This window comes from Hetaerina americana, unplaced genomic scaffold, assembly GCF_022747635.1.
Source record: "Hetaerina americana unplaced genomic scaffold, ioHetAmer1.1.p SCAF_9, whole genome shotgun sequence".
Classification (NCBI taxonomy): Eukaryota; Metazoa; Arthropoda; class Insecta; order Odonata; family Calopterygidae; genus Hetaerina; species Hetaerina americana.
Genome location: NW_027287538.1, coordinates 58,891,285 through 58,963,373, shown reverse-complemented (window position 1 = coordinate 58,963,373; position 72,089 = coordinate 58,891,285).

Genomic DNA, 72,089 nt, shown 5'->3' with positions numbered 1-72,089 from the left:
TGAGGTAATCATTAGTAGGCCTGATTGCTTCTGATTATTATAATAAAATTCTGCCAGTACAAATAATAAATCTTTGTCCTTTTTTACTTGATGAAAATGTACCATTTGTTGAATTTTGGTATGACTATCAGGATAGTCACGCCAACAGTATTGAAAAGTCGTATGGTACTTGTAACTGCTCAAGCATGGGTGCAATCCTGGTTTGCATGTATATATCGAAATCAATTGATGAATCATTCCGTATTAGTTAGGATAAGGTACGATTCTTAATGACGAGGAAAACTGGTGTTACTTTCCTGATTCATGATAAAGTTGATTTATAAGATGCTTCATCAAATGTTTTTGTTAATGTCTGTATCTTTGTATCAAGCAGTAAATTACTTTCCTACATATTAGGTTTAAAATGGTTACTTATCTTCGACGAATCATTTCAGCTGTGAGGCTGAGTATATAATAAGTATGTATATATTTAGAGGAATGGTTTTTCGCCACAATTCACGACCTATCCTTTCATCCCCAATAACTTACCAATACCGTATGATATTCTCCCTCAACCATGTGTGAGGACGCTACTAAGATAATTTTTCGCCATACACACACTTTTACTAAAAGAAATAAATCAGGAGTTGAAGTTCCATTGACAATTTTCTCCTTCACTTTTCTTATTTTCAGGCAGCTGGCACTGATTAGCGGAGAGTTTGGCCGTAAATAAATATTTTTCATGTTTTTAGAACTGAAAGAGTACTGGACAAATAGATTTGGGATAAAATGATTTTCAGAGGATAAATTCAAAGAATATAGGAAAGATGGAAACCTTCCTTGAATGATAGACAAATCTCCGATTACATAAAAAATAAGTAATAAATTCGTAATAATGATGACAAAACTTTCCAAATAAATTAATTTGGTATTCGCACGGTATTACTTTATCTGTAATTAGACAACAGTTTTTGTAAAGAATATTTTGTCTCACGTGGCTATGCTCTCTCAATCTTCAGTACTGAAAAATTAAAACGTTATTTTCTTAGATAAAACGAAGGAACATGTTTATTAGTTACTTATTATTGATAATATTTTTAAGTTGCATTTCTTCATCATTTTAAAATCAAGGCAGAATTATCCAATTGTAGATACGAAAATTTATTTATCATTCAGTATTTTTACTTTGCGTCACATAGCATCCCTTTAATACTTCTAGCGCTTTAAAATTAGCACAAAAATATGTAACATGTACCTCGCATCTCTATCCGAAACCTTTTTTCCGACACACAGATTCCACCTATCAACGGGATTCAAGTGCAAGGCATTTCAATGGTTTTTTATTGACTAATTTGTCGGAAAATTTCTTAGAATTTAACTTGGTTTGATTTCAATTCCTTGGCAAATTTTGTGTATTTCTACTACATTTTTTCATTTATTGTCCCTGATGTACCTTGATTCTCTCAGAAGATGTCACATTCGGTCATACGTTAAAGAGGTTACCAAGTTCACCTAAGAACACGTTTTCAGAAGATGACACAGAACAGAATGTCCTCACTTCCCTTCCTATATTTCATAATTATGTTGTTTCAGACGTCACACATCATAACGCAGCTCAACGAAATACAAAGGATGAATGTCACAGGAATGAAATTTCCTTTGTTATGTATCGGAGTAAAGAAAGAAGTCTCTTTCATTTATTTGCTCCCCCTAAATCTGCTACTTCTCCATGGCGCACTCGGGATTGCCTTTGCAAACTGTGCACCTAAGAACTTTAATTACCTGGAGGTTATGCACCAATTCTTCACCGAAATCAGTATTCCCCAAGATGTTAATCTGAATAATCAGCCTGGAGGGAAGACACAATCGAAATTTTATCGTCCAAAATTGAGGCAATAGAGACTGTATCGAGGTTAACCACATTTCCAGTTTCCCAGGGAAATAAAGACAAGGATTCCGATCGATGCGGCGGGGCCGATCAAATCACTTGTATGTAAAAAGATACACTTCTGTGAGAAAAACCTAATTGCGTTAAGAATACTACTCATTTTTAAGTACATCTCTGATTTATTATTTTCCTCTTCAATTTGAAAGGTGACAAAACAAACGACCTCTATCTCATCCCACAAAAACCATTTATATATATACGAGGGTCATCCGGAAAGTAGTACCCGTTCGTGCCGCATGAAGTGCTGACGACGCGAGTAGCCGCTGGACGAGGTCAGATAGCTTCAGTGGCTTGTCTGCCTTCTCTGAGCCAAGTTGCGTGACGCTAGCATTGCCTGTGTTGTTTCTGTGATTGTTTACAATGTTTAAAAAAATTGAGAACGCCGCCAGTTGTGAAGTGAGGGCAGTGATTAAATTCCTCAATGCAAGAAACGTTCGCCCATGTGATATTCATCGCCAATTAAAGGAGGTGTATGGAGACAATGTAATGGACGAGTCGTCTGTTCGGCGGTGGTGTCGCAACTTCAACATGGGGAGGGGGAACACACACGACGATGAGCGTTCGGGGAGACCGTCTGTCATTACAGACCAACTGGTGAGCTCAGTTGACGAATTCGTGAGGAACGATCGGCGCGTCACAATTGATGACATCTGTGAGCATTTTCCCAATGTTTCTCGAACAATTGTTCATGAAATTGTTAAACACCATCTGCATTATGCAAAAATTTGTGCAAGATGGGTCCCTCGCGTATCTCAATGAGCTGGCGGCGAAGGACTATGCAGCAGGAATACAGAAACTTGTCACACGTTATGACAAATGCCTTAATTTGCTTGGAGATTATGTTGAGAAGTAGTTTAAAGTATCCTCTTTCAAATAAAATTTTTTATGTTTGTTAATATTTACTTTTGTGTCTTTATTTCACGAACGGGTACTACTTTCCGGATGACCCTCGTGTGTGTGTGTATATATATATATATATATATATATATATACATATATTATATATACATGGGGAAAGGTTTCCAACCTAACAAAGATACAAGACATTTTTTCTAAAATTTTCTGAAATTTTTGAGGTCGGAAACTTTTCAGACCACCCTCGATATCAAATATATATGTATCTATTTATATATATATATATATATATATATATATGTGTGTGTGTGTTTGTGTGTGTGTGTATGTATGTACATATGTATGCATATATTTATGTGTGTTTGTGTGTGTGAATATATATATGTTATATTTTTCCCGTCGTCGTAAAATCGAAGGAATCTGATTGGGCGTCGCGCTCATTAAAACTCTTTCTTTCGCCCTCAACTCCGTCAGAGGTCTCTCCAAAAATCCTTAGTCGTCTTTTGTTTGGGTTTCTTATCCTCTCTTTCACGCTCGTCGGCGAGGAAAAGGCTTTCTTTTGTTGTATATAGAGTGGCAAAAAAAACAAGTGTGGAGCAGGAATAACCGGCGGAGAAATTAGCACGCATTTGGGAATGGCAAAACTTTTTAACGATGACGCCGAGAGATTGGTGGTGATATGACCTGGTTTTCAAAATGGTAGTATTCGGATAAAGGAATTTTCTCTACTTTTATTTTCTTTCGGGTCCTTTTTTTGCACTCATTGTTGTTTCCCTCAAATAATCTTTGGTCATGCACAGTTCGAGATGGACAAATTTCTGATGTGTAAAATCAACAACTCCAAACAAGATTTTTTCCCAGAACCCAAGAAATTTTCTGTATAATGACTGCCGATTAATTTCAAAACCTCTTATCCATACGAATTGGATTAAAATTATTTGCATGACGGAGGACTGAAAATTTTTAATTGTAAAAATATATTATTTTCACCATCATATAATATGTCAAAGGAAAGGTAGAAAAAAAATGCTAACGCCACGGAGATATTTCATTTCTACTACATACCATTATAAAATCTCAAATAATTTATAAAATAAATATAAAATTTTTAGGAGCTTTAAAAATTTTTAATGCGATAAAATATTTCGTGCAAATCCGTTTCTATTTCGGGTACTATTAATATTTGAATTTCTCAAACAATCGTTACATAATATGAACTTTTGTTTACACTACGGCGTATTTAGTACATCAATGCAATCAGACGAAATCCAATCTACGTAGCGAGGCCAATTATTCTAGGCTATATAATTTCTGGAATAATGATAACGATTTTTATAAAAGGCGCTTACCTTTATCGGTCTTAAATATTCAGCATGATTTCTAAAATACGAGCTCTCAATACAAATTCGGTACTTTTGTTAGATCATTCGCCTCTGGCACTATATAAAGGCATCTGAGGGATAGTATTTTCTGAATGGTTGAGGCCTTAACTTTGTAGAATTCCATTTTTAACTTAGCAAAAATAATATTATCTTTGCTTTCTACAGAATAAACTTTATTCGTCGACTAGTTTCGTTTACACTGTAACATCATCAGGACAGGACACCACCAGTCCTGATGATGTTACAGTGTAAACGAAACTAGTCGACGAATAAATTTTATTCTGTAGAAAGCAAAGATAATATTATTTTTCCTAAGTTACTGATAGTATTTTCCTTTGACTTCATATTTATTATTTAAATCAACTTAAAAGGATCTTTTTGACAACTAGATTAAACATTCGTTTTATTTAGAGCATTCTTTGTCGTATGTACGAACTGTGCTAGGAAGCCGTTGGAACTACATGCAGCTGGTCACTAATTAAACCTTGGTAAAATATCCAGAATCACCCACCGGGATTCTGAATATTTTACGTGATATCTATGCTTCCATTTCCTTTATGTGCTTTGCATAGCCATCCGATGTTTTGATCTCACTAATGATTACATCACTTTACATGTGCTTGTGTTGATCATTAATGGGAATCAATCCTAGGATTATTTTGGTGTAGCTATCATTAAATTCACCCGTTGAACCTCTTAGTGAGTCCATATTTCTTCGAATTGACATTTTTCATTAATTATTCTATCTATTCAAACCGGGGCATATCAGTATGCCTTCTCGTCAACTCTTTCCTTCCCAATTAAGGCAAATCCTTATAGAAGACCGTCATTTCTCGAAATGTACCCAATGACGATATTTTTTTAATCTTGTCTTAAGTCTTCATTATAATTCTTATTTCTTATACTCTACGTGGGATTCATTTGTTGATTTTTATCTTGTAAATTCCAATTTACCTTGCTTTATCCAGTCCATTATCTTCTCAATACCAGTTCCTTAGAGGAGATTTCTACCCTCGTCTCGTCACTTCGTGGTTTCGTAATGGTTTTCACCATTTCCGATTTAATATAAAGTTCCACCGTCTGTTTAGTGCTGACTAGCTCTCGAAATACGGGAGGTTGATATCTTGACCTGGCAATTCATTTTGATCTTTGTTGAAAATCTGCATCGAAGAGCTGGGTCATTCAAAGATTCTTCGTGCACATTGACTGAGTCAACATCGTCCTCGGCAAGGAAGATAAGACTAGAATTAAAGCCCCTTCCAATATTGACATGAGATATGTCCCGATGTGTATTTTTCCTCGTTCCCTCAAGAGCATTCTTTCATTTAAAAATGCAGTGTCGAGGAGATACTTAGGATGAGTATCTCAGGAATTCCTTGAAATATAGCGAAGACCAATCCTTCCCGTTTATTATTTATTAATGATCAAATATTCGAGTGATAGGTGAGATGCGCCATCGGTGTCCTCATTTAGGATAAAGATAATTAAAGGAAAATCTTTTAATGAGAAAATACATGGGAACTGAACAATGATACTGTCACTCTTGTCACAATTGGGGTTATGTTTTAGAAAAGTTCGGATAAACTCTTCTTCATACTTTGGTTATCACTATCCTTAGGGGTCTTCTATAGTAATCTTGGTCAAGTTAATGAGAAGAAATGACACCACTGAAGAAAAATCCGTATATTACAATCAGTTATTAAAAATAGTCGAACAAATTCAGCGCATACCTCGTGGATTTATTTCCTAAATTAAAAATCTTCAAATAAAATAGTTCCAATAATAAATGTCAGATGTTGACCTGGTGATGCGACAATTTGTCTAACCCTAGGTTGTACATATACGCACAGGTGGAATAAAATTTCTAGGAAGTACTGTTTTCCTACTTTTCTCAATCTTCTTACTAGTACTCTCAATTGGAAAGAAAATTATAATACCCAACCCAGATTCTCACACATGTTTTCCACAGTCGATCAGTATTTCAACCATTAAATTAGTCTGATTGATTAAATATATGAACAAAAATATCTCCGTTTTGATTGTCAACAGGTATGCCAACCGTAAATATGACAGCCTTATCTTTTGTACTTCTTTTTTCGCAATATAATCTTATTGTGCTTGCCTACCTTTTTAAGGTATGCTTTTTGGATGGATACAAAGATGTCCATGGACAGAGCCTATACTAATTCACATGTGGTTTAACAGAGCATCTTCTAAATTTGGAAGAACAGAGATTGTGCGCTCCCACACTCTTTTATTTCTCCCATGTAAAATTATTTCCTCATATTAATGGTGAATTAATCTTAAAATTTAGAAAAAATCCAGACGTTGATCTGCATTTCCTGAATTGAAATTCTTTGCAGCGTACCGCAATATAAATTCTACAACATAAATTAACAGTAAATATGAGGTAAATATGCAAAAAATATTCCGCCAAACTCTATAAACAATAAACTAAACTTCTGTACTACACTCCACGGGTACTAAGAGGCATTTATGACTTTTTTGAAAACCAAAATAGTCCTCGCTATACGTACAAATATATGAAAACACTGATATAGATTTTTAAAATATAGAAACAAATGGAAAGAACATTCAGATGTAGTTTTGACGTTTCGACGGTATGGCCATCATTCGTATCACCTTGCCATCATTATGACTGCCGTTCCGTCATAACTACATACATATATGAGTGTCCTTCTTTGAGTTTCTGTTTTAAACCTGTACATCGGTGTATATATATATATATATATATATATATATATATATATATATATATATATATATATATATATATATACTAGCTGAATACCCGGCTTTGCACGGGTTAGGGAGAAACAATAATATAAATATACTACATAAATAAAAACAACAAATTATAAAGTACAATAATACACTACTTCATACAAATTTAAGAATCTTTTTTATTTAACACCTGTTTATAAACTACATTTTTTGTTTCATATCCAGGAGAAAGAATATATAAATTTTTAGGCGAACCTACTCTGGAGCAAGCAACATAAAGTTGCCCGTGGCTAAAACATGGCGATCTTAGATCAACACCACAAAACTTTAAAGACTGTCCCTGTGATTTATTAATGGTAATTGAAAAAGCTAGCCGGACTGGAAACTATAATCTTTTAAAGTTGAAGGGAAGATCAGTTGGGATTAGAGGTATCCGTGGAATAAAATTTATTTCACCTTTTCCTTTTCGAGTTAAAATGACTGCCTGGATTATTTTTCATCAATTTTGTCACACACAATCGTGTCCCATTGCAGAGTTTTGGTGGATCTAAATTTTGCAATAAAATGATTGGAGATCCTACTTTAAGTATAAGGCGATGTTGTGGCAATCCAGCTGGATCAAGTGAATTTAGGAATTCCGTTGGATAATTGACGGCTTCGTCAGCATCCACTACGGTATCAACCGATTTATATTCAATCACGTCTCCTGGCAGCATGGCTAGTATCTCCTTGTTAATTTCATTAACATCATCGTTCTTAGGAGCAAGAATGGCTCTTTCTCGAAACCATTCTAAATTTTTATAATTTTGATTATCGTTAGGATAGACTGCTTGTATCATATCGCGGACAGTTTTCACCGATACACATAAATCTGATGACAATTTTATCATACCAGATGCTTCAATAACTAATCTATCTTCTCCAATCTCCAAAAGTTTATTTGCAAAATTTTGAGCATTCCCATCTCTTAAGAGGATTCGCATGTTTTGTTTAAGGCTAATTTCTTGGACATGATTCCATAGAACAGAATGCTTTAAACAGGCATAAATTTCATCGGCTGGAGTCGATTTTGGAATGACAGGCAGAGTTTGACAGAAGTCTCCACACAGGAGTACCAGAGCTCCTCCCATTAAACTGCAGTTTCCTCTAAGATCTTGAAGTGTTGCGTTGAGGGCCTCAAGAGATTTTTTATGAGCCAACGTACACTCATCCCATACTATCAATTTACATTCTATAAGAACTTGTGCCTGGCCGCTTGTTTTATTTATATGACATGTGGGATTTTCTTGTCGGGAAATATTAAGTGGCAACTTAAGGGCAGAGTGGGCTGTTCTTCCTCCTTCCATTAATGTCGCTGCAATACCTGAAGATGCAACGGCTAGAGCAATTTCTCCATGAACCCTGATTTCAGCGAGAACTAAATTAATTAAAAATATTTTTCCCGTGCCACCAGCAGCATCAAGAAAAATGATACCTCCTTCTTGTTTATCTACTTGATCTATTATTGTTTCGTACGCGAATTTCTGATCTTCATTAAGAAGTGGCTTTTTATCCGCGAGATATGCTTCTAAGTCTAAGACATTGTAGCTAGTTTCACGTATATAATCTGGATAAAATACACCCTGTTGATCTTGTACAGGTGCAAAAAGACCGAGTTCCACTTAAGTCTTGTTAACCATGGTGATACACTTTTCCTCCAAAATAATCAAAGTTTTATTAAAAATGTCGGAGTTAAACGTAATATCCAATGTAGGATTTTCACTTCGAACTTTAGCCAGTATATCCTCACTCATTGATTCTTTATATTTTTCCCATATTGTTTTTGGGTTAGATGGATTACAGGAGGTTATTATGATGGCAAAGAAAATTTGGATTTGTCCTGGAAGAGAAATCAAACTGGCCTCTCGCAATGAGTCATCCCAGTGTTGATCTCCTTCTAGCAACCCTAAATTCTGGCAAGCTTCTCTGAATGTCTCACATATTTCTCCGTTTACCGTTCTTAATTCTGCAAATGAGCGAGGTCCTCTAACGGTATGTAGAAGCATTCTTAAAAAATAACATTCGGCGTTGTTAGGATGGACTGTGTAGACTCGGCCCAATGCGTCACATGAATAAATATTATTCTCAGGATCAAAGTTGCCCATTTTTCTTCTACAAAAGACTTTCCTTGATGTATTCCACGTATAATATCTCGGCAATTCTGAATACAATAGTGTTCTCGCAAAAGTATCCTGCTGGCATAGTTGACAGCAAAAAAGTAAACAAATTACATACATACAAACAAACACTCTCCTTTATATATATAGATATATACATATATATATATATATATATATATATATATATATATATATATATATATATATAAACACCGATATACAGGTTTAAAACAGAAACTCAAAGAAAGAACACTCACATATATACGAGTCTGTCCGGAAAATATCCAGCCATACAATATTTTGAGAAAAATAGCATGTCTAGTAAAAATAAATCTATAATTTCGTGCTGCGATCACTCAGGTCTTCTAAAAATGATAATACCCGGAAATGAGTTATGTTAATACGGTTGTGACCCTGAAACAAGAACCCAGTCTTCTCAACACTTGGTTGACGAGATAAAGGAGAATGCGACGAGGCAGCTTATGACCATTCCGAAAAAAGACTGCCGACTATTTTGAATCAAAGGAAGAGACACTGGGATAAGTGTGTTGTGTCCCTGGGGAAGTACTTCGAAGAGGGCTAAGGCATCACTGTTCTAGTTAGGCTATTTTATTCAAAATATTGCATGGCTGGATATTTTCCGGACAGAATTCATATATCTCATTGATGTACACTAATTATAGGCAATATAACCCTTGGACGTCACAACAGAGTACAACATATATTTATTTAAGAACACGCAAATGGACACTCACCGTCGAAGTGTTGTTATACACCCACCCACGCTAATGGCTATGGCCAATTTGTCCGTTTAGCTTAAGCTGAATTTATTCCATTTCATAGGCCTTTTATACACGCAAGCAGTTTCTTCATCACGGTGTAGTATGTTTGCATACGATTTTATAAATGCTTTGGGCAAATGCAATTTGATTTTGCCAGGCATAAAAAGTTAAATTCGGAAAAACGAACTGATGCAATAGCCGCAAAAAAATTATTCAATAGCATTGAATTTCACGATAGCAGCTAAACAAAAAAAATGATTTTATGAATAACATTAAAAATGATGCAATTAAACGTTAATTTTTTAAGGAGAAATTGACGGCGATATTTTGACCTGTCAGTGGAAGCCCTCGGGTGGCAATAATTATATCATAAACAATTATGCACTTTTGAAGTTAACGTTTCAGGAAATAATTTGAGACCATCGAATTTTTGAGTACCTGTTAAAAATGTACGAAGCTTCTGTTCAGATGTCGTCATGAATCATTATATACGTTTGCAAACGATACAAGTATAATATAGAAAGAATGCGACAGATTGTCGCTCCTTATTGATGTAAATGAACTGAAATCTTAATTTTGAATGAAACTTTTTCCCATCTATGTATGTGTAAAAAATATTTTTAAATTGATTTTTTGGTAAAAAACGTTTCCTCTAGCCAAAACGAGATAAATCTGTGATCATAATGAAATGCACACATACAGAGAATGACTATATCCCTTAATATGCAATATACTCGTGAGATCAAAAATTTGAAATTACAAATATTCAATTTCGGTTTTTTCAATGATAAATATTTCATCAAATAGCTTACCTATATCAAGGAGAAATCTTAAAATCACTGACTCTATTATTAAAACGTACTATTACACGTTAACAGGATCACAAAGGTCACATCTCATACCTACCAAGGTGTAATGCTATTGTGTAATGTGTAATTAAATTAACTCAGATGGTCTTTTTACATAATTGGGAATTACTTCTTATGGAAAAAATGGAAAATAACCACCAACGATTCTTTTCCCCGCCTCTTAAACGACCCCTCGTAGTTCCATGCAGTAGCTTTTGCACTTATCTTGAATAAAACAACTGTCCCTAAAATTTCCAGCGGCCAGACCTGTGAGCACATTACTAACTCAACCCTGTGACCCCGACTTCTTCTCCCCGTGCAACTAGTCATCCTCTTAACTCCACAGAACTGCCTTCCTTTAGAAAGCCACCACATGTTCCACCCCTAACCGACATAAATATAACACTCTGCCACTTTTTGCCAATGGATACACAGTAGAAATATTAATTCTTAAATAATGATGCTACATTTTAATAAATTTAATCGCAATGAAGGATCGTATTTCCTCGTGCCTGAAAGATCGATTAAGTTGGTCTGGTGCTGTTTGTTCCCTAAACTTAAAAATGGCATAAGGTAATGGAAATTCTTTAAGTGGAATGAAATAATGGGAATACATGTACCATTTTCGCCACAAGCGGTTTATCAAAATGGTTAATTTAATGATTGAAACCATCCTTTTCCTCAGGAAACAATAAGGGCAAATATCTCTAGAAAAGTGAAAGCTATATGGCTACATTTCGACATTAAAACCCCTTTGAAGGTGACTCAAAAGATCCACTTTTTTTATAAAATGTAAATTCATATCTAACGTGAAATTTACACTTCTCCCAAACTCAAGGATTTTATTTATTTATTTTTGATTTATTTATATACCTTGCAAGCCACTGGTAGGGTATGTGGCAGGGGGTGAATACACATCAGAATAATTTTACCCCCTTATGACCCTGTCGCGGTCGAACAGTGCTATTATGATCCCCATCTTTTGAGGAAAAAATGACGTCTTAAATCTGTTCTAAAATTCATCTCTCTAAATTTACTAGCATGATCTCTCCCGCCATAGGACGATAGGGGTAATTATACATTTTCAACATCACTGCCAAAGAGACTCCCTTCCAATTAATGCAAGAGCTTCCATCTGTAATTTAACCTTCGCTTTGAGAACGATTCCCAGCCTAGCTGCTCTAATAATTTGGATACGCTACTCAGTTTATCATAACAACGTTTCAAAAATCTAGCTCCTCTATGCTGCACGCGATCCAATTCGGCAATTAATCCAACTTCGTGAGGATCCCATATACTTGCAGCATATTCTAAATGAGGCCTAACAAACGATAGATAACATTTCTCTTTGACCTTTTCATCACATTTACCAAGTACTTTTATTATTAATCCTAATCTTATGTTAGCTAGTCCACGTATTCCCCGTATGTGTTTCATCCAGGAGAGATCATGAGTGAGGATAACGCCTAGGTATTTAATTGAGCCCACACATTCCATTTCGGTGATCCCAATGCATTGGGCGTTCGGGTGGGAATTGCTCTTTTTCAAAAAAATTTAGGCACTACTTTTTTACTACCCACTTTTTTAAGTTTAATTTCAATTTCCATGTGTCACACCAGCGTTGTATTGCATTAAGGCTATCTGATATAGCTGCTGCGTCCTCAGGATAACGGATATCATGGTAAATCACTGCATCATCGGCAAATAAACGTATCTTACTAGTGACTACGGAGTCAATGTCGCTAACGTAATGTAGGAATAAAAAAGGTTCGATAACATTTCCCTAAGGAGCAGTTGAAGTAACTTCTACTACATTTGAGCTAACTTCATCTATTGTAATTATTCGTATCCAACCATTCAAAAAGTCTTCAATTCCCCGGGTAATTTATCTATCTTCTTGTATCTATCTTCTTATTTAACTTCCCGAATATTTTAATCTATGCTATACGAGTATGCTTCTAGCTTTGCGAGTAGTTTTATATGATGTACTTTTAAAAGGCTTTCTTAAAATCTAGAAAAATCGCGTCCCCTTGGACATTGCTCTATCCCGAAGTAAGAATATCATGAACAAAAATCACAAGCTGTGTCTCGCAGGAGCTACCATTTCGGAAACCGTGCTGATTTTCCATCAATAAATTCAAATTATCGAGTTATCAAGGGATATTTGTTCTATAACTGTATGCGCCATAACCTTGGACGAAATGGATGTGAGGGAAATAGTTATTTAATTACTCAGTTCCTCAGGATATAGAAACTTGTCACATCATGTATCGGGGCTTCGGCGTTTACCACTTTACCACAGAAGTAAAAGGCCTTTGAAATGGAGGGATACTGAAGGGGAGAGGAATGTCTTGGAAGAATAGGAAATATGGCACAAGATTCTACATTGTGAGTTTATTGCGAAGGGGAAGTCAGATATCTAGAGAAATAACGTTTTTTTGAACAAGTCGTGGGCGTATATTTAGCGATATAACTTGCTTTATGGGCATAAAATAGGCTAAGTTCCTAAAATTACAGCTGAATGGCTAGCGTTACGAGTTGAGTTAAAGACAACTATGTAAATTTATTGAAGCCTACGAATTGTTAGGCTGATGGCATCATAAGGGAATATATATATATATATATATATATATATATATATATATATATATATATATATAACTAATTATTAACACGCCTATGTTGATATTTGGCTGATTAGTGAGAGAAATAACTAAGCTTGTAGAAAAAAAGATTGTAGATGAAAAAAATAAAGGTAAGCTTTAAAAAAATATATCGGTGTCACTGTTATCATCGCTTTTAACGTTATCAAGTTCATAATGTTCACGAATGACATTCGTTGCACTATTTTCACCAAAATCACTAAAGAAAAAGAGCAAGCAATTATGTTGAGAACGAGTAAATGAAAAATACTTGTGAAGGGTTGAATGCTTGTTTTAGGTAAAAATAATCAAGAACTTCTACAAAATATATACTGAGAAACGATATGTTCAATTGAGCTTTAAACGTGTTTTTAGTTTAATCAGGGTGAAGCAATACTGCTTGATAGTTGTTATCATGATCCTGATAGGTATTTGGTCCAGTTGGCAAATTCGTGTACATTTAAACTCCCATTCTTTCCCTCTCTCAGTATTTTGGACGTGCACGGCATCAGGACGTATGTGGTGCGGTTTCCGCGGGAACCAGGGCGACTAGATTGAGTGCAACATTTATCGCAGGAAATAAGAGGCAGGAGTGACGACTGCTGTGAAAGGGGAGAGGAGTGGGAGCGCTTGGAAAGTGCAACCCATTCTTCTTTTCCCTCAAACTTATTTTCATCCTGAATCTTTCCACTTCTTTTTTGGAAGGATTCCCGTTTGGCCCCTGAAATACCTCCTCCCTTTCGGCCCCTCTTCTTTCACCTTCAAACACCCTCTCCCCCGCTTGGCCGTCGAGCCGAAAAAGTTTCCGAAGTTCCTCCAGCGATGCTTCCTCGGATATTTAAGAGCGTAATAATCATAAGGATTCCCAAAAGAACCAGTCTTGTCACTAGGGATGAGAGGAAGTTCGGGGTGGGCTCGGGTGGAGAAGGGGTAGAATGAGTTGGACGTTCCGGGAGAGATGAGGGAGGGGACCAGGGGAAGGGAGGGCCGGGGGTTGGAGGGGACCAGGATTCATTGCTGAGGGTCCGAGGATTGCGCGGGAGTGAAGATGGAGATTTTTCACCCCGATTGCATCTCTCAGCCCCCCTTTCCCTCCAATCTAAAAAATATCCCCTTCCCTCGCTCCGTTCTGCGACTTCTTGGCATCCTTTTGAGCCCGGCGACAATGAAGTGCTCCGAAACTACAATAAAAGGCCTTTTCCCTTTATAGAAGTGATCGGTGATATATCGCTCCAAATGAATTTAAATATCCGGATCCAGCCTCATTTCCTGGGGTCTCTATTAATCCTCTCTCCCTCCCCTTCTGCCCTTTTTGTCATGAGGGATATCCTCTTCCCAACCTCCTGTTATGATATCCGTAATTGGAAGGATCGTTAACGCGGCTATCCTCGAGGTATCCCCGATTGATAGGCTAAAGCGACAATCCTTTTATGCTCCAACGATTCTGTAGAGTATTGGTGACGTTAACGACCACGCTAGAAGTAGAGGAAATTTCAAAGTTATCATAATATTTTATGTACCAGTAACGGCATTCAAAGTCCAAGTAATGCAACCTATAAAATATTTAATGTCTCCAAAATTAGTGGACCTAACTTGAAATAATAATCTAATAATAGGAACGTCGTATTTGGCCAATGTGGCTCATCTCTTTCTTCTGGCTATGCGTGCCACGAAACGCACTGTTCTTTTCCTGTATGATGTTGTATGAATTCTAACCACTGTCTTTCGTCTTATGTATTGTCTATTTCTCCTTTGGTGGGTGAAACAGCCCCCTGACGCCATCTCTTGGCTAAAGAATCGGGGCGCTTGGCGACATATAAGACCCACGGATCTCAGGGTAAATTACATATCCTCGATAGCTCAAGTGGTTAAGAGCATCCGCCCGGCAAGTGGAAAGATCCGGTGTTCGAGTCCCGGTTGAGGAGATATTTTTACTCTTGTGATCCGTTCGATTCCGCCTTCCCCACCTCTATTGTGTTCGTCATTTATACGTGTTCCTATCCCTTTTCCTTATATATGTTTCTGTATATATGAGTATATATATATATATATATATATATATATATATATATAATATGTATATTATATGAATATATATATATTATATGTATATATTATATGTATATAATTTAAGGAATTGCGCCAAAAAATTGATATGATATGCAACGTCGATATTAAAAAGTATGGTTACTGGTTTCGATTTTGTGGACCTCAAGTTTGAAATAAACTCTGACATCTCGGTTTATTTCATGATTTCAAACTTTTTCCTATTCACTACTCATTTTATTTATTCTTTAATTTTTCGTATGAATGGAAGTGAAATTTTGTAGTTTATTTCAACACAATTGGATTTTACACCCGAATTCTTGCCACGGTGAGTACACAATTAAAGAAACTTGTATGAGCTATCGCATTCGAGGAGTCGTTAATTAAGTCTTAGAATGATAGGGGAGAGGAAATTACTTTCCCTATACGATGGGTTGTCAGGAATATCTGAAAGGCGAAAAATTACACTGATTGTGTAAAGCTGAAAATGCATCGCATGGAATCGATCTCGGACTATATTTCAGTAGCCCCGCGTTCTACATACCAAACTATCACGCCAAGGGAAAAAATACTCATTGGAATATTTACCTCAGCGATTCATCTTAAATTTAGGGTGGACAAGCGGATGCTAACATAATAGGTGTACCTAATGGATTCGAATTCATCTCTCAAATGATCACCGTAATTCAATGGGGATTCATAAATCAGGACGTGATGAAAGACCCACCGAATCACTGGCTTGACACAAGGTCTCCTGCTCTCTAGTGATGACCGTGCTTTGGAATATTTGTTCCTGTAAATCAATCAGGAAACGTTTCCTAAGGAATAAGTAACTGTGAGATACCATTCTCGTTCGTCTATTGATGTTTGTAAAGGATTCTTTTATGACTGCGGTGAAACTGCTCGGCACCCATTCTTTTCGACTCTAATTAGGTAATATTCTCTGTTAACTAATAGAAAAGTTACTTTTAGATTAAGTTGCAGTTTTTAAGCAGCTGAAGACTCTCGACCTCCGACTCTCGGTGAGGCGACCAACAGTTGAGGTCATTTGCGCCATTAGGGCACTTTGCGCCATAATTTTACCATACAAGTATACATTATATCAATCAACCTCTTTCAGGATATAATTAATTGAAACAAGAATAAAAAGTGAATGATAGATTTTCATTTAAGAGGTGAAAAGTGAGCATTGTAATATAATTTTTCCTAAATACTCTTAAAGTAACAATGTTACGGTACTCATGAGGTGGTTACATAACTGTGTTAAATCGTTGTTAAATTTTAATAGAGTTCAATTTAGGCGAATTAACCGTTGAATACTTATTCAGTAAGAAAATATATATCTCTATGGATAGAAATTGTAAAGAACCTGTCATATTAGCTGTAGCTGAAATATTCTAGAATTCATGCTAATACCACAATGTTTGTCACCATAAATTTTGCCAGCATTGTTTAAAAATATTATGTTACCATTAAAATGATCACATTATTCCATTAGGCCAAATTAATTCCATAATGCATTTTGACCTATCAAACGGTTAGGTAATCCTCAATAATTATTGACTCCTGGAACTTTGATGCAAGGTAATCATCTTCTGCGTTAAGAACTAAGTACAAATTCCTCCCGGATTCATCTTTCTATGATTATGGACAAATATTCCATCTCCAAATTTATTCTAAGAATTTAAAAATATTAAAATTTTAGGCAATCTACATTCTCACTAATAAGACAAATTGAGCGTTAATATTAAGATCTTGGGATAGCAATGAAATAAAATCTGTCAAATACCAACAATATAGATTGTTATTCAAAGATTATTGCTTTTTTCTTATTATCTCGGTTATTTTAACGAATTGACTCACAGCTAATAATCATTTATTAAAAATTCGCTCATAATCCCTTGCATTGCAAATTCAAATTTTCATTTTACCCAGCTATTATGTCAATGTTTTGATATGCGTCATGACTTCAAATGTAAACCTTAGACGTGTTACGTGAAATTGTGTTTTACCAAATGCCGTAAAGGTGGAATCTAAAAAAAAAGAAAACTGAAGTAGAAAATCATTATTTAGAATCGAATATTTGCCCTAAGATTTTCAAAAAGGTAACGTTCGTTTCCTTTAAAATTTTTTCTTCTGGTGCTTCGCATGCAAACATACAGAATGATAAGGCAATTGCTTCAATGATTGCTTATATAGGTGTCAGAGGTGTTTTTTCTCTCGAAACAGAAATAAGCCACCGGTAATTACGTGGAGCAACTCAGATGCACTCCTGTGGCCTGACCTTTACCCCTCATCAGTGAGTTCCCTTTACGAAAAGAAAGACCGAAAGAATCTTATCTTTCCGTGCCTTAGCCCGCCACGTCTTGTCTCCAGGCGGTGGCTGTGCACTGTAATTGGCCTCCCCACGAGACGCCTCCGTCCCGCTAACTAAAACATTCCCCCCAACTCCTACAGCAGCTCAAGAGTCTTCTCACCTCTCACTCCTTTTTCACGTCCTTCAGTGAACCCTTCAAGTAGATGTGTTCTTCTGCAAAGTCACAACAAAGAGAGAAAAAATAATCTTTCGCCCTAATTTAATCTTGCGGTGAGTATACCTTCTTCATGTAATTTTAATTCCAATTTTCTTCCACTTTCGTACACATTTCCGATATTTCTCGACGCCAAATGCCAAAAGCACTGAGAATTCGTCATTTATTTTTCTTAATGCTATAAATACTGCTAAGAAGAAGTATCTTCTTATCGAAAAAAAATCGCAAGGAAAGATATCTTAGATAAAAACATTAATGTCGAAAGCAATTTGAGACATTCAAGGCGTAGCGGTAAAAGACATAAGTGATTCTCAAAAAGGGTTCTTTGAGAGCATTTGTATGGTTACTGAAACAAAGAAAAAGTGCAATTCCTTTTTACTATTCATGCTATGGAATACTAAATTTACACTTCAAATTCCTTCCCTTAAAACGTTAATTTGACCATTGTCCATTTCTTTTCAGGGACAGGGAATAAATTTTGCGACATACCTTTTGAAAACATAAACAGGACCTTAGAAACCCCCAAAAATCTTAATCCATCCAAAAATGACAAGATATATCTACTTAAAAGCATGCTAAATAAGTTGTGTGACTTCCTAAAGCATAGCTCTTACCCATTATAATCTACAGTTGTCTGAATTTGAACAAAAAGGTATAAACATGTACAATTTTACAATTCAAACATTGAGTATTTGTAATTTTTCGATTAAAATTGCTTTAAATGCTACAAGGATCATCTAATTTTTATATAAAATAAGCAATATTTCTGTTGGATTAAAATTAAAACTTTTTTAAGAAATATTAATTTTTTACGCGCTTTTATAGGTACATATATCTCTATGTATCCATTCCTGAATAATTATTATTTAAATAAAATTTGATCCTAGTGTGTAAACAGGAATAAATAGCAATATGTATTGGACAATTACATAGTTCATTTTGTAATTTAGAGGCCGGTGGAATTAAAGCTCTCACCAAAATGCCAGAGGATAAAGAGCCATTGCGTTCGTGCATGTAGTTGCATCAAAAGTGTTATAGTAAGTCCCAAAATATCTATTAGGAAAGCATTGAAATTAGTTAGAACATATATCGACACAATACCCAAGTACATATCGCATTATCATTTAATACTCGTATATATCAGTTTCTTCCAGTCAGTATCAGTACCTCTTCTAGTTTCAATCTTAGGCCCTAAACCTATAAAATAAATATTCTTTATCTTTATAATCGTCAATAAAATGATACATTTTTGTGTAAGATATTCAATAATTACGCGCCTCCATGGGAATATATACTGCATTCATAATTTGGGTCAATATCTTTTCCTTGTTGGTAATAAAAATTCGAGTGTTATAGTGAGCGAACTTTGATAAAATTTCATAAAATTATACCATCAATACCAAACCATTTAAGTGAGGCAAATTGGATTAAGGGCAAAAATTAATAGTACCATGGAATAAAATAAGCTGATAAGAGAAGTCTTTCGGAACTTCTCGAACTGTCCACTGGCAGACGTTCTAGGCATAAAGTTTTTGAGCCGCAAAGAAAAGGTGGAGTAGAAGCTTCCGCATAACCCAGATTGCAAATCTCCGGAACTCACCCAAAACTTCGAGACCTCTTTCTCTGTGTCTTTCGAAGTATTTAAAAATATTTTCAAAGTGATTTGCTGGACCCCCAATCTCCCCAGTGGAGACGAAATTTTAAGGGAGTAATTTTAAACTCATGAAAAAGAAAAAAACTTGTATTTTCTCTCCCGGGCATGATTTTTCAAAATGCGACCTTTTCATATTTTAAATTTATTGCGGTTACTATCAAAGTACGTACGTGACCCATACTAACCTAGCTATAATAATTTTTCCCCACCGAACGGGCATATTGGATATATCCCTGGAGTTCTGTTTCTTCAAAATAAATGATAGTTGGAACAGAATATTTTGCATGTTTTATTTTATTTTTTGAACACATTTTGCGGAATCACGTTCCTGACGTATCACTAAGGAAAATATTTTATAAGTTTGTGTACTACTGTAATTAGGTGGTTTCCAGTAGGTATAAAAAGTATAGCTCTGTTTGAAGATTTATAGTACTTCCATAATATAACTGGAACATCCATTTACAAATCTTAGGTGGATCATGCATATTTTTTTTTTTATTTCAAACTGCTATATCCACGACCCTTATTTTTGAAGGAATGGATTTTATGAGATAACTGGTTCGGTTTTTATTACAAATGGACTCTCTACGAAAATACAAAATTTGACCTCAGAGACGTCTAGGTAGTTTGCTTTTGATAAGTTGTTACTGTCGTCAACGCCAATTTAAGAATAAGCCTTATACGAGGGGGACCCAAAAATAAGAGGAATTTCTAGGTTCTTTAGTTCTCAATATATTTACATTAAATTTTGTTCACCTCTAAAGTATTCCCCATTGACCATAATGCACTTCTCCAAACGATGCTTCCATTTTTAGAACAATTTCTGAAATTCATTTATCGGGATGTCCTTTAGGCCTTCTTGCGATTTTTGTTTTACCTCCTTCACAGTGTCAAAACGCTTTCCTTAATGTCCTTTTTGTGTCTGGGAAACAAAAAGAAGTCACAGGCAGCTAAATACGGTGAGTAGGGGGGATGAGCCGGCGAGAGAGATGGCGAGATTGCCAAATTTGGCTGCAACCCTTTCCATATGCAAATCTTCCGATATAATCCTCTGAATTGAACTTCATGATACTCCAGACCTCTCACAGAGTTGATAAATGGTTTTTGACGGTCTTCACGAACGAGGGCATTGATTTTGTCAACGTTTACGTCAGTTCTTGATGTTGAAGGGCGGCCCGAACGGGTTTAGCCTTGAATTGACATTTCACCATTTTTAAAGCGTGTAAAACACTCGTACACTCTGGTTTTGCTTAAGGCAGCTTCCCCATGAGCAGTATTGAGCATTACAATATTTTCTGTGGCCGATTTTCTCAACAGGAAACAAAATTTCACTGCAGCGCGTTGCTCTTGATAATCCGCCATCACGTTTTTCGCCGAAATGAAAAAAGTTGTTTCACTGAAACAGCTCTCATGGCCGTACCAATCCAGTCACAGCGAGAGGCGCTGCGCATACTGACGCAGGAGGCGTGAGCCTGACGTACGAACGGCCATATAAAGGCTTCCCGCACTTTCGCTTCCCTCCGCAGCCCAATTCCCGTTACTTTTGGGTAAATATCGTAATGATTATATGGAATATGTTTGAAGCTTAAAGCTTATTTAAACCCCTAAACAGAAAATAAGTTTCAACAGATAAGGCTCGTAAATAAGGATATCTATCAGTAAAAAGAAAAAGGAACGTTTCTGTATGGGATTGGATACTTTCCAGTATAAAACAGCTAAATTGATGCCTTTTAATTTCATTTTGAAAGTAAATGAAATATATTCAAAAACGTTTAGTTCGGTCCCGACCGGTGAGTAACGAAGTACGAAGCTACATAGGAAGTACAAAATCAGTACTTCCGTGAAAGTATGAGAGAGAAGGAAAACTCATGTCATAGGTCAGAGAAATATTTATTATGTATGGATATTTATGATTCAATTGTGAATCCAATTCCAAAAAAAACAAAGTAATGCGGGACATAACTATCCCTGACTAATAAAGAACAGAATCAATGAAAGCATAAAATAAAAAAGCATATTTGTCGGTACACGAAAAATTGGTAGAATAAAATACTTCATTTTTATGCATGCTGCAGAAATAAAAAGGCATTAAGATAGCAATTCTCTCACTTTGCTATCAAACATAGACCAGTTAAAGACTATGAAACTCCATCGTTCCATTGGTGATTCCAACTTTGAATCAATGAATTATATAGTGATGGATTTCCACAATTTTCGTTCCTATGGCTTATGAGAAATATTCTTGAATTTATTACGGGATTTACGTTTCACCTTTCTTATATATTTCTATGGCAATTTCAAACTAATTGAATGATGTCATACAGAGTGGCTATTTCCTCCTTCCAGTGATAAGATATAAAATCGCCCAATTTTGTTAGAACTTTATACCCAGTTATAAAACTCAGTATTTAATATAATTATTTCCTGAAAAGTCTACAACAAGTTTCTATTCATTTTATCTTAAACAGGAATAATTATACATCTTTCTAATTTCAATAATAGAGTAAAAATTTTATTACGAATCAGTAGGCGGTATAAAATATACATTAAGACTGTCAACACCCTGCATCATCAACTCCTTCATAAACTCAACCAACAGTTCGGCATACATGGTATGTTCCTAAGCCTTCTTTCTAGAATTCTCCCCCACAGAACCCAGCGTGTGATACTCTCGGATGCTTCTTCCTCTTGGTCTCCTGTGACGTCTGAAGTTCCCCAGGGCAGTGTCCTAGGGCCATATCTTTTCAACTTATTCGTTACTACTCGTATTTACTCTATGCTGATGATTGCAAGATTTACAAGCAAATTTATAATACTTCTGACTGTATTCACCTTCAACTTGCCTTAAATCAAATTTCCTTATGGTGTGCCTGGATACCTGGATGCTTAACTTAAACCCTGGAAAATGCAACATCATGACTCTTGCTCTAAAGAAAAACCCCTGATATATAGCTACTCAATAAACTCAACTCCATTAAATAGAGTAACAACCATGAAAGACTTTGATGTTTTAACAGACCAGAAACTAAATTACTCCGACAACATACAGACTGTAAAAAAAACAATGTCCCTATTAGGCCTTCTTAACCGCTTCACAGAAATTAAAGATCCAATGGCACTCCATTCGTGCTTCTCAACAAATTCTCTTAAATCCTTCGATTGCATCTCTCACTTCTTTGCCAAAATAGTCAAACACCGAATCCCACATTCCCGCAATACGTCCTCAAATACTGTTCTGTCTTCTTTATCCATTTCTAGTCCCCAAAACCACAGAATCAAAGCTGAATTAAAACTCCTCCACAACACCTTAAACTCGACTATTGATTGCCATGAACTAGTCTCTCTTCAACTTCAGGATACCTACTAGTCCACCCGCACCCACTCCCTACTCCATCTGCCTATTCCTAGAATATCTCTCACTAAGCGAAGCGCTCAACTTTATTTCGCCTCTCCTCCCTTCTAAATTCACTCCCTCACACTGTCGAACCCTTTAACTTATCATGCAGCAATTTTACCACCCAAACGTTATCCCACCTTTCAACAAATTAAATTTTTCCCCTGTCCATGTTCGGTTCTCATTGTTCATTGTTATACTGTTATTGTATTTTGCCCTCTTTCATGTTTTTTTATATTTTTCACTGTAAATTGGCGCTACTACTGTATGTGAATTATGTTTTAAAATAAATAAATATATCATTACTTAGGGATACCCATACTCTATGATGTTGGTGAAAACAATGAAGTAGGTGGTGTACTGCTTCGGTGGGCAGGATTATTCAAGGAAATTAAATGAAATAGAACTAAGTAAAATGAATTTTTGAAGAAAAACCATAAGAAAAAATGCCAATGAAATACACCTGAGAGAAAATGATGAACTCACCTACTTTACATTCAAGAAAAATATGCTAGAATTTAAAATGCGCTTTGGATAGTAATGGGCTTTGAATATTGTCTTAAATATCTCTAGAAATTCTGGTCTGAGTTGATTTGATAGGTCCGGTTTAAAAGTACTATAAACATCAATTGGTACAGTGTTACATATCGTTTGATTATATATTCAGTTTTGCAAGAGTAAAAAGCAAAAAAGTATTCAAAACCAATTGTCTTTCGTCGTTATCAGATACAATTATACAATTTCATCCCACTCTCTGAATTTAATTTTTGGACGCCAATCTGATACACACCGACTAAAAATTTTCTCTTATATTTCCAATTTGTTCTGGCTAAAAGTCACGATTCTGCTCACATTGTGGCAGGCAGTCGCGGTAATTTTCCACGCGTTCGTCCGTAAAAATCGTTATCTAATACGATTTCTACCATTACGCCCGTCCAGTTGAAAAAATTCAAAACTCAAAAGAGTGTAAGTTTCAATAAAATAATTAGTATACCTTTTTTTAGGCTTCGTTAAAAATATCCAAAACGTGAGGCACTGCGAATCAACTTCAATTTCTGGTCTAGACACGTCTAATACTATCAAATGAAAAATATATGCACTCCAAATTTAATGTTATTTCCTATGCTAATGGGGGAACAGAAATAATTATCTTCGCCACATTGCTTACTCATATTTTTGCAATAGTACACATATTTTATGCATGAATTGCAATTAAACACTAAAACATCCGTTAATAATTCGTGCCTGATAATATATCTGAAAACTTGAATTTACAGATCAGAGAAGGAGAGAGAGAATGAGAGAATTATATCTAGAATAGGGTAATAGACTTGGCATGATAATTATTCTTTGAGATATATTTATCATCTTTAATTGTTTAACGCAGGGGTTAAATTAAAGTCGAACCCAGATCTAATCTTTTAGACCCGGTATGTGACGGTTTTCTAATTTTGTCACTAATGCCCGATCTAATGACTTGGTTTTATGGTATATTTTCGTTGCTCTTTGTTCAATTGCACAAAAACCTTTGTATTTAGATAATTTTGTCGTAAAGCCTTTGAATTCCCAAAGACTGCAATTCCAGCTAACTTAGTGACTGTTTGATAATTTTTATTCTTGCCCATGAAAAATTTTCATGAACTGGGAATTCCTTCTCTCTGCTGACAAGTGTGTCGGAAGAAATGGACCCCCTCCTTTCCCCCATACCTTCCGCCACTCCGTAACCCCAGCGGGGAGCGAGGTGGTATTTTTTTTACTTTCGGGCCCTTAGTGACCTCCGTATATATTTTTTTCCTTGTGCAACCGACCGGAGTGGTCAAGGTAGCCTCTCACAGAGGACAAATTAATATCACCCGGAGGATGGAACTCGAGAGGGCAATACGGAAGGTCACGCCCGCGCGTGACCAGACAGGGGTCGCGGATTAATTCCCGGCTGCGGAGAGGCGGAGGGCTTTCGCCGCCGCGCCGCGGAGTGTGTCGGGAGGCGGTGCATTCCCCCGGGAGTCTCGACGAGATGGGTGGGAGGGATGGGAAGAGAGAGGTTAAGAGCCTCACTACCCCCGTTAGTCCTCCCCCTCGGTACCCCCAAACACCCGCAGGGTTGGCCACGAGGGGATTGGGTGCCCTCGCAGGGATGATGATAGTCCCGACCGACCTCATCAGGATCTCCCCCTTTCACTAACCAATGAGCCCCGGACACGCCCCCGCCAACACCTCCCTCGTAACCGCTTTGAGGGTGGACCTCTATTCCTCATGTTCAATTTCGACCCCCTCTGCCCCTCTGTTCCACTGTCCACTCTCCGCTTCCGCCTACCCCGCCTTTCTCTGCCACCAATTCATCCCTTCCACCGGCTGGTGCATCGGGTCAGTCGGATCCCTGAATCTTCGTTCGGATTTCTTTTAGCGTGATGTCGTTCCCTCTGCGCGCCCTGTGGAGCTTACCGAATTGCCATGGCCGTCGAGCTGACCACTTCCTTCTAACTGAGAGAAATGGAACAATCAACACGTTCTCCGATGGAAGTGGAGACCATAATATTACCTCTGGCTAGCGTCGGCTGAAAAGTGTTCCGGCAGGCTTAGCAACTTAGTTTTGTTGACTGTCCAAATTCAAATAAGATAAATAATACCTTTCTTCTCGACACTTTCTCTATTGATTTGACGGAAGTTGTGAAACGACAAAGTATTTATCAATGAGGATATTGTTTTGCGTTCAAAATAATTATTTCTGTATGAATAAGATTTATAAATTGCATTATGTATTAATATTCTGGGATGCGACGCATAAACCAAAGAAATTTCTTAACATTCCTGAATTACTCAAGTCAGGCTATTATTTTATCGTGAAAAATGAAGTTGTTTCACGGCACAATAGACATTTATATGATACACATGCTTTCACATAAAAGTAGTTATTTTGCAGAAATGGTTTTAATACTGCTATGTACAAATAAAACGAGCGTGGATATTAATTTAGTGGTATAATTAATTTCTAGAGATCCATCGAATTTTTTATATTCCCTCGAGGTAAATATTGCACATGTTAATCCTTATATTGACACAAACCGTTGTCCTCAGATACATCATTATCTGAAATAATAACTCAAACTAACTGAAGAGACGCGATTCGAATGGCGACAAGTTACAATTTCTGTTACTCTGCCATTTAGTTTTACATTAAAGCTTAAATATATATTCTGAATTCCCGATATATTATTTTAGAAAATATTCTTCCTTAATTATTATGACATATGAGAGTAAATTGTCAAAAAAATGTGCAAACTAGCATTCATAGGAGCTCTTGTTGATACACGTTAAGACATTCGAAATGAAAAGCGTTCCGTTTCAGTGTGTTTTTGCTATGTACTGATATGCAGGCAAACAATTTCTCGCTTTACTATCTTAATTATTCTCCGTTTCACGGCCTGCTTTTGAGATTAGAATTCAGCGCAAACGAATCCTCGGTCTACCACGAGAACGAAGGACCCAAATCATCTTGTATGGCTCCTTTATTCTCTTCGCCACTCCGCTTCCTTCTCTCCCCTCGACCATAGTCTTGAATCCATCTCGTCCTACAAAACCGCCCCCACCACCCTTTTGCCTCTCCTCTCCCCTCCCAAAGGAGGCCCCTGGCGTCGCTTCCCGGCCCTGATTCCCCTTGGGAGGGCCATCCTCCGCGCCTTGTCTCGCCCTCTTGTTTCGAGTGGTGGCTTTCGTGCGGTCAGCAAACCGCTCCCAACCGCGCTCGCTCCCCGGATGCATTCATTCGTTTCCCGTGAAAGGAGTGAAAGAAAGAGAGAGAAAGGAAGATAAAGAGATAGGGAGGGAAAGAGAGAGAATGAATGAGGAAGAAAGGTGGGAGAAGAGGAGGAACGAAAGAAAGTCCAAGGCGTTTGCCCACGCCGCCTCGGCGCTCCTCAATTTGTTTGCCCGGCGATAAGTAAAAGGGGACCGCCCTCACTCTCTTGGGCACGTCCGATCCCGTCACCCTCCTCATTCCACCCGCTCTCACTTCTCCATCCTGCCTTCCTTCCCCTCGCCTCTTGCCCGCAAGACACTCGGCGGGCCTATGAAACCCCGAGATGGGGACACTTTCTTTTCCTCATCCGCACAAACACTCTCACACACATGAAACTGCTGTCTCTATCTCTCTCTTTCTCTCTTGCTGCCTCACTCTCTTCCGCAGTCTTGGAACCACCTAAAGATCTGCAGAAATTCCCCGTTTCCATTCTTGGAAGAGCAGGCGAAAAAAGAAGGTGCCAAATTTCAGGGCAGATTCTTTTCTTCATTCGGCTAATTTTATTTTTCCTGCGAACATTTCGAAATTTCATTTTGGAATTAGAGTAGTTAACCCACGCTACCTACGCCACGCTTGGCGTAGCTAAGTTTTGAATTTTCTACTTAAGCAAATGAATTTCATTTTTATATCTTTCCTTTGCCTTTAATATAGGTCTATCACATCTGAAAATAATGCTTTGTGAGGCTCTTCTGCTAGCTGGTAAGGGTTGACAAACGGACACTTGAATAAGGCTCTCTACTCCAAAGAAATATCTAAGACTCGTCTAATATAACCTGCTTTTTGTTATTGTTTGAGTTAGAGTTGAATATTTATTGTTGTATTAGTTTGTAGAATCCACTTTATCAATACCAAAGAAGAAGGTGAAAAGGTACAGAATATTTCGTATGGTACTGCCAAATAAAAATGTGCACATTTTTGGCAATTTGTTGTGTGCGGAAAGTTGTCAGGCTCATCAGGAAGTGCAGCGTAATGGAAGTATATATATGCATTATAGTAATCGTGAGATAATTAACAAAATAAACATCACTACCAAGATAATGCAATGACAATGTACAATGCATTAATCATAAAACGAAAAATATTCATGCTTGTAGATGTAAAGTACGTGATATAATTCATGATTATGCGAATCGCCTAAGGGGTACTTACTTTCAATGTGCCTTATTACAGATTTGTTCAGATGCAAAATCAAAGTTAACGACTGGCTTCCCAACGGTTCATGAAAAATGGATGCTTTAATGTAAACCAGCGGATAAGCTAACAAGCTACGAATAGTACAACCGTTAGTGATATTTTAATCAGTATTACTAAGTCACAGGGGTTCACATAGATTATCGGAGAGTCTTCGTTAGCAGTTAACTCGAACATAAAACACAAACTATGTGAGCCATTATGTAGCTTATTTTACTGGTCGCGCGTCGTGTCGGAAATACAATACTTAGAGTGTTAGAGCCCAAATTTTAATACCGAAGAGTTTCCTACATCGATTTGCCGACTTAAGCGTACGTTAACTCGTAAATAGTCGATAATCGATATGGTTATTTATAGCAGGTAGAATATTAATGAGAGTGGATATTTCAATTTTCACTTGAATCCTTCTCTACTATTACTTCGTGTACTAGCTTTAGCATTTACTGTCAGCAAACAATATTTTTTCCTCAAAAGAGTAAAATATTTTGTAAAACTAAAACCCTCTGCATAACTATATAACATTATTTCTACCAATAGAAAGTTTCTAATAAGCACGAGACAGGTATTAATAGGTTGAAATTATTGATCATAAAAGTTAATCAGTTTGTATAAAACAAACATAGATACCCTCTAAAAAATGGTCTACAGGAATATTAATTGAACATTTTTAGAAAAGGTAGTGTGATATGTTAATTTTCAATCAAGTTGAGAAAATATGATTGTATCGTATTGTATATATCGTATGAATTGTATATGTATGTGTCTTTTGATGACGAAAATAAATCTATCAAAGTTAATAAATAAGTGACAAGGATTTCATATAATCAATAGCAATGAATAATGTATTACTCTAAAAAATGTTATTGTCAGATCCTCTACGAGGCAACTACAAGAGACGCCTGGCCCCAGGAGTGGATGTTTCAGTGATGCTGTTACTCTAAAAATACTATTGTCAAAAGCACATTATAAAACTACATACCTTTGAAGGATAAGCGTGATACCTCGATATAAACCAATATATTGATGTTAACACATTTTTCACAACAGCATCAACAACCAGATAAAGACTAACTACTTGGAGAATACAGAAAATTGACGGTAAGCAAAATAAATATATTGGGAGAAAAAGTTGCAAATTAATAAATATAAACAAAAATGATTTTTAAATAAACGGGAGATAAAATGGAATATGACATTCAGCATTCTCAAAATACCATTAAAATAAATGGGAAAAGAGACTTTTGCAAATATTTGGAAACTATGTGGAAAAATGGATCTTAATATTACAGACGAATGTGAAATGTGGCATTAATTGATATGAAATATTTCATGCAAAGAAACTTAATACTTCAGGAGTATAATTAACAACCTTTAATCCTTTCTAATGTGGTTTTACAATAATTATATCATATATTTATTGATAAATTCCGTTTAATAGATTGGCTGCAAATATTAAATAGCATGGAATTATCAACGAAATATAATCTTTTAAGACAACATGTTTAATGAGAATACCGCTTTTATTTTTCGTTACTTAATTAAACATCAATGGAACGGAAAGTTTTAAATCATCGGCAATGGCAGCCTTCTTGGAGTCTTTACTCCTGAAGGCTGCCTGAAGGATTTACTAAGGGTAGCATCCTAAAAAACGATTCGTAAAAATCACATTTATTCAACGTTCATTTATAATTTAGTAATAAGCAATAATGATTTTTTTCAAAATTTCCATAATTTAATTAAATTTATAGAGATGTTTTCAGTTCTTTTTCCCAGATTTCCATCACTGAAATGAGAACCCTTAGACATTTTAACCAGCCTTTATAACACGTCAATCAGTATCAGTCCCATTAAAAAACATGTCCTGATATGAAAAGAATTTTAGAGCAACTTTTTCACGACATCATAATCTATGAATAAAACCATTGCGAGTTGACCTTCGCGAATAACTGCAGTAAATTTTGCAATTTTGTGATCACGACTACTTTTGTGAAGCATCTCTGATTGGAAACCACGAATTCAACCCTTTCCACATTTCAAAAGTGTAATATTTGGGAAGCATTGGTTTCATTTCAAATTTCCGGCTTCAATATTATCCTTGAAGTTGGTTCAGGTATCAATGGAAACACGTATATTAGTTTTTTAGTCAAGTCGGTACATTATCACGTCCATATTTTTATCCCCAACGATAGTCTCTATATTTCAAAACCTTAATGTATGCATTTATATGTAATATACATCTACATCTACATAATACCCCGCAAGCCGCCGCAAGGGCGTGTGGCGGGGGGTGTTAGGTCACCAACCGTAAAAAGGAAAAATACCACATGCAAAAAAACAACACGGAAAATTACACCCACAACAGCGCACACACTCATGCAAAAAAACCCTTCATCGAATACTCATGCAAACACATATACCGCAAAACAACTAAAAACTGCACCCCATGATGCAGCACGAAAGTTATCCTACAACACGGAAGCCAGGACACAAAAAGCAAGAAATTGAAACATCACTACCACATGAAAATGCACCACAAAACACTCTACCCCCTAAGAGTCTGTAAAAGGCAGGGAATGCGACCCAACGTTGCAGGTAGCAGGAATTTCCCCCCGCGGAGAGGGACTGAAAGGGAAACTTAAAAACAGATGAACAGAACACGAATGAGGTCATTCGGAAAGAATGGGTTATTATAACAAAACACATAAGGTTAGTGGAAGAGCATGCATTTAAGTAGAACTAATTATTTTTTAGACGCTGAGGGTGGTAGTATGTAATAGCGCAAACTTCGTTGCATATTTGCTACAACACGAGTAGGAGATACAATACGGTCCATATTAGTTTTTCTTAGGTTTTCTTTTACAATAACTTTTATTAGCTTCAGGCTAACTTGCTTACAGAAGGATAATTTTTACACTCATCGTCACTAATAACAGTCTTCCTTCAGGGATCAGGTACAACACTTTTTCCCAACACCATTTATGTGCTCCTGGTCGACTTAACCACGCTATACTATACCAGTGATACTGTCGTATGTGAAATTAATTCGTTTAAAGACTCCTTCCTCTTATTGAAGCATTAGATCAAGTCCCACCAACCCATAGTAGGATTTTTTGAGTGTTTTTCCTTCCAGGATTACACTGTAAACGTAAAACCGAGATTAAGAAAAATATTGCATCCGTCAGGGGGGTTAAAAGGCCTGGAATGGTACACTACTGGTAATCCAGTGATGGAAGGGGTGAGCGAAGGGGTTGCTTTGGAAATTTGGGTCACCGCAGAGGGTCAGGGCGACGAGGGGCGGGCAAACATGCGTGAGTGATGCCGCAATGGAATTGATGATTGGGAGAGAATAGGGCGGGAGGGGGGACGACGGATGGAGAGGCGTGGGAGTGGGACGGAGAGACATGAATAGGTATAAGGGTGCGGGTGGTGGTCGATCGCCGCTCCTGGTCCCCCTGATGGATGTTTCTTCCCTCTCTCTGTTCGTCTCTCTCACTGTCGCTACTGCGATGGTTTTAATTATCGAGCAAGCGGAAGGCGGAGATGCGACCCCCGGTCAAAGACGGGCCCTAGAGACGGTGAAAGGACAAATGGCCCCCGAAGGTCTGCAACGGGGAAGGGGGTTGAAGGTGGTTGATTAAAATTTAAAGGGGACATTTCTTTAAACAGGCCGCAATATTTAGGGTATGCTGGAGGTCGTCTGAGTGGGGTGAGTAGCTAACTTGACACGTGAGTAGTGAAGATAATCCGTGCTTGCGTGCTTACGCATAAAACCCCGAATTCCAATGGGCATCGGAAGACCTGAAAATCATTGCATACGGGCAAATGGAAACTTCACAGAATTTTTCCCACACTATGAAAATCCATATTTATTATTGAGGGAATGTAAAATAATTATAATATGTATACGGTGTTGATAAAGGTGATAAAAATTACTTTTCATGACCTCCTTTGCTTAAACTCATGTTACCTTGTATGTATTCAGGCACAATTTATAATAATGACGGCCTTTATGACAGGGAAGGGGATAATGTCTTTGCCTCTTAATCCGCATTTTCCGGGTTTGATTCCTACCGAGGTTTCATTACTTCATAGCTGAGTCATGAATCTTTGTTATACTCCCCGCGGTAATTTTTGACTTTAATAGAAGAATCTAAACAGCCGTTCATCAACTTAGTTGGTTTAGGGTTTATTGAATTAATAGAGCCAAGCAGGAAGATAGTGAATTCTGGATTCGAACCAGTTATATGCGTTATCCTACGGGGAGTAGATCACTAATTAGAAAAACCAGCTCGACTAAATACTCCGAAGTTTGACGCGCTGAAGTGCAACATATATTTAAAAAATTCGATGCATATTCATCATCAAATTCTGGAGCGACTCAAGGATTAAAGTTATTAATAGAAGGATCAAGAGCTCCTGAATTACTTGTAGTATGTATATAATGATGGGGCCACATTGCTGAATTACAATGTGTGAGACTTTTCTGGATTCTGAATCTTTTTCTGAGGGCAATATTCTCTTTGAGTGACATTATGTCGGAATTATCAAATTTTCAGCAATATGAAATAATCTTTGAATATTTTGTATTTCCAAAAAAAAAGGAAATAAATCATATTTTACATTCAATTTATATTTCAAATTAATAAAGAATCCTTAGGGAATCGGAAAAAAATGTATTCTCTTTGAAAATTATTATATCACGGGAAATTTAAGGGAAGAATATAATTAAATCTCAGAAAGATATGTAAGCGCAATACGCAATATGCCTGTTCAGGAAAATTAAATTTTTTCTTGTATAAGCCAATGATGAGATTGGTTTCAGTATTGGAAAAGATACTTGCTGTGAATCATTACTTTTGATATTTAAAGATTCACATCGATTTATGGAACTTACAGTTGAATTCCCATTTTGCTTAGTCCCCACAATCTTCTTTTTCGCGCCATCATTAGACTATCATTGTACCCCAGGGAAATACAATTTTTCCTTTGAGCTGGGTTGGAAATATCTACTCTGGTGTTCGAGGAGTGTAATTAAAAATGGATATGGTGTCATTGGAGATGCAAATGTTGAGTGGAATGGTTTAGTCTAAATTGCCGTTAAGGCTGACGAAGAAGTTAGAAGTATTAAGGAAATTGACCGGAAAAAGTGGAATTATGTATAAAAATTATGTAGCATCAAAGTTTTATGCATATAAGATAGTTAGAGGACCGCAATATTATGAAAAAAATGGTCAGTATAAGGTAAAGAAAAATATTTTCAAATATTATCTGCTCTAAAATCTCCTTAAAACTATTGTCTAATGGAACACGTCACGGACATACAGAGAGAAACTACGGTATAAATAAACATTGGCGTAAAAATTAAACAATGCTGTACACTTTGTTCATTATATTTTAAAAATATTATAAGATCTACAAAGGTGATTTGATGATCACGGCTGTTCTACTATAGTTTCCAATGCCCATTCACCTCATTATGACATACAAGTATTTACTTCAAATATGTAGCATCCTACTATATCATATTCACTGTTATTGCCCTAACACCGTGAAATTACCCCATCGGAGTAAAATGATTATCCATTCATATCATACGATATGACATTATCCAACTTGTCATCGAGATCATTCAAGAGATATTCAAAAACCTTCAAGTGTCTCCACCTATTTGCTGCATAGTCGGAAACTGCATAGTTGAAATGAGACTCGAGACGACGCAGAAGGACGATTGCTACCCTTCATTTTCTCCGCTTTAATCACTACGGTGGATATGACGGGTACCTAGGGAGTGCGTCGTAACACCAAAAGTGCGTCGGGGTGATGACGCTGTGCTTGGTCAAAACCTAGAAAAGTGAAAATTTTTATTGCAGGAGTTTTGATTCATGGTTCACGACTCTCGTGGGATTTTCCGGAGGATCATCACATCCTCACAAGCTTCACTGTGTATACGTCGAATGTAAATCCTTGGTTCCTAGACCTAGCACTACCGGTTATCGGTGACAAGCTTAATAGGGAATTTGCATAGCACTGGATATGGGGAAAATACGACCGAGGGATCAGAGTCCCTATGACAATTTTTCTTCAGAGAGCATCCAAAATGTTAAACTCTTTTGACTATAAGTTTCCCTCCTTGGTGAATCAACCTAAAGCGACCAATTTCTATATGCTCCTGAAGTCGACGTTATCTTCGCATTTTACACACGCAGGTATGCTCAACATCAAAGTAATCGAAACACAATTTTCGTAATTTATATGAAATTCTATGTAATAGTTACTAACATTTAACCATTTACTCGTTTCGCCTTTCTACTACCATAATGGCTATATTAAGAAAAAACGTTTTATACTAAATTATCCTATGCCATTTTGTGTATACTCAATTGTTATGAAAGGGGTAACAAATGAACTAAAATAATTACCACATAAAGGACTGTGACGTATGCACAAAAACAAATTTATAAAAAAGCACACCAAGTGGTAATTTTAGGGGAAAATTAGATTCCATTATTTTTTGATAAAACTTGAGCAATGTTTTGTTGATTATTACGAATAAAAATTATTCGTATTTTTCTGAATATATAGTATGCTTTTAAGTGTTGATGTTCATCATAATTGAGTTTGATGAATGTTTGTAGTAGTTCCTCGTTGACTTACTCAAAATATTTTAAAAGCATCACTTTAAATGAACTGCCATGTTGGGCTGAGGATCTTTTGAAGCCTCATGGAAGTGGCTGGAGAAATTAGAAAGTGCATTCATAGAGCAGGTGTCGTAGGTAGAGAAATTTTTATAAAGAGGGTAGGGAACTTAGAGGAGGATAGAAAGTTGTGGGCATTCAAAATATGGGTGTGGAGGAAGGTGGAAAACGTGGAATTGGCAGACAGCAAAATAAACAAACAAGTTCTATTTGTGGAAGGAAGAGCAGAAAAGGCTATTGGAAATATTTCAAAGAAGGCAGGAATAACTCGCCATTGCAGAGTATACTGTATGGCGAGGGAATGTCGAAGAAAAAAATTGGCAAGTAGGACAGAATTAAGATAGCTATATTCTGAGTGAACTTGGAAGATGATTTATTGTAATGTAGTTTTGAGAGTATTTATATAGTATCGTTTTAGGTAAAGTTTAGAAATGCAGCGGTGCACAAGACCAGTGTAAGTACTAGGCCGTTCAGAAAACCCACCTGTCCTTGTGCTTTACCCAATAATAGTACTTTTGAAAATAGTGAAATAATTAATAAAGAATCAATAAAAATATTAGTACGACGGATACGTTTAAGTAAACAAAACACACACAAATAGTGAATACATAGAAATGCAAATGCAAATAACCATATATTAGAATCTCACTGAATCTTTCTTCTGGCAAAGTATTTCATCGATCCTAACCAAAACTGAATTATAATCTTTCCCGTGCGATATTAGGGATTTTCTATTCAAACTTTCAAAATTACAACAACTATATGGTCCCAGGAGCCAATATGGATCTGTCTGCCTTTTACTGCGTTCCAATGTGCTTCAATTGAGTCAATCATCACATTGCTGAATGCTCTAAAGCCATTGCCATTACGCCGATTTCACAGTATTTGTCAAGAGGCTCCATGGAACCTATTAAGATTTCAAATGGGAAAGGTTTTAATTAACTTTGTATAACTTCAAATATATTAAAATTAATAATTCGAGCCAAAACTTTTATTTCCCACAAGTGAACCCCTATTTGGAAATTCCAATTACTCTTTATTTACAGTGCTCTTTATCGCTACAATAAAGGAAGCTATTTTAGTTGCATATTTTCCGAGGGAATAAACACTAAAACGTAAAGGGTCACAGTATGTTTATGATGTATGTATATTTTATTTATTTTGATGAAGTTCCTTTTCCTTCATTAAGCATAATTCTTCAAACCATTACCTATGCCTCTTGTTTTTCAGCAATCGAGGGATATACGAAAAATAATTAAACAATAAAAATAGTAATTTATCGATTTGATTTTTATCTAAGATACCGGCTTTTAAATTGAAAAAGGCAGGGAAAATTTAAAATCTGTTTTTGGTTTTATACTAATGAACTTGAGCTGTGCATGTCAAAGTGGTTATCCGAAACGTTAGTTTCATATGCATAGCAAATAAATAGATTTCCTTGATGACAGTATACCACAGGGTTATAGACTAAACCCTCGTAATCGAATAGCGGCAACGCGTCAAACAACGGAAATTGATTTCGGTGTCTCTCAAAATGTAACTGTCCAAACACAACTGTCCCCTTATTTAGAGGCAAAGTGCTCAGCGGTCGTTCGGTTCAATAGAATGGGTACGTGTTCAGGTTAGCTAAAGTTATTCAAACAAGACGGGGTCTTATTTTCCTGCTCGACAGCATACAAATGGACCAAAGTAAGTATTTCCTCGATGCCCTTTCCAACACACTACATGCGCAACAGCGATATGCGAACCCGTGTTTAGCAGGAAAGAGTGTGTGTTATTTGGCCAAACGTGCTGACCGAAAGTGGTAGCAGCCCGAGGTAAATGAATCAGCACGCCTCAACTCTCACATAAATTGAATATACCCCCGGAAGGCAAGTAAAAACTATTTTTTATCTTTGCTTATTTCAAATATAATTCTATTGAGATTTTATGTCTGAGGTTTTGAGTACTCAAACTGGGGAAATTTAAAAATTATGACGAATGGTGTTTTAAGCAAAAAAGCTAGAGTGGTAAAAGAGAGAATATTCAAAGAAAATATATTAATGTAGATAAATGAGAATATTTGGGAATGTAGACACAACAAGATGTAGAAAGACGTAGATGGATGCTAATTAGCTGAAGAGGGTTAATGCAGGAATGAAGAATACAACTTATTTAATACAATGGACAAGTAAAAGCAGGGAATTTTAAAATATACTTAGTATTCTTGAGATGTGACTTTTTCTCTTCTTTGGAGCCTGTTTGGATATTCAGAGGATTTGAGGAACTTTGCGAAATCTATCAATAGTAGTAGCAAAATATCACCCTCCGGTCTTCACTAGTTAAAATGTATTAGCTGGACAGTATCCATTTTGATCCCAGTATTTAATATAATTACTTTTAATGAGATAAGGGCAAAGACAAAACATTGATACATTTAACGTAGTAATGGAAGCAAATCTGCTTTAATCTCTTTTATCCAGCGACTAAAACTCATAATATCTTTCATGAAGACATTTGTATTTAAAATATATATTAACCTGACATACGACCTTAATGTATCTCATAAAAAAAGAAAAGATGAGCTAATGAGTATGAACTAATAATAAATTCATGAGCAATTTGGGTATTCTTTTTCCGATTTCTAAATTCGTAAGTATCAAGGTAAGCATTCGTAGGCATCATTCGTAAGCATCTTCGTAATCATCATTCGTAAGCATTCGTAAGCATAGTATTATTTCCTCGATGCTTAGGGAATTTCATTATTTTCTGATATCCTGTCATGTAGTAACGCAAAAAAATAGACACCGTTTCCTGTTATTTAAAACTATTGAGCCCTGAAAATTAAATCCGTCGTTAAAGAGATATTCGCCCGCAACTTGACAAAGGGGATATTATTCAAAACAAAAAAGGTTGCACCCTTTTCAGTCGATACGCTATATTTTTATTTAGCTTTCCGGTGGTCATTCTCTTTATGAAATTGAAAAATAAAATGTTTGTGGTTGGCTTTTTCCAACGATACCACGTCAGCCGAACATGAAGCAACCGACTCCCACAAAAGTGAAAAATAAAATCATTTCCCAAATGGTTTGTTTGACCGGTGCTTAGCGCGGAATGGGTTTAGGGCACAGTCGGTTGAACTGCTGCTCTCTAAAACTGAGGGCCCGTCGGTTTGCGTTTGGAGTCGATAAGAATTTCCCTTTGTCCCTCGACTTTATTCTCTGGGAAACAAAGATGATGATGTTCATTCCGATACGGAGTCTGATTGCCTTAATTCGGACGCGGAAATTTACATTACACCATCTCCTCAGCTGGATCACGTTAACAATTTTGGGAAAAGAGATTTCAGAGGCAAAAGAGGTAGAGCAAGACCAAGGGTGCAGTCATAGATCTTCTTCCGCACGCTATCGTTTTGATTTCCATATCGCGATATTCTTTGTCATATAAGATGGTGATCGTGGTGTTTGTGATTAAGTTCCAAGAGCTCGTGATAACGTTAGGAGTGGCTCGTAGATTTTAGGAGGAAAAATAGAATATTTTAATTGTCATCATGAAAATAACGGTGAAGATAACGCGCGAACGTTATGCGGAACCGTCATCCCTAACAGAGAGATTAATTATAGACTATCAAATTTCTTGTTTCTGTATCTGAAAATATTAGATGGCATTTTTACTTGTATATTACATACACCCTGCGCAGGAGATAACTCCTTCGAAGCTGTCGATGAGTTAAGGTATCCAGGTATCACACCATCGGATAATTGATAATATGAATACGATAATATGTGTAATAATCCGATACAGAATATACACAGGATGGAGATGCTATGCAATGTAGCATAACTATTAAAAAAAACTTATTAGTCGCATTAAAAAAGTTAAATATATAACAGACTTGTTATGCCAGTTGTCACCTATGGTGTTGAAACATGGAGTAAACAAAAAAGGAACAGAGTGCACAATGTAAATTTGACAAAATTATTACGCAATATATTTATGGTCCAGCTAAACAAATATATATGTAGAATATAACGCAACCAAGAAATATATGAAAACTCAATATGAACATATCTTATAATTTATGAAATCTCTACGAACACGATGGTTTGGCCACGATGATGGATTGATAGCCAGTACAAAAAAACCCAAAAGGTCAGTTCTATAAAAACAGATAAGATCTTAGAAGAATGGGAGTGATAAGGTATGAGGAGATGACCAAGGGCAGGAACCGCTGGAGAAAATTGGTGTTGGAAGCCAGAACCCAAAAACCGACACAGAGAAGAAGCAGAAAAAATTATGAACCTGCGATACGTTTTAAGCAATTCAAGCCTTCACACCAAAGTTACATTCTTGTCTATGACTTAAAATTCATAATATTCGTATCTATTAGTGTGGGGAGCTTCAGGCTTCGTGGTTTGGCTTGGCTATTTAATACAGGCGATCGATCAGGAACGACGATGCATTAAGTGAGGGAAGGAAAAATGTGGAAATTTCCTGGTGACAGAATAAAATCACTCATAAAAAGAGGTAATTAAATGTCAGTTTTACTTATTCAATTCGCGAACCAACTTCAAATTTCCCCAAAACGAAAAATGCACGCAGGAAAGCCGAAACAAAAATGCCGGTAGAAACAAAAATACGATGAAAAGTTTCCGTTACATTTTCAAATTAAAATGTGGTTCTAAATCCAAAACTTCTGCAATAGAGTTTATATTCAGAAATGCACAAACCGTCAGCGTATGTGAGAAAGAAATAACCCTGCCTTTCCTGTATGAATGAGTAATGAGGGCTATACATTACTAATCGACGCACATTCCGTTGTAAGCAGAAAGAACCACTACCTTGACAACTACAAGTGCGATTATATTGAATAATTATAGCTTTGACTGATTTTCATAGTTCCAAATGAAGATTTGTCGCTTCGGAATTCCGTTACTAGAGAACATTTTATGGATGTCATTGCTAGAATAAACAATGTACCCTACTCTGATGAAATGTAATTGAATATTGAAATTTTGCCAAAAATCAGGCGGAATCAATTTAACCGTATTAATTTTTAACGGGCAGTAAAAGTATCCCATAGGATGAAAAATCAATTCTTCTAAATATTTTATTTTATTAGATTTTTTAAACTCTTTTTTAGGAATTTGAAAATTGCTGATGGGCCCTATGTCTGCCTTCATTACGCCACCAACTTACACAGTTCTCCGGATGTGTTCAGCGCGGTGTTGCAAGCTTTAGGTCCTTCAAGGTCTAAAACTCAAATAAAGGAATGTACATAAATATAGAATATAAGTAAGAATTTACACAATCATTTATGAAAAAAATATCTTTTATTTTACCTCCTAGCACGACAAATAACGTTTCAAATTCAAAATTTATTTGCTTGTCTAATCACTTATTTAAAGGGATTTGGATATTCATTTTAATTAGCTTTGCAATAATCTATCTGATATTTATACGTAGTATACACATATTTTACATTATTATAAACTATGGATTATTTAATCCAATCGAGGTGTATTATTTGTTTCATGGTGTTGAAATCAGACAAAATTAAATTACTTTACTCCATAATACTCATATGGATGTTTAATTCTCAAACCCTTTCCCCGCAACTCATTTTGCGGAAATTAAAAGGACTTGAGTTTATTTTGCACTTGATATCCCGGTCACTAACACGCGGACGGATATAATCAGAAAAGTTTCTCCAAACATGTTAATGAGACCCAAAATGGTTATTTTGGAGTTGAAGTTCTATTCAACATTTTATTGCTGTCGTAATAATGTCAATGGAGTATCCAAATATTTTGCAGGGAAATAACTGCTCGCGATCAGTTTCTCGAATGTGTATGATTGCACGAGTATGCCACATGGAGAAAGTGGAGCAAAACTTAGCCAGAAATGAAATCCGTACAACAATATTTACAACTCCATTTTCAGCGACTTCATTTCCCATCGTGTCCCAATACTTGTTCAATCATGCCCATTCGAGAAACCGTTCGCAAGAATCTATATTTTCTTACAACATATTTGGATACTCCATCCTGTGTGTAATCATTCTGAAATTTGTCCTTTCCGTTAAACCTACTCAGGTAGTGAAGTATTTGAATGTTTTCACATTTTTGCACAATTTATATCACTGAATGATGATTTAATCAATAGTTTGTTCTTGATTTTAGTCTTCCAATGTCCAATTATTTATGTGACGCGATGGACCATTTTGGAAAGTTATTCTCGAAAGATCCAACCATTCTCTCTCATTCCAAACAAATCTACAGCTAGAATAAGAGCTTACTTAAAATATAATTCTGCCTCAGCTAAAATTTCACATTTATCTTATCATAACTAACATCACTGAATTTAAGCCTAAAGAATTAATTAATTAATTCTATCATTTCTTTGCCGAGCCGTTCCGGTATTTTAATCTAACGTTCCAGGTACGCCTGAGAGAGATCCACCAATACAATTTAAACTTAAGAGTAAACAAACTGTGCCACGCTTCCTGTCCTATCTGTATAGATAAGTAGTCCTTCCGGTTTCACGGGATTTGGAATAGCTTCTGAACTCGCCCACGCTAATTAATCCATAACGAAACCTTCATTTCACCACAGCCCATTCAGGTAGATAAAAGTTTGTGCAAACTTGAAAGTAATAGCTGACCAACGGAATCTCTTCATCAAAAACCGCCTTGAGTGTACGTTATACCTAGCCTTGAAGCTGCCAGGGCGACCGACATTGGGGGGCCGGAACGTAGTTGTTTGCAGTGGAATTATATTCGGTAGAAAGTATTGACTGGTTTCATTCCTAAAACTCCGATTCAAATTTATAGTTCTCCCAAAGAAATATAATAAGAATTAAAACACCTTCTAAGCAACGTGGTCCATCAAATGTATTATCGACAAGTTGTAATATATTTATTCCAATCAAAAACGTGAATCTATGTTCATGACAAAGGTTTATGAATGAGCTTTTACTATTTATTGAGGGTGTATAGTTTTCGTTCGTAGTTGCACGAAGTGGGTCAAAATCAGTTTGTTACCACCATTATGACATCTGTTTTCTCATAATTCGACTTGTCACGGGTATTCAAATGGAATGCAGGTTTTGGTGCGTGAAGCCAGAGCTCACTTTGAACTAACACCTATGACGTTCGAAATACCAAAATTTAGGCAATGGTCGGCAGCATCATCCCCAGTCCTAAATTGGGATAATAACGATATTCACATTGCTTGTTTTTTTAGGGGGATTTACCACATGCACTTCCCGAGATTAGTATCCGACGTAGTTATTTTCTTCCCGATCGTAACTCCATGGTTATGTAATAGTATATGGAATAAAATTCAAACCAACCCTTCTCCGTTCTTCTGTATCCATACCTCATACTGGTTTCAACTACGCACGTTTACTTAATCGAACAATTTTATTTGTATTCCCACCCTTAGCCATGCCCAATATTCCCAAAATACGTTAATTTTGGACCTCAGTCAATTTTTCAATATCAGGATATCATTAATAATATTTCGCGTTCCTGTTATTATCCTCAATTCTTTCTCCAGTCTTTTATTTTCCTTTACGATCAAGTCTAGCATCGCTTTTTCATCTCCTAATTTCATTTATAGTTCTGTCCTTTTAAATGTCTTCCTATGGTTGAATCCAGCAGTCTGCAGCGCATTTCCAAAATATGAGACATTATTCGCCTCATATTACAAACTGTGACTTCCATTATTTGAATAGCCACAAAGCAACCTCTTCGTGCGCACATTTTGGTGAAAGGCATTCAAATATTTATTCCCACAAAGACGTCGTTCGCTGGTTTCATTGATATACACGTAATCAGCAAATACTACAAAGGCAAATGCCATGTGACAGAGTCCAAACTAAGCTATCAATTGAGGGACAAACACGACATTCGGAAGTGGAATTCGATCCTGATGATGTTGATTCCTCAGAGACATTTAGATCGAGAGTCTGTTGCTTTATTAATCGGACCACTATTTCTGCGTTCCCATGCGTAAATACCACTCCATAAAAATTGTATTTTTTTAAATCGCAGCTTTATCCAGGCATAGTGATTTATTGGTTACCAGTTCTTTTTGGGAAACCACAGGTAAAGGATTAGGCCACACTAGCCTGATGAGTAAATTCAAAACTCCGTTTGGCTAAGTTTTAGGTTAGCTATTGCCTCACCCATCCAAGCAACATCCAGCTTGATTAACGCGATTTTTAAAGAATATCTTTAATCAACGGTGGAAACCGGTGCCAATTTAGTTGATTTGCATTAATTACATGCATGTTAAGGAGAAGGTTTAAAAGAAGGTGAAGTGAACAGGAAGGAAAACAAACGAGTAACTTCTGGGCATGGTAGGGAAAGCGAGGTGATTGTTGGGAGTAAATTAAAAGAGTCAGGAGAGATGGATTGACTGGCAATGGGATGCTGAAAATTGATTGAGAGGACAATATTAGGCAAGTGAGGAAGGGAAAGGAATTGAATAGGTATGTTGGACAAAATCGAGGGAGAAAACAAATAAACGCAATTGAAGAGGGATTTAGTGCAGTGTCAAATGTTAGCTTGTTTTATGTTAGGATAGGCAAGGAAATGTACCTTTGTCTTCGTTGATTCAAAACCTACCTTAACGGGTGGAATACCAATAATAATGTGTTTATTTTATTAAAAGCCACTCTTCATGCAGTTGAAAATATTGCGTCGACATTACTGTCAAAATAATAAAAATTATTTAATTTCGACGGATTTTTGCAGGATAGCTCTTCCATTTGATTATCTGTCGCTCATTCACTCAATCACTTCTTCAGACTATCTAATGAATAAATCAATTTCACGAACTATTTAGGGTTATTTTAGGGTCTCTTTTACATAAACCGTTACCGACCCTGTCATACGCTCCTCGATGAACGAGGCATAGCGGCCAGCGCAGTAGGTCTCTCTCCTAGGTATTTCTATATCATCTATGTATAAATAAATAAATAAATATATATATATATTAATAAATTTCCTTTCTTCTCTTCTTTGAGAAAGGTGGCTTAACCACCGGAAATTCGAATAACGTTTGAGATACTTTTCTTTTTTGTCTTTTTTATTTGTGCGCTAGTGCTAACTTGATATACATTATTCTTCACATCCGTGAGACTTCCATATAAGTTTTATATATACGATATAAGTGTGCGTGTGTGTACATATATATATATATATATATGTATGTATATGTATATATAAGAAATATATATATATATACATATATATATATATATATATAAGAAATATATATATATATATATATAGAGGGAGAGAGAGATAGGGGGGGAGAAGAGATTTTGATTATTTAATATGTACTCTTGGATGGTCTCCAATATTATTAATATAACATGAAATAACAATATTATCGATTGATCTCCCTATATTCTCAGAATATTTTAGTGGATTTTTCCAAGCATAATTAATTAGCTATATTGTTTGTCGTAAACCCTTTCTTCCATTATCCCCTCGTCCATTCATCCATCTCATCATCCTCTTGAATCTCGTTCCGCTGACACCATGGTGGTGGCCTTTTTTTGTTTTTAATCTAATGCCAAAGTCGTTAATTGCTCTGTAGCCACTGTTGTTGGAAGAGGTATTTTCGGGGAGGACTGATCTTGCTCGTCGCGTACTTCCTCATTCCTCTCCCAATATTTTTCGTAATTTTGACAAGCCTTCACGTGTGGCGAGGTTCAGTTAGAGCGTGAGAGTGTGTAATTTTAATCGCCAAGCCAATCCTAATTGGGCGTCAGAACGATGCTACTGAATACCTAAAAGGATCGTAGGCTGTTTCTCTTCTGATGCTAGTCCTTTAAACCAATAAACGCTAATGTTGAAAGGATTTCAAATTTTTAAAGATAACAAAAATAATCAGTAATTGAAGTGAATATGCGGAATTGGAAACCGAAATCAAATAAATCGTTAAACAACAAGCACAACTTCAATTCATGATACCCGTTGCTATGCTTTCGAAAAAACTTAAAAAATAATGCTTTGTCACCGAGAGCTATCCATAGCCTACTTCAAGCATAACAGCGAATAGTCAGGTGTGTGTAAACAGAGGAATGAAAAAATAAGAGCTTTAGCGTCTAGTATATTTCTAACATAGAAATTCAACTACGTTTAACTCAAACTTTGATAGTTCTGGACTGTTATCGCATCTAAAATCATTAAAACAACAACCGTTTTTTCTTTAGTTTAAACCTACTTGTATTTCAGATTCTAAACCTTACAACAGTTATATCGTGTAAGCAAAATACTTTAATTAAAGTTTTAATTGAAGATACGTAGCTACCAGCAATGTTGTTTGTCATTTTTTTCACCGAACCCATGTCCTATAAACCTAATTCTTAGTAATGGAGTATTTTCAATTAACTATAAAATGTAATTTCTATAATTGATTTATTATGAAGTCATAAAATTAAAAATATAAGCACGTACGGTATTTGAAAATATTTTGAAATGCACGATAGATTTTTGGAGACGACCATAAAAGCTTAACACTTTTTGTGAAAGGTAAGCTTATCTGCGATACAGGTTTCCTTGTTCATCAAGTAAGATAAATTAGAAAAAAACAACATTTCTTCCAAAACTCATTTTCATACGTATCGCTTGCAGTCAGAAGAGTGATAATTGCCATCGATGTGATAATATCGTAAATCGAATAATGTTCCTCACAAGTAATCTATTCAAACGCATCCTATGTAATGCACTGTAATCCTGATATAGGTTTCTATGGCGTCAAATTTCTTTCTTTTCTCCCCACCATCTGACTGGTGGAAAGGTTAACCGCGCCAAGACAGGTCCCAAAACTCCAGTCGCCTTGGCGGTGCATGGGGAAAGCAACCGCGAGTGGATGGAGAAAAAGTGGACAGGCACGGAGTGAGGTTTGAAGAGACAGCTGAGATTCATTGCACCGTATGTAGAGTGTGTTGCTGTTTATTCTATTAATGCGAGAGAAGTTGGACTCTGTGTTTGATGGGATTGTGATTTTAGACGGGATAGGATGTTGAACAATACGTGTTTTGTATGGTGTGATGTTTGGCTGTGTGTAATAATACTTGCTTCGTATTTGTTCTGTTTACCTTTGTAGATAGTATCCTAGTTTAAATTTATTATTGATTGAGATTCTGATGTTATTGAGATATGATCTATTTTTGATTAAGGTTGGTGTTTAGATCTTTCACGTTATCTTTTCAATTAAATTTATTAATTTGATTAAATTTTGTGCAGATCTTTAGATTTTTTACGATTAAAATTTGTCGTCGACGTATTTTTGTGGTGGAGACTGGTGTTGAGTTGCTTCAGGCCACTGTTTCTGGAAGGGAAATTTGAATGTAATTCTGACGATTTATGTACTATCTGATATTGTCTTCTCGCAGTTTCTTATTTAAAAAATGACAATTCTACCGATTTAGATCAAGTATACTTGAGGGAAGATTAAACCAAAAATTTGTTTAAAATTTCCATTCCAAAATAAGAGTCAAAAAACTAATAATTTAGAGTAGAGGCAAATCCCTTACTCACAAAACCTGCAAATGATCCTGAATTGCTCGTGAAACTTGGGAGTCAAATGGAATTCCTTGGGGCTCTTGCGGTATCTCTCTCTTTATCCTCCAATATGACAAAACTCTTTTCTAAAAACTTTGCTTTGGACAAAAATTATGGAGTAAATCAAATTAATCTCTGGAGTCAAAATGACTCCCCTGGAAATTCTAGAGTAAAATATAAAATGCCAAGCTATTAAAATTAAAGAAAGCACGCGGAACAACGCTGTGCCGACTAAACTAAGCTAGTCTTTGACCTAATATTATCATTGATACCGTCAAATGCGTTTTGAAGAGACTAATACGCGTTCGCGCACAAATCAATCATCTTAAAATTGTTTCAAAGAAGTTATTTACTCTTTCAATAGCTTTATACAATGCAGATACTTTAATTGACTTCATTTCAATAAAATTAGTAACAGATTTTATCATATTCCAATTAAAATAAGCGCATATATTTCCCTTTTCTATGAAAAAAATTGAATCGTTGAATTGTAGTTGTTATTAAAAATGTTAAATATTATGCTTTGAATCTTTGTTATGGTATTAATACTAAAACTGATGAAAGTCAGTGTTAAGATAAAAATTCTATATCTCCATAGGACTATATCTTTAGTCAGGTAATGAGTGACTGACGTAAGACAGTGTTTCTGCTACCACGATAGTTTATCCTCTTTAATTTGACTAGAATTCGCAGCTTGAATCATAATGTTGACTAAATTTTTTATGCATGAAACGCTTGTTAACCTCATTGCCATTTTTTACATTCATCAGAAGTTTCTTAAGTGAAATATCTCTAAAATAATGATTTTGAAGGGCTTAAAATCCTTAAATAATAAGATACTGCACAGCCATGAAGTCTTTGTAAATTGGATAAACTTGCATATGCCTAATTTAATCCTACCATGGTGTATAGGGATAAGAAAAAACTGGAAGGAGGCTAAGAAATAAAAGAGTTAAAATGGAAATTAAGACACACGCTAGCCTTGATTTTTGGATTCAAGAACTCTCCCACAAATCCATTTTAGCTTGCCGCGAGTTCCCTGGCGGCAGAGGAGCAACACAATGGAACGGCGCCAGACCTTGAGTGTACAGCGACGGCTCCTTTGGAATGAATTTGATCAAGGTGATTAGCAAAAACAACGAAGCTTTATTTCCGTGTGCATTGAGAATTCATCGCTAGAAATAGCGTTTGATAGATCTACTACTCAAGTATAACTACGTTTACATGCTATATCTAACAGGACACAAAATTAAGAGTCTACGACCTGGATTACAAAATAATCGCATCAATATTTGCATAAAAATTATCGGGAAACGTTGCGGAAGAATATATTTATGATATTGCTACAATCTTTCCCAAAAATCTTCCAAGTACATCTCTGGAGCATTAACATACTTTTCCTGTGCCTTTTCCACGAATCGAAGGCTCTTCGTTGGCGGATTCCGGAAGGTCCTCAAGGATCCTTCTTTGACGGTACCTAGGGTCCCATGGTTGTGTCCAATGAGGGAGGATTTTCTTTCGGAAGCAGGAAAAAGTGTGCCGGAGCCAAGTCGTTCTTTGAGAGGGTAGGGGGAATCGTCACGATGCCGTTGTAGAAGGTCTTCACAAGCCGACAGACACTCTACTGATCTTGGTCGTCCGCCAAAATCTTCGAGACGAATTTAGCGTAGATCTTTTGCATCATCAAAGTTTCAACAATAACGGTGTGTACTGACATCTTATCAATGCCAATATGATCTACGAGCATGCGAAAACTTAACCGATAGTCTGAATTCAGTACTTATCGCTCAAGTCAGGAAAAATTGTTTCCAATACTTTTTATACAAACCGTGTACTTCCCACCTTTTTCATTCCGTACAAGCTGACTATTATATTTTCAAAACTACCTAGTTAACCAAGAATTCGTTCCTTCATTAAAGCCTTCAAAATTCTTTACCTCACATTATAACCAGTGTTTATTTTTCCTGCCTTTTTATAATATCTCTTATAAAATTTCCTCACCTCACTAACCATCCCAAAAACTTTTGGTTTGTTTTATTGCATCCGTTTCACTCTTTTTTCTTTCTTCCACTCTCACAATTCAAAAGCTCAGTCTAGGCTAATTCTGCCTCAACGACTAAGCTTCCGATTCATAATACAATTATTTATTATTAATCTAGAATATTTAATTTATACAGGTATATATTTATTTTAATTTTTTATTGTATTTTTTTATTATTTTACAATACACATAAAAGCTATTAGGAGCCATTTCTTATTTCCTTTTTTATGCTGTAATAAGCCATCCCCTCGTATTAAAAAGCATTAACATTTACAAAAAATAATACATGTATCTATATAACTAATGTGGCAGTCTCAGGGTTTATTCTTCACCTTGAGAAAGTTGGTAGTACCAACGAAAATTCGGAATTAGGGTGTTTTTGTCATTTTTAGCTGGGGCTATCTTGGTGTACATTATATATACATTTAATTACTTGATATATATATATATATATATATATATATATATATATATATATATATATATATATATATACACATTCAAACACGAAATCCCGCCAAACGGCGAATAAATACTCATATATACAGAAACAGATATAAGGAAAAGGGATAGGAACACACATAAAGGACGAACACAATATAGGTGGGGAAGGCGGAATCGAACGGATCACAAGAGTAAACAAACGGATCACAAGAGTGTGTTCCTATCCCTTTTCCTTATATCTGTTTCTATATATACTATATATATATATATATATATATATATATATGTATATGTATGTGTGTGTGTGTATATATTTATTTATATGTTAAAAATGTCTGAGTTCAGTAACTCTCTAAAAATCAAAGTTGTTAATTTGCGAAATGATCCTACCAAATAGTATTAGTTACAATGGTGATCATACACAAAATATGAAAGCAAAAATAGTCCACTCCAGGGTGAGCATTCGAAGGGTGTGTGCCGCACTATTAATGAGTAGAACTGACAAGGGAAATACTGAGTCGATGACATATGTAGGAAGAAACTCGGCTGCCCAATTCTATTCTATGTTGCCAAAACTATTCGCATCAATAGTCAAAAAACCTCAATATGACGTCTCCCAATTCGTCCCAGATCGGATTAACTCGATTTACTGCCATCCGTCGGCTAACGTGAATGAAGCAAAAGAATAAACTAAAATATCAACAAAAACTTCATAAAAAGCCCAATTTTTATCAAATTGTGATACGGGTGGGCGAAGAGGGGAGGAGGGGATGGAGAGCTGAGTGGTCAATGCCGTGCATAATTAACGCTCACAAATAATTCACACTGGAGCGCACTAGGGCCCCTCATTACACGTACGGGAGGGCAGAATGATATCCCAGGGTTCAAATGGCCTATGCGGTGGCGCCAACGTACAATATTCATCGGCCTTCCCGTGGAAAAGAATGAAAAACAAAATCCACTAAAAATCTCGATAGCTTAATTGAAAGAGAGTCGACTGTGCATGGTGAACCCACACTGAGGGAATGAGAAAGGAACTTCCATTTCACAACTTGATTCTCTCTCTCCCAAGTTTCTCATGGCAATCCCTTGGTCCCTCCGACCTCCCATTGACGAGTCTTTCTTAATGAATTCAAGTATCATACATTATTTTAGGCAATTAATATAGTTGCGCATATGCGTTAATAAATAATCCAGTGGTCATTTTATGGTCTCAATCTTTACCATATTTTACAATGCGTCCATGTTATTACGCTACATCTACACTCGAATGAATTTACAATCCTTAGTGGGTTGATTAAATAGCTTAAATAGACATGGGGGTACGTAATCGTCTGTGTGCTTATGATTGCTTACAATCACACAATTAATAAGTGCATATCTACTTATATTTATACGTACACGTACATCTATAAGTGCGCATCTACATAAAAAACGGCTGGTGCATTAAAACACGCACTTGAGATGGGCTGTAGTGTCTTTTTTAGATGCAAATTATGTACTTATCTGACTTGAAAATCACCGAGGATTAAGGGTAGGCTTTTTTGACGCCACTACAGTAACCATTGTCGAACAAAAGACCGAATTGGCTTTTTATCGATGTCTTTGGAATTTAACAATAACCAGGGGCAAGTTTATCACTAAAATCATCTTATAGTACTCGTTAAGACTAAGAAGAAGAAGCCCGATGGCATGTTGGGGATGGGGAAGTCACCAGTTGAGAAGCCGAAACGAAACATTACGATTCCAGGACATATAGACCACCTGGATAGTCCTAACAAATACTTCACTCAGCTTAAAAATCCAAGCTTCATTGGTTACGCGTGTTCGGGTAATTAAGGTACGTCTGTAAGAAAAATATTTATTTTCTATTTTTTTTTAAGGTAATCTACCGGTAAAGGTAGGTTTTTCGATGGACAAAACTACCAAACAAATATTTTATTACTCCTAACAAAACACAAAATCCATCATCCTACTCTACATCAGGTCCCTCTTCATCTCTGAGTACTTTCTTCCTCCCTTCATCCCGTCCAACATCCCTATCCTGTTCCTTGCCTTTCCTCTTTTGCCCAACATTCTACCCTCTATCACAGTCTTCAACATCCCACTGCCGGTCAACACCCCATTCATCCACTTTTCCTGCCTCCATAGGATTGCACCCAACAAACCTCTCTCTTCGCCCACCATACCAAGTACTTCCTCATTTGTTTTCTTCTCTGTCCATTTCACCTTCTCCATTCTTCTCCACACCCACATTTCAAAAGCCTCCAGTCTACGTCTATCCTCCTGCTTCAATGACCACGTTTCCGCGCCGTACATAGCCACGCTCCATATCAAAGTTTTTACGAGTCTTTTCTTAACATCCTTACTCAAAGTCCCCGTCATCAACTCCCTCCTCCTTGTGAAAGCCTCTTTGCCTAGCGCAATTCTTCTCCTTACGTCCCTACTACTTTGACCGTGTTGGTCCAAAACACTACCGAGATACGTAAATTGTTCTACCTGCTCTAGTTTTTGCCCTCCTATTTTAATGTTAAGCTTGCCCTTTTTCTTTCTAGAAAATCGCATAACCTTTGTTTTATTAATATTGATTCTCATCCCATACCTGTCGCACTGAATTTCCAATTCACTCAGCAATGCTTGCAGCCCCTTGGCTGACTGACAAACTAAAGCTTGGTCATCAGCAAACCTAACTGATTTTACGAATCCCCCGCCCACTTTCATTCCTACCTCGAGTTCTTCCCATGCCTCTTTGATCATTTCCCCTACATACAGGTTGAACAGTAACGGTGATAATGGGCAACCCTGCCTTACACCCCTTCCTAACACTGCCCATCCTGACTCCCCGTTTCCCACCCGCACCTGAGCAGTCTGAGACATGTACAGGTTGCGGATTAGCCTCCTTTCCCTCCAATCTATTCCTATTTTCTGCAATATACTCATTAGTTTTTCCCAATTCACTCTATCAAACGCTTTTTCGAAATCTACGAAACAGGCAAATACCTCCTGGTTGTGTTCTATATTCCTCTCGATTAATAATCTCATTACTGCAATGGCATCACGCGTACCTCTCCCCTTCCTAAACCCAAACTGATCATCCCCTAAGTAATCATTTGCCCTACTCTCTATCCTTTTGTTTATGATCCTGAGAACAACTTTAGCTGCGTGGGATATCAAACTAATTGTCCTATAGTCCTCACATGACGTGGCCTTTACCTTTTTCGGAATCGGAACTAAAACTGCTCTCACAAAGTCTTCCGGCCAGATTCCCTCCTCATAAATGCTACGGATCAGCCCATATAGCCTCTTCCTCCCACATTTTCCTAAGCATTTTAAAAGTTCCACGGGAATGTTATCTACCCCCACGGCCTTATTTAGTTTCATCTCCCTTAATGCCCTTTCTATCTCATTGTCTAGTATGCCTGGACCTAAGCTGTCTTCCTCTACGTCATTTTCTTTTTCAATGTCTAACTTTGTTGGTCTGAGTTCTTTACTATACAGTTCTTCTATATACTCCTTCCATCTCTCTTGGATCTTTCCTGCGTTAACTATTACCTTACCCGCCTTATCTCTAACTGTTAGCATAGCTCTTCCTTTCTTACTTCCCGATAACGATTTAACTTTGCTGTACAGCGCACCGATTTCACCCTTCCTCTGCAGACTTTCCATATCCTCGCACTGCGTCTTCCACCATGCGTCTTTTGCCTTATTTGTTGCCCGCCTCAATTTATTGTTCAATTCTTTGTACTTCATTTTGCCTAATTCTGTATTTATATTCTTCCATTTTCGCCGCTCATCCATCTTTGTAATCATCTCATCCGTGATCCATGGTTTCCTAGTCCTTTTAGCGTTAACGGTTCCAATAGTGTCTTTTGCGGCCTTAGACAACCCTTTTTTGATCATTTCCCATTTTTCTTCGATAGTACTTAGCTCTTTACCATCCTCCATGATTTTCTCTACCGCCTGTTTGTATTCCTTCCTTTTCAACCCATTTAATGCTTCTACATTCCATTTTCTAACTCGCCGCCCCTGCCTTATCTTTTTGAAACGTACGCTACATTTCATAACAACTAAATTGTGGTCTGAGTCCGCATCCGCTCCCGGGAAGCTGTGCGAATTTATCACACTGTTCCTAAACCTGTGTCTAACCAGGATATAATCTAGCTGATATCTTCCTGAGTCACCTGGCATTTTCCATGTATACCTGCGTCTTTTGTGGTGTCTAAACCAAGTGTTGGTGATGACTAACCCCTGTATCCTGCAGAACTCAACTGCTTTCTCCCCGCGGTCATTCCTCGTGCCTAAACCGTAGTCGCCCACCTCATCACCATCTCTTCCTTCGCCTACCATCGCATTCCAATCCCCCATCACTATCAAACGTTTCCCTGCAGGAACACACGCGATCATGTCCTCTAACTGATCGTATATCCTATCGACCTCTTCTTCCTTATGGTTGCTCGGTGGCATGTATACCTGAATAATAACTAAGTTCGTCGGTTCTGCTTTTATCTCCACTAGTAGTATTCTATCCGTTACCTGCTCTATGTTGACTACGCTTCTTCCTACCTCTTCATTTAATACTATGGCAACCCCTCGTTGGCTCTCGTCCCCACCGCTGTATATTATTCTATACTTATCACTCCAGTAATCCCCGCTATCTTTCCATCTCACCTCGCATAGACCTAAAATATCTATATTTCCCCTTTCCATCTCTCGCTTAACATTCTCCAATTTCCCTGTCCTCATCATTGTCCTAACATTCCACGTTCCTATTCTAAGTAATTTGGTCTTCTTCTCCTGCGTCTTCTGTCCTGCTGCTGCTGGTTTTCCCTTGCAAGGGTTTCGTGGGATGACGACCGCGGAAGCCTTGCCTCCCCCGCTGCCGGGCACGGCACACGGCCGATTGGGCCGAGCCCCGTGGTTGCCAGGACTCAAAATATCTCTATTGTCCATCATATTTTTCTTGGGATTGATAATTGAGGTGGTTTCCCGTTGCCTTCCTCAATAGTGTTTTTAACGTGACACCATCACTTACTGGCCGCCCCACTGGGGTCAGACGCCATTGCAGCCGCCTCACTGAGGAACAGACGCTGCGTGGACTACCTTTCGTCTGGCTCCTAACCTTCGACCTATCTGGCATGGGTGACCCTACCAGGAGCAATTTTTATTACTCCCGCCAGCACAGCTCTAGGGGTCATCGGAACGCACAAGCCCTTCCACCACGTCAAGGTTGTAGTCCGGGGAGGGTATTTTCTATTATATTAAGTTAATTTATTGCTATCCTTGAGGTAGATATTGAGCTAATTTCTTTTGCGTTCATTAAAATTCCATTATTAGGACATGCGAAAAAGAATGCTCTCAATGATTATATATTATGGAAATCCTTTCGATTGTGTATTAACAAAAATGCTGCGTATACAGCGGTATTGTATGGCTGAGTAGAATTGTTAAAAATAAAAAAAATTTTTTTGCAGCATTCTGTAGTTCCATTGTTTGAAATAGTTCATTCCGTTCTAACAAGCAATTATGCAATGGTTTTTTTGGAATTTTTCCACATTCATTTAGTGTTCGTATTTTCATGTACCTGTTACCTCAATGCATGCATAGCTGACAATCCCGTAAGCGTGAGAGACATTCATAATTTTATTTATTTTACTTTAATTGCTATCTACAGCCCTTAAAACCTCTCCTAAGGACGGTAAAGATGGGAATCCAAAATTATTAATTTTGGCTGGTGAAAGTTTTTTAAACAGCACATCTATGTAAGTCTTTTTACGTCAGCTTTATATTTTGCAGAACTTAAATAACTTTGCGCAGGATATTCAGTCGAGAGTATTTTTGAACCTACGCAATATACACTGATAATTTGCATGTTTTCCGATTGCTTAATATGACAGAAGGACATAAAGTTCAGCTTCTCACAGTAGGATGTGTAGTTGAAGTTCGGATCATACCTCTGGAAGACCATAGCTTAACGCAGGCCGTGTGAACCTCTGGGTAAATGCTCTTCCTGGAAAACCGGCAAACCAACGCACGGCAGGGACCTGGCTCTTCTATTACGAAGTTAGAATTTTATGAGTTATCACGCGGTGAACTTCAACCCTCACCTTTCAAACCAAGCTTCGGGCTACTTTGATATAAGTGAGGTTTATCCTTCTTCCGGGAGTTTCACTCACGTACGTTGTTTGGGCAAAAACTGTTTCGCCCCAGGAATTCGAAGCATGACTCGTATGTCACCCAAGAAACCAACGTAACAGAAAATCCCGGAAGAAGAATTAAGCCTTCACCAACTAAATATCACAAAAGCTTTCAGTGTAATGGATTCGAGTTGAGTTTAAATTCGGTGATGGATTCCCCGGTCTGTTCAATTACTGCCAGGGCGTGACGATTTCCTAGTCTTGCTAAACTCAAACTGATTTTCAGCAGGAATTTCTTTTATATGTTCTCCACATTGTATGCATTCCTAATACTTTCATAATTATCGCTAAGTGATACAGTTGACCATTAAATCACAAGAATGTCTTCATATTAAATTCAACTTTGATAAAACCAACAGAGGAACCTTTTATGGTACAATGAATATAATAGTATTTTATGGTCAAAACTATTCCCCCTTCTCTCCTTTTTACACCACTCTTGCATAAATGACCTGAATTATGTAACATGAACATTATCTTCCTTTTCATACGCCTGACCAAGTTAAGGTCGCCGAGATAATTCATTTCCTTCAGCGGTAGCATCCTATCCATCTCGAATGATCGCACTGGAGCAATTATTAATACATGTTTAAATTTAAATGGGACTAACAACCCTCTATGTAAAGAAAATATTATAGGAAATGAGTGGGGTGAGCCTAACAATCTTTAAATAATTTTTGTACCCTGTCGTTCTGTAAATTACACTTGCACGATAATATGGCTTTTAGAACAATTAGTTTTTAACCATCAAGCTGAACAATCGTAAGTTTTAAATCCTCACACTAACGGTGTGCTATTGGAAATGACATCAGAGTGGATCGTGGAAATTAACGGAAACTAAATATAAACGTGGGAATGCTTATCATTCATTTGAAGTTTCCGCGAAAATCAAATTTGATTTTGCACTGCCTTGCGGAAATAGGGGCCTTTAGGGCTAATTACTTCTTGTTTTCAGGGATATTGGAGAATGAATAACATTGGAAAATATTTTTTAATCAACTTAACCGGAAAAACTTTAATGCTACCTTAAGGTTAAGGGTTAGAAAATGTCAAAGATTACATATGTATCTTATAAAAGAAATGATTTGTTTGGTTAATATAATGCATTTTCAAAAATATCACTGGATTATCAGTATTCTATTACGATAATCATCAAAAAAATTCTTTTCGGTTAAACTTGGTATCAGAGTAAAGCGGCTAATATATAGACAATATCCAATCTCGTGTTATTTCTTCCATTTCAGAGATACAAAATTGTTTCAGTAAAATGCCACTTTATACCACAAAACCTCTGTATCCACTAGTATCAACTTTGTGATTACTTCAAGCATTTTAATCTGCATCCCAAAGTAGACAGGTTTAAGAAAATGGTTAGCGAGTCGACAAATTCGTTATTGTGTTATTGAACTTGCTATCCAATTACCCTATGCTGGAAGAGGTAAGATCTCTATTACTACTATACGCATATTTTAAAGTTTTGTTCCTTGATTTTAACTGCAATAGCTATTTGTCTTACACCAAGCAAGTAAGGTAAACTATCGAATTCAAGTACTAATAAATATTAAATCCAAGTCATAAAATTCAGACTACTAGGGATTCAGAGCGTAAAATCGGTCGGCGAATTAGTGCAATAAGGGGGCCTGCGTTATCACTGTATGAGTTGCAAGTTATGCTATAGACAGGGTGTAATTATACAAATCATTCATGTAGAAGTATTACCATAATTGAACAATCGTTGTTAGGAACACCATAACAAACAGCTTACGCACCAAAGCCATTGAAAGCATTTGATACATTAACTTTACCGTTTATACCGTATGAGGGATATTTATATAAAAATATAAATAAATTATTGTGAATATCCGCTTATTGTATGCCCAAACAAGTTTGTATCGGATTCAAGCATACCCAATCTAGGAAACTTGAGGTCTACGGCCTCATAAAATAACAAATTTAAGGAAAACTCCTATAGCTGTAATAACTTATTACGTCAATGGGAGTTTTCCTTTAGTTTTTTTTATTTTACGAGGCCGTAGAGCTCAAGTTTCCTAGATTTTAAATATTGCTTTCCAGTCATCTGATCTGATTGTTATGGCGGTAGGAATTTCCTTTCATTTTTTATCTCCAATTGTGATTAATTGAACAACACGACTATATTCTAAAAGAAAAATCTAATTAAAACTTTGGTATGGGACACAGTTCTTTAATGAAAAAGGTAGAAAGGACAACAAAAAAACACAAGAGAGAGAGCTAGGCATGGTGGAGGAGGAGAGAGGCTTGCTGGGAGTAATTCTAAGGAGGCAGGAAAGTTAGATGCAGAGAATTTTTACTGGCGACTGAATTCAGAATGTGATAGGGGCGAACGTTAGTCAAGCAAGGAAGTAGTATACCCTTCAAAACCTTTCAAAAACTAAAAACTATTGTCTACCTGAAAATCACTTTGAAAGGAGAGTAGATTCGCCTTGAACTAATCCCTATCACACGTGGAATTAATTACAACGCTCAAGAGAGCAAGAGAGATCAAAACCAGTATTCAACCTGTCACCGGTTGGATACTGGTTTCAAACAAAGTTGTAGTTTAAACAAAGCCTATCTAGAAATCCCATAGCTTAGAGTCAGTTGGCGGTGCATAGAGTTAACCCGGATCAGCCTGAGACTCATTGGTTGATAGGCAAAATCTCTACGATACACGTTGCCTCACCACCTTTTAAAAGATTGGACTTGAAATTTTATTTTGCGTAAGCCCTCTGGACGTCCAGCTCACGTTGATAAATAGTCAAAAGAAGAGCTATTTTGAAAACGAATTGATAAATACGACTAAACCTACCTTCACTAACACTACGCCGTCCCTTTTGTTTTGCCGTAAATGCACCGCCCTTGACTCTTAAAAATACTGATTAGAAAAAAAAGGTGACTTATTCCGGAGAACAAAGCGAGATGGCAATGCACACTCTCAATCCCGGAGTACGTAATGCAGATTGTGGAGAGCAGCCTATGACGCCCAGACGAAAAAATTGGATTCGAGCAAATGGAATCCTTTCCCGTATCGGACTTTGGGATCCAGAGCCCATGTCTCCCCCCCCCTTTCTCTCTCCGGCCCCCTCTCTGGCTTCATTCGGTGATAATGACTGTTCGAATCGAGGATTCCGTGACTGTGTTGTTTCTCTGTTAGCGAACGACTTTCGTCGAAATAAGCGCGCATTTAAGCGTATTAATCATTTCACTCTATTTGCCGTCCATCCTAACGTTTTATCAAAGGCGGTAAATACAACGCAGAGCTCTAAAGTGACCCCGGGATGTGCAATCCACAAAAAAATACACCTAGGCCATTTCGAATTCGTTATCGAACAAATGCTGTTTTTGCCAGAGAAAAGCATATGCCAAATATATCCGTAAAAACATAGAGCAGCAAATTTTCCATGAAAACAAAAACAACTAAAACAATATTTTAAAAGAAATACATACAATCATACTGCATTAAGTTAGTATTAGAGCACTTTTCATTTGCACATTGTGCATGATTAAACTGCTAAATTGAATACCAGAATACATGCTAATATTAATTATGTTGCACTTCAAGAAATTATTAGATGCCCCGGAAAAACTAAAAATATAACTGCAACATGAAAAATCTTGAATTACGACTTATACCTTAACTTTTGTTCAATGCACAAAACTGGAAGATAACGATTGTCTTTGCAATAGAATTTCCGAATATTCTTGTACATTTTTATATTACGTATCATTCACTCAGAACAAAAAAATAACTACATATTTTTACCATGAATGCATCAATATATTGAATATTTACACTTCTTAAATTTCTATGCACCCTCTATCACGCAATTTTTTGTGCGACTCAGCACTGAATGAGTTTATTGCGTGCATTGGAGGTTTCTATACATTACTTGTTATTTCTGTTTTTCTGAATTTTTCATATTAATTTGACCATATTTCTTCACTTCCTGACGCGCTAAATATCCCTATTGCGCGTATTATTACGTAGATATACTTTGTTACGAGTGCAGAGAGGTTGAAGTTAACTCTAAAAACAAATCATTACGCCCATTGTTAAATAGTCCTATGAATTTTACTTTAGCTACAAACTGATGGGAGATGTACAGCCCACTGATGTTAAATTTTTGCTCTGGCAATTGTACACTCAATGTAAAACAGTGACTTCAGGTATCATCATCATCAATTTCGTTTGCAGTACCAATGGTTCAGCCTGAGCATAATGTACTATATATCACATCAGTGGCTACTGTTTATGATTGACAAGTGCACAATTTTTTTCAATATTAATTCATGTTATCATGCACCAAAAATTTCACTCAGTCATAGGACGCGTTCTTAACAGTTTTCTATCAGTAGGCATCCAAGTTATTCATTGTTTGGTGCAGAATTCATGGGGAGCTACTTTGACGACGTGACTGGAGCTGCAAGAAGTACCGCATCACCTGGACCAGGATATTTTCCTACCACATAAAAACTACACCATGCCATTAACAAATCAAAGCCATTATCCGAGAATCAATCAGTAACGCTAGCCTAAAGATTACAAGAATAAAATCTATCGGGTAAAAAGTGCTAAAACTGCTGCAAATATGATATCAATATGACGTTTAGAAATAATTTTTCCTTCCTTCTACGGTATTGAAAATTACAAGGAGGTGCTTTGTTTGTTTGCTTATAAAGCTAAGCTATGTTTATCACCCAAAACAGTCGAGCCCGTTTACGGCCTCTCCAAAGTCAGCTTAAATGGAGTATATCTCCATAGTGAAAAAATATATCCCTCTATTTCAAATGCTTACTCCATTTACAAAATATTTATAAAATTAAGAGTGATTTGCTGGGTAGCATTAAGTTTGGCAGGAATAAAAGGAAGATGAGAGACTAAACTACGGACAGCAGCAAAAGTTCAAAATACGAGATCCTGAGCATTATATGAATTAATGTTATGCTAACAACTTTTGCTCTTGTGCGAATGAATTAGTCGTGACAAGAAAGCTCAGTATGCGTGCAAAGAGTGACTCTGACGACATTACTTTCAATCAAGGAGAAATACAATGTATAGATATCCTGCAAAACGCTGGTAAAACATGATATGTACCTTTTCTTCCTTTGAACAAAAAATTCAAGTTAATGAAGATACTCGTAAAAACACTGCACATGTATATATATATATATATACACTTCTTTGTATTAAGTAATAAACTGGTTAAGGTAGGTTTTGCATGGACACAACCACTAAATAAATATTTTGTGACTCCTAACAAAATAAAAAATCCAGCAAACTACTCTACATCAAGTCTCTATTCATATCTTTGTAATTCCTTCCACCCTTCATCCCGTTCAATATCCCTATCCTGTCCGGCCCTTTCCTCGTTTGCCTAAAATTCTCCCCTCTATTACAGTTCTCAGCATCCTACTGCCTACCAATACGCCCTTCATCCATTTTTGTTCCTCCTTAGAATTTCTCTAACAAACCCCCCTCCTCGCCCACCATACCTAGTGCTTCCTCATTTGTTTCCCTTTCGGTCCATTTCACCTTCTCCATTCTTCTCCACTCCCACATTTCAAAAGCCTCCAATCCAATCTACGTCTCTCCTCCTGCTTCAGTGACCACGTTTTCGCACCGTACATAACTGCGCTCCATATCAAAGTTTTTACGAGCTTTTTAATATGCTTACTCAATGTCCCTGTCATAAACTCCCATCTCCTTGTGAGAGCCTCTTTGTCTAGCGCAGTTCATCTCCTTACGTACCTACTACTTTCACCATGTTGGTCCAAAACACTTCCGAGATACTTAACCTGTTCTGCCTGCTCTATTTTTGGCCCTCCTATTTTAATCATATATATATATATATATATATATATATATATATATATACACACACACACACGCACACACACACACATATACAGGGTTCGTCCGGAAAATAAGTGTACTGATTTTTTCCCGCCGCTCCAGGCGCGCCCAGCACCGCTCTGACGGGCTGCGACTGGAACTGTATGTTGGCAAGCGACGAAGCGACGCTGAAAAAGGCAGTCGGCTCTGAGCTGTGGTGTAGTGAGGAGCTCTGTTAACGCGAACCTCCACGCTCGACCCACGTCACGGAACGCGATGCCGAAGTTTTTGGAGCAGCGTTATTCCATCAAATTTGCGGTAAAGCTTGGGAAATCGTCTACCGAAACTGTCGGTATGATTAACCAGGCTTACGGGGAGTCAGCCATGTCCAGAAACATGATCTTTCGGTGGCACAAGATGTTCGAGGAGGGCAGAGAAGAGGTCGACGACGAACCACGGCTTGGACGCCCATCAACGACACTCACCGACGAAAATGTGCGAAAAGTTCGCGATGTACTGAACTCTGATCGTCGTCTTAGTGTTCGGATGATAGCAGAGCAGTGTAATGTGCCAAAAACAATAGTGCACGAGATTGTTAGGTAGCAATTACAGATGCGAAAAATTTGTGCAAAGTTGGTGCCGAAAGTGCTCAGTGATGATCAAAGACTCAATCGTTTGGAAATCGCGACACAACTTGCGGATCACTACAAAAATGATCCACATTTTTTAGAGAACATTGTTTCGGGTGACGAGACGTGGATCTTTGAGTACGACCCGCAGTCGAAGAGACAAAGTGCGGAGTGGCACACCCCATCATCACCCCATCAAAAGAAAGCTCGCATGAGCAAATCTCGGATCAAGGCGATGCTCATTGTCTTTTTTGACAAAAGGGGAGTCGTCCACTACGAATTTGTACCTGAACGACAAACTGTAAATGCTGCATTTTACGTCCAAGTGCTCAACAGGCTTCGAAAACGAGTCGCCCGCGTCCGGCCAGCGATCAAAAACATCTGGCGGCTGCATCACGACAATGCGCCGTCTCACACCGCGCTTGTCGTGTCGGACTTCTTGGCCAAGCACGGCGTGGCAACGCTGCCGCACCCGCCCTACAGCCCGGACTTGGCACCATCGGACTTCTTTCTGTTCCCGAAGATAAAGAGGAGTTTGAAAGGAACGCGATACGGGACTTTGGACGGCGTCAAAGAGGCCGTGACGACGTGTCTTCGAGAGGTTCCCGATGATGCCTTCGCGGGAGCGTTCCAGGAATGGGAACGCCGCTGGAACAAGTGTATCTATCGACTCACAAGGGTCCTATTTTGAGGAATATTAGCTTAAGATATGTAATAGTGTAATAAATTTTTTTTCCTATATATATATATATATGTATGTATATATATATATACATACAAGACCTAGTCTGTTCTTTGTTACAACGTAATTGATTTCCTTAGGAACTTAATTACTTTATCGGGAGGAAATAGCATATGGACGATACTCCGGAGTTTAGTTTAAAAATAAGTGGTTGAAAAGTACAATTTTCAATAACCGTACGTGGCTTGAAGTATTTGTAGCCAGGCATTTCAATTAATTTCAACTAATATGCATAAAGATCATATGAACCTTTTAAAAATGGATACATAGAGTGTACATTTATCTTTCGACAATAAAATGTGGTAGAATGATATTCAGCTATTTGAATCCGGGATAAAATATCAAAGTTATTACCTGAGATTGACGAGATATATACCCAGGTTTTCAATGATAAAAAATAAACATTAGTATATTAGTATATAATTCACATATTCTACGACTATATCTGTTTCAACTCATTTCTTACTTGAGCTCCAACACTGAAGTGACCCTCAATTGTATTTTTCAGTGCAATGAAACTAAAAAAAATACAATTAGGTCAGAATTCAATCGAGCAACGAGAAGTTCTACATGAGCTTAGAATTTTTTTCGGCCAAGTGAGGTACGTTTAATTCTGGGATACACGGCTTGGAGGTAAAAAGCACCGAAAGAATGTTATGGGAGAGGGGTATAGGGAGAGTGGATACAAGAGAGAAACTGATTCTACCGAGTTGTCCACACTCACACACACCCACACACACGTATCGAATCATTCATTCATTCATTCGCTCGCTCACCACACTAAATTATTCATTCGCTTCCAGTGCGTAATGAAAAGCCAGCGGGAGAAGGGCATGTGCGTAAAATATATCCTCTCGCGACCAAGTAGAATGCGCTGCTGCGAAGGAAGGCACGTACGTCATTGGAGGAAATTAAACCTCCACGGAGCGATCCTCATGGAGGAAAATGCGAAAGAAAAAATAAAGAGCATATAAATGGGAAGGGGGGAGAAAAAAAAGTTGAGGTGCGAAATAAATAAAGAGACGAGGGCAGGGTTTTCGAAGGGGGGGCGAAGGGGGCGAAGTGCGATTGCCGGCAGCGTCCGAATGTGCCTCGAGGCGTGACGCTTTCGGCGCATGCCCAATTACGATTATCTTCCTCCCTTCCCATCACCCCGACATCCGAAATTCTCTCCCGGAGTGAGAGAAATAGGGAATGAGTGGTTGGAAATGATTAAAAATGGACGTGCACGGGATGAATACGCACAAAGGGAGGACACGAAAGGCGACAGAGGCGGAAAAGAGATTATCTAGGTAACGGGGAGGAAATTCTGGTTGAGTGAATATTAAATATAAACATTATATTTTGAGTTGGTGGCATGAGTGATTAAGCATTGCCTGGCGCGACAGTGGTTTCAATTCCCGACTGTATGGGGTATCATTCGGTCAATTACAGGAGTGTGTTGCACAAGTAAGAATGGCGTTCGAAAGTCAATTGTTCGTCTTGACATGTCAATCAGGATAATCATACTCCTCTGATATCACGCATTTCCCTTCTATTGTATTACATTCGGATATCATAGAGATAATGACGCCATCATTAGATGTACGAGGCATCATAATTATATTTTTTTTCAAGTGTAAATACATCTTAATGCCTTATATTCTTTTTTCAATACATTTCCTTTTAGATGGTCAAACGTATTTTGCACTGCAATTGCATGATATATAGGCTTTTTATGGGCGGATTTAAACAGAAACCGATAGCAAGAATGGTCCAAGTTCTTCCTGTAAATACATACTCGTATATTATTTTTTTGCCTTTTTTCACTCTGCCATAAAATTCTCATCACAAACGTATACATAAAAACAGGCATACGTAAAATACCACGGGTGGAATTGGAAATAAGGACATTATGCCTTAAAAATGTCCTTTATTAATTGCTTTTAAATTGCTTGATTAACTCTACCGGTCTTCACCGGTATAGTTTAATAAAGCAATGTTTTCTCTTACATTTTGCATGGATAAATTAATGATGATTTTGAAAGATTTTTACTTTCTAAGGACGAAAAAATATTGCAAAATCATAAAATGATATGAAATTTTTTTGCACTGACAAAGCTGTTTGGGTGGCTATAAAAACTTTCATTCATATTAAAAAATGATAATTGGATATTAGCGTTTTTGAATTTTTTAATTCCCCAACAGGAAATATAATTCCTCACTTTGGACTATGTCTTTGATATTGTAATTCTCTACAGATAATTTAAAAAATATTCTCCCGTGTATCTCACCGTAAAGGTAAAATTTCGATAAACTTTTGATAACATGAATATGCATTATTTTTAACACAAATTATGCATCTCTCTAAAATAAAAGACGGCCAAGGGAATATAAAACACTTTTTTATAGTGAACCAAACTTCTAGAAAACATTTATTCAAAAGAAAGAATTTTTTAGCATAAGGGCAGAAGCTCCACAAGACCCTTTATTCGCATCATAGTCAACACATCATTTCTGTAGCATATATTTCTATAATTTTTTTCGCTTTCACATTCTCTAACTAACGGTTATCCCAAGAGTCCAGATAGCTACTGAATTGCTAATGTGCAATTTCGGTGTTATGTATTGTGTTGAATGTTTCCCATTAATATTTTAGATCCTAGTACGTTATCAGCTACTTCTTTTGCACTGAGATTATGGAAAAGGTGTGTATTTTTATGTTAAATTAATATATATATATATATATATATATATATATATATATATATATATATATATATATATATATATATATATATATATAGCTGCGCCCATTTCACAAAAACCAATATATTTCATATTTTTATTTCAAATTTCTTTTTCGTAGAAACAATATTCATTAAAAATTGTCCCAAAAAATATGAAAATTCTACATGTAATTTTGATCGTGAGTGATTTCCAATAATTATGTACTGTTATACAGTATGACAAGCATATACTTGACTGATAAGATCAGATAAATTGTGATTATATGCTAGTTTGGCTATTTCGTACTCCTTCCTCTTACTCTTATTGGAATCTAAAGTGAGACTTCAGTTTAGAGTGACCAAGTCATTAGAGTGGTCTTACTACTTCAATACTTTCTATATTTTCATGATGACTTCCATTGATCGTATGGAAATCACTACGTCCAATCTTTTGATGTTTAAAATCAGACCTTTATTTGGTAGATTATGATTCAAAACAGGAAACCAAGATGGATGGAGTAAATGCGCTATTAGACCTACGGATATCTCTATAGTTTTAGTGATCAAATTTCTCAAAATGAAATGAAAGTATCACCAAAATTTATGAAATATTTTTTGAAATAATAACTTGTTATTTTTTTTCAACTGGTGAATATTCGCTTCAAAGACTCAGATTTAATCCTGTGGCTATTTCAATATTTTTTAGTAATCTTCATTTTTAATTTGAATTTTCTATACTGGCCTTAGATTTACATAAATCTTATGACATAATTTATTTGGTACTTCGAGGTCAATTGGTTACTAGGCTGATGATTAGAGGGCACGATTCCGAGTGAAGACTCCGGGTTTCACCAAACTTGGGTGACACCGAAGATTTTCCGAGTACCTGAACTTCCCGGAAAATAATACGGAGCACAGGAAAATGAACTGGTCCCCTACCCTAATATGTCAATTTGACACGCCGTCTAGGGCTTAGTATTACGTTAATTCTACCCTAACCTTTTAAACCAACCTTCGGTTAGTACACGATAATTTAGTACTGGTTATAAAATTATATTTCAAGTCAATTTTCTAGCTATAAACTTTAATTTTTGTCACTAGCATGCGTTCCTAATGTGATACTCGATAACGGATCTATGAAACCTCTAACGAGAATTTTCATTTATGAACAAAAACAATTTTATAGCTTTTCCCACATAAAAATGTTTTATCATTCTAGTTTTAAAAATTATCTTTACCACTTTAAAGACCGCAACGCATCCTGTGGTGTACAATTTTATGTTCCTGGGACAACAGTCACTGAAAACTAGTGCCGGGAAATTTATTAATATTAATGTTGAACTTTATTAAAGCTATTCCAAAAGAGGTAGAGGCATGACCTATATACTTCCCTCCCTCCACTTGGATCCACCACAGATGAGACCAACTTTTGCTCCTAATATGAGATACAGCTCCATGAATATAATTGAAATGCCATTTTGTTTGAAGCACAAGTTTCAATTCAATCAAAAAAGCCTTGAAAGTTATTACCACATTGATTATCTGCATTACTTTATTCTACTTCTTTACTCAAGTTTTTCCAATACTATTCACAGATGACCCCGATGAAAAACGTTCAAGATCTAATTGTGTAAGCTTCGGAAGTTAATTAAAACGTGTCCTAAGAAAACGGCTATAAATTATTACGTACCCAATGGGACTCTACGGAGACAAGTAACGCTAGTCCACCTTTCCGGTGGATCAGTGGAATGGGCAATTTGTAATGAAGTTGAATACAGACATCTTATACAGACAAGGCTTATTAATGGTGCAAACGATAATGCACATAATAGCCAAGCTAACGACATTTAATGAATCAGTGAGCATCTTAGTCTAAGAAAAATAAACGAAGAAAGGTCAAAATAATAGACGACACGCGAAAGGAAGAACAATTAAGTAAACGATTAATTTGGGGAAAATGCAACTAATCTGCAAAGAATGACTAAGCAGGTGGTAGCATGAAGTCACGGTAAATTTCCAGATAACATATCGAAATAACTTGTATTTGAAATGCAATGCATGTACGGAATAAAATTTAGGTAGCTCTAGAAAATTAAGCCATTTACAACGAAATTTGAAGATTTTCCCTCAAAGATATGATACGTTATACGTGCATATACGATGAAATCCACGAAAAATATTTTGGTAATAACATTTTTTGGTCAGCGGACCATTTGAGTAAACCCCGTCCAGACATCGCCCTCGCCGTCCTGTACCGGCATGCCGGTACAGGATGGTGGCGATTGGTGAAGGTTGTTTGAGATTCCCTAGCCTCCAAGTGATGAGTGGTACCCGTCATAACTTCTCACCGATCCAAGGCGTCAGTCGATCAGAATCAAGGCACACCTTGCCCAGAGCATGAAAAATTAATGCCACCCTCGTCTTCCGGACCGTCGAGGTGGCTACGGGCGCTTCTGACGTGGATGCCAGCCTGTCGCCTTCTGCGCAATATGCCGTCAAAGGATGGGGACATTCACTCTTTACTAAACCAGCCCTCTGTCCAAGGGCTCATCAGGCCGATGGCCGAAGTCCTTTTCTTTGTCGAAGGAGAGCCGGGGAAGGTGAGCATTTTTGGAGTGACCTCTCCGGTCTCTGGTGCTGGGTTGTCACTGGGGAATAATCCGGCCGTCGCAATTTTTTTCCGTTGCATCTGACATGATGGAAAGCCCTTGGGAGCTGAGAAGTGGGGTCAGACTTTTTTATTCATTCTTTTGTCTACTTCCTCACGAAGGATATTTCAAGCTTCGTGACTACGCCAGAGACTTCGACGCCAAAGCGATGAAAAATGAAAACCACATATAGGTTTTCAATAAAGAAGGCCTTATTTCTATCCTTGTCTCGTTTTAAAAACATTCTCTCAAAGTCTTCAACATCACATTGCCAATTAAAATGCACAGCATCCACCTTTCGTGCCTTTAGATTTCTCCCGATAATCCCCTAGCCCCCCTACCATGGTTAAAGCTTTCTGTTTTGCATTCCATTCCGTTCATTTCACCTTTTTCAAACTTATTTACACCTACTTTTTACTACCTTCAATCTAAGCTTCATCAATCACGTTTTCACGCCGTAAAACACCAAGCTTAACGACAAAGTTTTAATGAGCCTTTTCTTAACTTTTATCCGAACTCTCTGTAATCTACTCCCTCCTCTTTCTATAAGACTCCTTACCAAACGCAATTCTTCCTCTTATGCCACTAATACTTCGACCATCTTCTCCAAAAACACTTTCAAGGTCGGTAAACTCTTCATCTGATCCAGTTTTGATTTATCATTTTCCAGTTTCCTCAGCAATACTTGAAATGCCTTGGCTGACTGGAAAAGCAAAGTTGGTTACTCCGCAAACCTAACTGATTTTAAAAATTATCGAATCGCACCTGAGTAGTCTGATATATATATATATATATATATATATATATATATATATATGCATATCTTAATTCTACTCACTTAAATATACAAATTCCTTATTGAAATCCACGATATATGCAAATTTATCCTGGTTGTATTCTATGATCCCCTATGTATCAGCCATCCGATAACTCCGGTGGATTCAGGTGTACTTCTTCCATTTCTAACACAAAATTGATTATCCCCCTGCGTAACCATTTCCCCTCCTTTCTATTATTTTATTGATGTTCCTGAAAACCACTTTAGCTGCGAGCTAAATCAATTGTTCTGTAGTTAACCTCAGATATCCCTCCCTTTCCTTTTTTAGGATGGGAATTAACATGCCTAATAAATCAAAAGAGAGATGGTACTTTTTTCCACACTTTATTTTACAAGTCTTGTAAAATAAAGTGTGGAAAAAAGTACCATCTCTCTTTTGATTTATTAGAATGGATTTCCACAAAGTGAAGCCTGAAACCATCGAGTTTATCATTAACATGCCTCTTCTGATATGATAACAACTTACGGCCAACTTCATAAGTCACAAATGAGTCCATATAAACTCATCCTTCCACCTTTGCCTAAATTTTTAAGTAGTTTGCGGGAATATTTTCTATCTCCACGGCCTTATTTGATTTCAATTCCCTTAATTGCGTTCCTGTGTTGCAATTTTGTATGCATGGACCTAAGCTATCCACATTTACGTCATATGATCTTCCTCAGTCTATACTTACTAGCCTAATGTCTATACCATACAGTTCCTCGTATTCCTTCCAGCTCTCTGAAATATTCCCTGGATCAATTAATAATATTCCTTTTTTAAAATTAACTTCATTCTACACTGTGTGCACGGATTTTCCGTGCTACTTCATGATGGATTTTCCACCTTTCTAGACAACACTTCCATTTTACCTTTCCGAAGTAAACATCTCATATTCTCGTCCTGTATCTTCCACCAAGCTTCTTTCACTCTCTTATTTTTCCACCTCAGTTTATTATCCAATTCTTGATACTTTCCTCTGCGGAAGTCCGTGTTTAAATTTTTCCATTTTTTCTCTCGTCTATTTTTCTTATCATCTCGTTTGCAATTCATTCATTCATGGTACTTTTCCAATTCACTTTTTGTGATTGCTTTCTCTTTAGTTTTGTTTGTTGTTTTTGACGCTCCTTTTTTCTTTTTCTGTACCCGGCCCTCTTTTCTCACTCATGATCTCTATTTTTCGAGGGGGATCGAGATGATGCGGTGGCTATCATACTGGCTTCCCACTCAGAAGGCGCGGGTTCAAACCCCGGCGGTGTTAAATATTTTGCAGAGGTATCTCGATCCATACTTGAGGTGCTTTGTGGAGGGCACTTTGAGTGAGTATGCCGTCCGTCGGATGGGACGTTAAGCTGCGGACCCCTTGGCGCCTCTCGTAAAGAGCAGGCTTATGCCGTCGCCGGGTTTCTCTCCACCTTTCATCCTTTCCTATCTATCCCCTATGGCGCAAATGACCTCAGCGGTCGATCGTTTCCTCTAAATACTACCCCTACTACTTGATTTTTCGGCAGTCTGGCGACATTCTTGTCTTGGCGTCCCTGGTAATTCTTCTACATTCCATTTCCTCAAGTACCTTCTACATTTGATTCACTTGAAACTGGCGTTAAACTTCATTAGAACTAAATTCTGATCTGCATCTGAATCCGCTATTGGGGAACTGTACGAATCAATTACGGAAATCCCAAATCTTTGCCTAACCATAATGCACTTGCAGTTAAACTGTCAGGCTTTTAAACATACACATTGGTGCGGTTCTTTAACTTTGTTCGTTAAGACTAAGACCCATTTCCCGCAGAACGATATTGCTTTCTCCCAGCGTATAATCGTTATAGCATGGTATTATAGTATATGAGACTTCGATTCATAAGTATAGATATTGTTTATTTAATTGTTTATCGTGCAATCGAATTTTCCGAATACAGTACGCTGTTTTTAATTACTATTAGGTTTTCAAGAAATAAGGAACAGAATAGAATATTCTGAAAAGTCTCTACCGTAGTCTAATCTAATTGTCGTACTAAAAAAAATAAGACAACGTTCGAATGAAATTCTTTGAGAGAGCATGCCTTGTAAATTTTTATATTCAGAAAAAAGGGAAAAATGATAAACCTTTGCGTTTGTCTTTTAGTGATTTAATGAATGACGGATACTAAAAATATTAAATATAACCTTATGGTGTTCACGTTAATCTCCCTCTAATTTTACTCATAGAATTATTACTTTCCGTTAAAACACGCATGAATTCGTACCATGAAAATTGTATTAGTTTTTATCTCTGTCATCACCTTTAGTTAAAATATTAATAAATTTTAATGGTTAATACTTAAATAATAAATATTAGTCTATTCCAGCGTTTTGCAATAACTTGTAACAACAAATATGCAAAATATTTTGTTTTTTATATTATCAATTGCATGATATCTGTGGCATTTAATCTGTTTTAATTGGCTGAATATCAATCAAATGGATTGCTCATTGTCTTGTAGATCAAAGAGATAAAAAACATTTAAGTCAATAAGACGAAAATGGTAACAATCACAGATATACTATATAAAACCTGATAATATACAGGTAGTTATATAAAATAGTGTATTATATTGTATTACATATTATAATCTTGGGATACAGTCTTGGATGCTCAATAGGCTCACTGAAAAAACGTGAAACATTTAATAAGATTTTAAAAGCTTACTTTAGCTAGGCATGGAAAAATTCTCCGTCCGGATATTGCTCAAAATCGTTGCCTATTACCAGTCGAATCACGCCCATCAAACCTAATCCTGGAATGAAAGCTGTCGGGACTATCCTAATAACTTCCTATAAATTCACCTATTTAGGTAAGGGAGGATATATGCAGAGTACCCTCTTACCTGACCCGCCATTTTTTCATATTGCGTGATATGGATTACTGCTGATCCTTCATTCCAAAAAAGGACAGTAGGAACAATAAAATATTTAGGAGAATATTCCAAGCAAGAATGAATTCCTGCAGAATTATTAAATTTTTCATTTATCAATCTATTCCTACTGGTGTGGTTTCGATTTAAAATTCTCCAGATAACAACTGCAGTCATTCCGAATCAGGGCTTCCATTAAAAAATTCGTCAAGATCGTGCAAGGCTATGATGTAAAAATCGATTTTATGATATGTTACTTTGCCGCAATATATAGAGCATTGTCTCTACGAACAAAAGACCTTTTATTATTATTTGTAGTATTTGAGGGAGGGCTTTTGATGAATACTCGCTTCTCTCTCCTCCACCCTTTTTTGATGATCCTAAGCAATTAGTATTTGCCGTTTGTAAAATAAAACGTATAGTCTCACAATTCTCACATGCTGGTCGTTTCCTCTTTTTTCGAATGGGTATCAATTCAGATCTAACAGTCTTCCAGTCAGATTCCTCCATCATATAATGCTGCCCAAAACTCTTCCTCCACGTTTACCGAAACTCTTGAGCGGTTCCTCAGGGATGTTATTATTCCCATATCCTTCTTTGACATAATTCTCTGTAATGTATTCGTCTATATCATAACTCCCTGACCTGTCATATTTACCCTGTATGCAGTTCCTCTAAATACTCTTTCTAACTTGTTTAAACCTCTTCTTCGATTACTATTTAACAAATTGAACCCTTTATAGTTCATATGAAATATCCTTTATGTTATATGTTAATTATGTCTTCAATTTTTGCCAGCTGTTTTTTTATTAATTATATATTATCGTTCTAAGTGACACAGTTCGTCTTTCCTTAAAATCACCAAAAAATCGTATTAAAAAAAGTCAACGTGGAATGTAATGTAGCA